General features: G+C 38.4%; 2 protein-coding genes across 3 annotated transcripts; one reads left to right on the forward strand and one right to left on the reverse strand.

Annotated features, from left to right (window-relative positions):
• Nucleotides 1–10077: 10077 nt before the first annotated feature.
• On the forward strand, nucleotides 10078–48181 carry LOC149012367 (2-aminoethanethiol dioxygenase, putative (DUF1637)). The gene is made up of 5 exons (XM_089158393.1): nucleotides 10078–10480; nucleotides 20692–20843; nucleotides 34324–34486; nucleotides 47193–47390; nucleotides 47478–48181. Exons 1-5 carry the CDS (start codon nucleotides 10366–10368, stop codon nucleotides 47603–47605), a joined length of 756 nt encoding a protein of 251 aa, XP_089014519.1. The 5' UTR covers nucleotides 10078–10365; the 3' UTR covers nucleotides 47606–48181.
• Nucleotides 48182–50334: 2153 nt separating this feature from the next.
• On the reverse strand, nucleotides 50335–54172 carry LOC149012368 (uncharacterized). 2 transcript variants are annotated; one of them, XM_089160127.1, is made up of 8 exons: nucleotides 53669–54172; nucleotides 53141–53256; nucleotides 52986–53045; nucleotides 51664–51707; nucleotides 51318–51360; nucleotides 51151–51222; nucleotides 50964–51065; nucleotides 50335–50880 (listed from the first exon to the last, which is right to left on the reverse strand). In XM_089160127.1, the coding sequence occupies exons 1-8, from the start codon at nucleotides 54054–54056 to the stop codon at nucleotides 50761–50763; spliced, it is 945 nt and encodes a 314-aa protein (XP_089016253.1). In that variant the 5' UTR covers nucleotides 54057–54172; the 3' UTR covers nucleotides 50335–50760. The 2 variants fall into 2 exon arrangements, with proteins under 2 accessions (XP_089016253.1, XP_089016254.1); XM_089160128.1 differs by having other exon boundaries at nucleotides 53141–53221; nucleotides 53649–54172.
• Nucleotides 54173–72089: the final 17917 nt, after the last annotated feature.

Below are 72089 nucleotides of genomic sequence, written 5' to 3' on the forward strand. Positions count from 1 at the left end.
TAGGATACAACTTTTTTCAACAAAGGTAAATAGTGTCATTGTTTTGTATTCAAAAGTTATACAAAACAATGACATTTTAAATAGGGAAAATGTACAACAAAGATACAATTTCATTGAATCAGTAATCAGAAGAGAGGGATTTGTTAACTTAGCCAGCTAAATGGGAGGTACGTAGCATTATCCAACTAAGGGGGGGTGTCCAAGTGACATTTGGTTAACTAAGAGTATAGGTAAGTGACAATTATCCTAAGAAATATAGTTTTTTATCAATTGGTGGAAATTGTGTTAGGTCATTGTTCTTACATGGGAAGATTAATAAATAATTTTAGCAAAGAATGCACATTCTCAACAAAGATAACCACCAAAAGACTCAACCTTGTCTTATTTTGCTTTTGGGAAAAAATTGTTTTAAGTAAAAAGATAAATAAGAGACAAGAAGGAAAAAAACTCTTGAGAAAACTCGAGATGGTCTCTCTTGAATCATATAGATGTAAAAAGAGAATTTGATTCATTAAATTTGGTAAATTATCTTAATCATAAAGAATGATAAAGTTACATACAATGGAGCCATCTTTTTTCGAGTACAATTGTTTTTTTGGCGTCCAAAAGAAGTACAAGGGATGTTATGTATATTGGGGGGGGGGGGATTATTGTCACACCCCACCCAGCCGGATCCGGTCATCCCGATTACCCGTGGGGGTGATACCCGCAGATCTGGTTCGGACAAATCCATACAAAACATGATATAGCATAATTCAATGGACAAGAATAAATCAGTTTATCATACTAGTTATCAAACCGAAATAATGGTTACAGTCATCCATTACTTCAAAATAAAAGGTACAACATCAGAGTTTTGAAAAGAAAAGAGAGTAGTTTTATTCGCAGCGGAAAAATAAACTAAACTTGTTCTCTAATGGAATCCAATCCAAAAGAACAGTCTTGATACTGGCATGAAGCTCCATGTGCGTCCACTTCTTCTTCGATCACTCCTTCAAGAAGACATATTGGTACGCATCATCCATTTGGAAGAAGTCCTCATAACCTGCAGATAATCTAATAGAAAAGACATATAAAAGGAATGAGTTCAACGAACTCGGTGAGGTCAACTCAACATCATATCACACATTCATTCTCAAGATTCCACACCACACATATAACATGAATATCAATAATGTAATTAATGACAATGATATGATATGTGAATGATTATGCTCCTAACTCTATCATGAAGTCTCTATGGTAGACATGCATTAAGTCATACACCAGTCTTCTTTGGGCGGTCTCATCACTCTTCCCTCACGGCACTCAGCCGTCCGTTGGGTTCTCCGCGGTTGTTGTGTAAGTCTTGTCAAGCCATGGTTGGGGATTAGGTCACCACTCTCTCACATCACCATTGGTATAAGATCCGCGCGTGTCAAGGATAATCTTAGGCCCAATGCAAAGTCATATGGTCTCGTACTACATATGGTCCGGATATTTCCCCTCACGCCTAGTGCTCGTTGGTTCAATACCTTCCCACCTATGAATGGAATCCTCAATGGAGGCATCTGTTGGACCCCATTCATTAACCCAGTGGTCATCCACATATAATGGACAGGATGATCTCCATGTCCTCTCACGGGTCATTTCACCGGTCTTGAGCGTCCATGAGCCCTTATCTATTATATGCAACCCTACCTCTCTATGATGATAGTGGGCCGCTGACATACGGGACCCACCACTAACATCACGGGTTAACCGGCTTCAATACCCCCGCCGAAGGGTAGTAGTACTCATGAGGTCACCTAACCAAACACTTCTAGACATGCCCTAAATATGTAAATTAGTAATCGGGAAAGAGCCAAGGGCACCATAGGAATGCGTCCCATACCGCCTCCTTTGGTATCCTATGGCAGAAATGCCAAAAGAGCATTCCCCATTCCCAACCACAATATAAACAATCATATAATATCACTAGGGCAATGGGTGAACCCACAACCCTAGTAGAAAATACAAGGTAGAAGAAATAATAATATTTATCCTCTCATACAATCACATTCCATTTCATAACAACAATAATAGATTTCAAAGCAAGGAGCAACACCGGAAGTAATAATAAACATAGATTATAGCAATTCATATTTAACAAAAGACATAAAATAACCACAAAATAATACTAAAGCAATACAAGATATCAATAATGAAAAGTAACTAATATCATTACACATGTAATATAAAGTTAAGTATATTCCTCACCTTTTACTTTGTTCTTCCTCCAATGATCAATAATTCCTTCTCACAAATTAGTGACTAAAGATATATTAACCTATTTATGCAAAAGAAATAATTATCACAAATTAGAGCCAATTTGGGTTTCAAATGATGTCTTAAAATCTTCCCACAAAAACCCAAATCTGAAAACTAGGTTAAAAAGGGTAGTTCTCAACCTCACTAGTGAATGGTCACTAATTTGCCACCAACTCGAAGTTTATAATGAAACAAAACTTTGGGAAAATCTAATTGGAAACAAAAGGATCCTACGGGTACGTTCAATTTTATTAAATTTGACCCATCTCAAAAAGCCCCAAATTTGACTCTCATAAATCACCCGTGGGTGACCTAGAGAATCAAAATTCTAAAATCTTTTGCAAGGAGATAAACAAATACTCCCAAACTCAAGGGAAACATTAATATAAGAAAATATAAGCATCTAGGGTACTTATCATTATTCCCTTTCACAGATCCCTCAATAGAAGAGAAAAGATATCACTCCCACAAACTAGGAAGGGACATTAATACAATAAAGGAAAGCAATACCTAACAACCTTCCCTTTCAAAATTCCTTAAAAGGAAAGGAGAGAAGATACTCACAAAATTGTGAGTAAGAGAAGCATTAAAGAAAACTAACCTTTCGTAATGATTTTGCGAAGATTCGGATCACAGACACCTTCGGAAGAATGGAAATCGCTCCTCTATTTCGTTTATCCTTTTCTCCAAAGCCTCCGCCTCTTTCTAGCCTCCAAAAATGCGTTTACGGATGAGATAAAACATAAATAGGGTTTAAAAATCCGAATTTCCAATTTTGCCCCTAAATAGAAAATAGGGTGGGGGTTGGTTCACCTAAACGGCTCAAACTTCTGGCTCATGGTTGGACCCCCAAACGAACTCTGATTTTGATGATCTTTGGCTCGTTGGAAAGGTCTTTCGACGATCTTCGATTTGATATCTTATTTGCGTCAATCGGATTCTCCTTCACTGATCTACAGATATTCCAAAATTACCCTTTTTACACTATCGAGACTAATCTTCTCTCTTCACTTAAACTCTAGGAGAGTTTTTGAGTCATTATAAGGGTCATCTACCAACATTTGTTTAATTTCCAATCCTTCGGGCTCGAATTGAATGATCCACAATTGTCGCCGAATCAAGGCCCAGGTTCTCGGTCTTAAAACCACGGGTTAAAGGGGTAGAAATCTGGGGGATTTCACAATTATTACATATATTATCAGAGAGAATTGAACCCATGACCTCTTCACTAAAAGGTGTTGGTGATCGTCAACTGAGCCAGCATTTGACGGCTATTTGTACCATCTTAATCATAAAAAGTAATGGATTAACATATATTTGTTATAAATAATATTAATTGTGGATATCCATCACCCCCCAATAGACAATACTTCCAATTGAAGATCTCAACCACTTCAGCATACAATCTTGGTGATTTTCATTCCCATCTTAATTGAAGATTATAGTGATCTCAACACACAATGTTGGTAGTCAATATTTCCATTCTATGCACCTTCTATCTTAGGTGGCAATCTATCTTTCTATATCAATAATATCTTGTTGTGTGTAAGAATCATATATTGTATTTCTTTGTAGACTGATATTTTCATATCAGAGTAGATGTTCCTTCTACTATAAATATGTAATGCACTCAACTAAATGGACCAGTTTTGATTGAACCCAGTTCTAATTGAGCTCATCTTGTCTTTCTTCTTTGTATTCTATATTTTCTCTTTATTTTATAATACGTTATCAACACGATTTCGCTCAAAGTAATTGTGAACAACTCTACTCAAAGTATTGCGTTTTGAGAAGAAAGACAGCAGAGTATGGATCATTATATTTTCTATTCCTAAGTGAAAATGATGATGATCTCCTCATGCGTTTTTTGTAAACAATGGAGTTTACATTGTCCATCTCATATTGTAAGTGCATCGTGATAAAAAGGTATGCGTTTTATTGAATTTAATAATCAAACAAATAATAAAATGTTATGTTGTCTTAACAATTAGTTTTATTTATTGTATATAGTGGTTGCTAGCTTTTGACCACAAATATTATTAAATGCACATGAAGTTGCAAGATTTGAAACTGTAAATTAGTACAGTTCTACAGATGCTTTTGAAGTTGCAAGATTTGAAACTGTAAATGAATACAGTTCTCCAAATGCACATGAAATTGCAAGATTTGAGACTGTAAATAAATATAGTTCTGCAGTTTTTGAAATTATTTCTCTATTGAAACTATATAGAGAAAATATTATTGATGAAGACTTGCCAATAAATTTTCAAGCTTCAAATCTGTTGTTACAATAGCAATATTGTAAAAAGAGTTTCAAGAAATACTCTGAATGATATCATGCATATTTGTGGCTGAGTAAAATAATGGACTATTAATAAAAAGTCATGAAGCTCGTCTTATTGGTTCTGTTCCATTCCCTGAAGTGAATGCAGCAATTCATGATATGCCTAAAAGAAGGCAAAATTAAAATTATGGTCATGACTGTGGAAGAGGATGAGGCAAAAGACGGAATAATTACCGACATTATTATGGAAATAAATAAGAGAATAATAAGGATTCTCAATATAACAATTCAAGAAGTGAAGATAATATTTGTTACCGATGTGGTATAAAAGCCATTAGACATGTATATGTCATACTCCACAATATTTAATTAAGCTTTGTCAAGCCTTAATTAAAGAAATAAAAATAATGTGGAGATAAATTGGATTTTCCAAAATCATGATACTTGAACAATTTTTGCCTATTAAAGTGATGATTTTGATGACCTCACAGATACTACACATCTAGATGCTGCAAACTTCTTTGAAGATAATAGTTAAAAGATTTGTTTATGTTAGTCGAGTTCAAATAAAATAAAATTAACATTATATTAGTTTGTAATTCTTTTCTCTTCAAATCTCATCTCATATGTTAGTTTATCTTAAATTTAATATTTTTCCATTCTAATTTTTTTATTGACTTTCTATATATCTTTTAATATATTTTATTTCATTTTGATGAAGAATGTGAATATTCTCTTATATGTTGCGATGCATATTAAACTGAGAGAAAAATATACATATTTATCTTATTTGATGATATGGAAGCTAATGTTCATATAAAAATCGGTAATACAACATTGATTGGAAGCTCCGGAAGAGCTAATCTATTATTATCTGGGAGATAAAATTGGCTATGAATACTTCATTATTTGTAATAAGTCTCAAAGAAACTTATTAAATTTTTAAGCTATTTGCCAAAATGATTATCAGATTGAGACTACAAATAATGGTTAAAGTGAATATCTCTACAAAGGTATTAGATATTTTCTCCCAATTTGTACTACACGAATATCGCATGGTTGAAACACATGCTTGGGTAAATCAAATAAACATTGATTCCAATAGTTTTATTATTTGGCATGATCGATTGAACCATCCCGAATCAAGTATGATGGAAAAAAATATATATATTGAAGATTCATTTGTCATCTATTGAAGAACCAAAAGATTCTTTAATTAAGTGAATTTTCTTGTGCTGCTTGTTCTCAAGGAAAATCTATTATTAGATATTTACCAGCTAAAATTGAGATTGAATATTCTATGTTTTTAAAACGTATGGAGGGTGAAATATATGAGCCCATTCAACCATCATGTGGACCATTCAAATAATATATGATTTTAATAGATGCATCTATAAAGTGGTCACATGTATGTTCATTAATTATGAACTCACAATTTGGTGTTTGCGAGATTGTTTGCTCAAATAATGAAAAATTAAGAGCATAATTTATGAATTATAAGATAAAGACAGTTTGTCTTGATAATGCTAATGAATTTACATCTTAGGCTTTATGATTATTGTATAACAACTGAGATCACAGTTGAATAACCTCCTGCTCATGTTTATATCCAAAATGGTTTGGTAAAATTATTTATTAAATGTCTCCAATTAATAGCTAAACCATTGTTTATGAAAACAAAGCATCATTTGTACGCATTAGGCCAAAAGGTTGTCATAAATTCTCCCTATTACAATTGGCTTATGGTCAGAAGCAAAATATTTATCATCTTAAATTTTTTTGGATATGCGGCTTATGTTCTAATTGCTCCACCACAACGCACAAAGATGAGTTCCCAAATAAAGTTAAGAATATATGTTGGATATGAATCTCCTTATATAATTCAATATATTGCCAATGATATGAGATTTATTTAATGAATTAGTTTTTCCAACATGAGGGGGAGAGAATAAACAATTGGAAAAAGAGATTGATTGTATGCATTATCATTATCTCATTAGATCCTCACACTGAGCACTGTGAACTTGAAGTTCAAAGGATAATGTAAAAAATATTATGAATCAACTTGCTAGATTTGCTGACCTGCTAAGAGTTATTAAATCTCATATTCCAACTGTAAATGCTCTAATTAGAATTGATGTCCCAGCAGGACAATCTATCAGTGCAAATGAAATTAAACTACTTTTAAAACGTGGAAGATTAATCGGTTCCAAGGATAAAATCCTAAAAAAAGAAATGAACAAATGATCAAGATGGTCATAATATGAAGACAATTGATTATGAAGATCCTGAAAACATAACTTTCTATAAAACCCTAGAAGAGGTTCAGGTACTTGAAAATAATGAAAAGATCTCTATTAGTTGTGTCATTGTAGGAAAAAGATGGAACCGAAAATATAAAGTTGTCGACAACATTTTTGCATATTATGTTATTATTGAAATAATGCAACAAAACGAGGATCTTGAACACAAATTTGTTGATGAATGTAAATGAAGAAATGATTGGCCAATTAAAAGACGCAATTCAAGTAGTATTGAATTCACTTGAAAAATTAAAGTTTTTGGACCTGTAGTTCAATATCTAAAGGTATAAAGTCAGTGGTGGTACAAATAAGTTTTCGTGCGAAAAATGAAATGAGAAAAAGAATGAAATTGTGATATATAAAGCATGAATTATGACACAAGAATTTTTGTAGAGGCCTAGTATTGATTACATGGGAACATGTTCTTTTGTGGTGGACGCAATCATCTTCATATATCTTATTAATTTGGCAGTATATGAAAATGTTGACATGCGTCTATTGGATATTATTACAGCCTATTTATATGGCTCACTCAAGTGTGAAATTTATATAAAAATCCCTGAAGGATTCAAAATACCTGAATCACATAAAAATTCCTGGGAAGTTTGTTCAATAAGCCAATAAGGCTTCAAAGATTATCAAGGCATATATGGTATAATTTCCTTAGTGGATATTTACTAAATGAAAATTATAAAAATGATCCAATTTATTACTGTGCCTTTATTAAAGAATATGGATCTAAATTTAGTAAGTGTATATGATGATGATTTAAATATCATTGGAACTCCTGAAGAGCTTCCAAAAACAGTATATTATTTGAAGAAATAATTTGAAATGAAAGATCTTGGAGAGACAAAGTATTGATCATTTGACGAATAAAATATTCGTTCATCAATTAACTTCTATAGATAAGGTTTTGAAGCGATTTTTACATGGATAAAATATATCCATTGAGTATCCCAATGGTTGTTAGATCGTTTAACATAAATAAAAGATTCATTTCAACCCCATGAAAATATGAAGAACTTACTAATCTTGAAGTACCATATCTAAGTGCAATGGAGGCGTTAATGTATCTTGCTAATAATACACAATCGGATGTAGCATTTTCTATTAGTGTATTAGCAATATTTATCTCTTCTCCAATACGAAGACACTGAAATGTTATAAAATATATATTTCAGTATACAAGAAATTATTGACATGATATTATTTTATGAATGTGGACATCAACTTAATTGTTATGCAGATGCAAGATTTTTATCTAATCTATATACAACTAGATCTCAAACAGGCTATTTATTTACAAGTGAATGTTAGCTATTTTATATTTGGTTTAGATCAATGATACAACACATTCAGGAATCATGCAGTCTTCTACTAGAAGAAGAGATTTGAACAATATTATATGAAGATTATGCTGCATGCATAGCTCAATTGAAGGGATGATACATCAAATGAGATAGAACGATACATATTTCACCGAAATTCTTCTTCACTCATGATCTTCAACAAAATGGTAAAATCGATGTTCATCGAATTCGTGCAATTGATAATTTGACAGACTTATTTACTGAGGCATTGCTTACTTCAAAGTTTGAGAAGCTGGTACATGATATTGGAATATACGTATTCAAATATACTCAATGATGTTATCATCAAGAGGAATAAAATATGTGTTGCACTCTTTTTCTCTTTATCAAGGTTTTGTCCCTCTGGGTTTTCCTGGTAATGTTTTTTTAATGAGGCAGCTACCAATATGTATTATTTAGATATGTATACTCTTTTTCCTTCACTAAGATTTTTTCCCACAGGGTTTTTTCTTAGTAAGGTTTTAACGAGGTATATTATCTATTGATGGACATCCAAAGGGGAGTGTTATAAATAATATTAATTGTGGATATCCATCACCCCCTAATAGACAATACTTCCAATTAAAGATCTCAACCACCTCAGCATACAATCTTGATGATTCACATTCCCATCTTAATTGAAGATTACAGTGATCTCAACATACAATGTTGATAGTCAATATTTCCATTCTATGCACTTTCTATCTTAGGTGGCAATCTATCTTTCCATATCAAAAATATCTTATTGTGTGTAAGAATCATATATTGTATTTCTTTGTAGACTCTGATATTTCCATATCAGAGTAGATGTTCCTTCTACTATAAATATGTAATGCACTCAACTGAATGGACCAGTTCTAATTGAACTCATCTTGTCTTTCTTTTTTGTATTTTATATTTTCTCTTTATTTTATAACAATATTAGATTTTCGTAACTGTTTTACACATATATGTTATTGGTAGATATGGATTTTATTGAATCAAAGTGCTCTTACAAGCAATGACATCGATATTATACAATTGATTGTTCCAAATATTGATAGAATGCCACATTATCAGAAGCTCCAATGACAATACCACCTTTGTCAAAGAGTTGGCCATAGTATTGACATTTCTAGAAATATAGAAAAATTCATATGAGTCAAAAGAGTAATTAAGCATACAAATGTCTTGGACTATAGGTTCAATTTCAAAATATGGAGAAAAAGAAAGAATTTGCTTCATCCCCTATTGTGAATATTTTGGGCTTTTCATCCACTTTTGGAAAAGGTTTCATTGATGCAATCTTGGGATGGAGAATCCCTATTAATCAATCGATTTGATCCCGGTTGAGTTTTATCTAGTCAATTCTAGTTGATTCCGTTTGATCAATCCAAAATTGGTACCCTAGCTAGTATAGACAAGTCTCAGAGCATCGGTGGCTCGTATTGGCTCCGAGTGTAGATGAAAATGAAATGTAATATATTTCAAAATAAATTATAATAAAGGCACATTCTTTCACTATATATTTAGGAGGAGAGCCACCGAGAACAACTTATGAGGTAAACCCTAGCTAGTATAGACAAGTCTCAGATAGAGCATTGGTGGCTCGTATTGGCTCCCAGTGTAGATGAAAATGAAATATAATGTATTTCAAAGTAAATTATAATAAAGGCACATTCTATCACTATACATTTAGGAGGAGAGCCACCGAGAACAACTTATGAGATAAACCCTCCACTTGAATGAGGCTTATGAGTGTTGGGGGTATATGTCCTCCACTTGAACGCAATCTTCTCGTCCTTGGACATACTGAGTGTTGGGGACCATGTCCAAGTATAGGATCCTCTCCTTCTGGGACCGTCAAGTAGAGGATCCGGACTCGACGAGAACGCGGTCCAGCTATCTCACACGTGCTATACATGCATTAATTCAGATAACTTTCGTCGTTGTATCTCTGCAAGGATCTGTAATCTCTTCGAAGCAGCTCTAGAGGCAGCAAGATGGACCATTTTCAATATTTTCCCTCCTTTCCTTTCTAGTTTGGGGATGTTTGGTATTTGCATAGTCTCGGTGAACAAAGACAAGAAGCCTTGAAAGGAAAGGAGGAACGGTTGTGCAGAGGAAGAGTTGAGCGTTACAACACAGAGCACGAAGTATGACGAAGTCTTCTTCTGTTCAGGCTATTTACGATTTCTGCAAGAAGGCGCTGACCTCTTCAGGAACTTCTCCTCCTTCTTCTCAAGCTATCCAAAAGCTTTCCTCTCTTTTGGGTATGAAACTTCTATCTCCTTCTTGTCTCAGTGTTAATCGTTTCAGCATAGATACCAGTACAATGTTTCTTTAGCTTTGCGAAGTTCTGCAAGTGCGTTTTGCCAAAATGGTTTAAGTCAGTCATGAATTCGCATTAAATTTACGTTTAAATTTTGAGAATTGAACTTTTTCGACTTGGAATTTAGCATCACTGCTGCTCGCATTTGGTCTAATTCAAGGGACGGATACTATTTTATCTTCGTTGAGTTCGGATGTTTTTTGAATTGATTGGTCATATACGTAATGTCAACAACATGAGTGGAGTATTGGGCGTGAAGTATCTGTTACACTGGAAGGAAGTGCCATAATTTGATTTTGTTCATTCCAAACTTTTGATATTCTGACAAAATTCTGGCCTTGAGGGCGGCTCAGGGTGGGATTTACTTGCCCTGAATCAAGTTCAGGATCTATTACCAAAGAGAGAGAGAGAGAGGGAAAAAAAGAATCAGGTTTCAAGATTCTCTTTTAGTAAATGTAGGGCAACAATACGGATTTTTTCCCCGTTCAAAGTGTACTTCACAATACGGAATTATGGATTGTTATGTTGTTTTGTGGTCAAGGTCGGGACTCGGGTCAGGGTCGGGCTTGGGTTAGGGTCAGGTCAGATACAGTATTCAGGGATGAGGTCAGGGTCAGTCAGATATGGTATTCAGGGATCAGTCAGGGTACCGTGTTGCAGCCCCAGTGTCAACTACTAAGCATTTGATTCCATAGCAGCAAATCCACCCTTGAATTCTGGGGATTATCCCTTCTGCCATTATTAGCTGATTCAACTAGAAAGGAACGGAAGGGATTTGAAAATAGGAAAATAGGAACCTGCTTAAATGACAAGGACTGTACTTGAAGCTTCTAAAGATTAGACATTGTAGGATGAATTTTTGTGGAGATTTGATGTTCAGATATATCTAGCATTTGTGCTAACTAAAGTAGTTTCTTTTCACTCCAGCCTTAATGATCTGAAACAACCTAGTACAATGCACCCAAACCAGGAAGTGGATCGAGTAAGAAAGTAATTTCTGTCATAGAGAAATAGGCATAGTTTATATCTGATCTTCCTACATCAACTTACATGTTGATCATTTACTGTTCTTTGAAGCTTGACGCAAGAGAAAATATAGGAGTCTATGTAAACACCGATTTACTTTTGCATGTGTACCCTAAAGTTTTCCAATTTGGCTTCATTTGTTTTGACATAAAATGGGTAGAAGTAAAGGTGAGAACATAATATATCCAACAAACGAGTATGCTTAATTTGATACAACAACAACAACAACAACAACAATAAGCCTTGTCCCAACTAAATGGGGTCGGCTACATGGATTCTTGCCTTCCAATCAGTTTTGTTCAAGGCCATGCTAGATACTAGGCCTAAGCTATGCATATCCTTTCTCACCACTTCTCTTAATGGTATCTTAGATCTACCCCTAGCTCTTCTAGTTCCTTCAATCTGGATTATATCACTTCTCTGTACATGGGCATTTATAGGTCTCCGTTGAACATGGCCGTGCCACCTCAAACGACTTTCTCGAAGCTTATCACTTATGGGAGCAACTCCCAAACCAACTCTAATATGATCATTCCTTATCTTATCCATCCTAATTTTGCCACTCATCCATCTTAGCATTTTCATTTCTGCCACATTGAGTTTATCTATATGATTCTTTTTAACAGCCCAACACTCTGCACCATACATCATAGCTGGTCGAACAACGGTCCTATAAAATTTTCCTTTAAGCTTTAATGGAATACGCCGATCACACAAGACCCCGGACGCATCTCTCCACTTCATCCACCCTATTTTAATTTTCCCTTAAGCTTTAATTAGGCATATATTTTTAAGAAAAAAACATTTTAAGGTGGGGCCCACTGTTTTATGTCCAAAATCTATGGAATATTGTAGCCAATCATATTACTTCTATTGTTTTACTCTCCCTTGGTGTACTTTGCATCGACTAAATGGCGCCTTAAAAGAGAATGTCGAATAGATCTTGCTTTTATTAAGCCTAAGACTGCTAAACAGGTCATGCATTTTTGGATGTTCAAAAGAGGACTCTTTACCAAATGAACCATCACAACATTCTGTTGTCTCTGGATTTTCCATTTGGTTGATGGATTGAAAGTTCTTCCAAAATCAGGAAAGAATGTGAGAATATAAAATGAGGAAAGCAAAGCTTTTTTAGAGTTTCCAACTCTAGGAAATTCAATGTTGACATCTCCTTTAAGTTCAATTTATATTTCGTGTGGAAAAATAGCTTGATGCTAGGATGATAAAAATAACATTTCTATTCAATATGAAAAAGAAAAAAAGAATCTGGATCTCTCCCACTTTGCACCTCTGAGTGCATCCTTATTTCTATTAGAATGGTGCATTCACATCTTTTAACTCAAAATGGCTGAGGAGCAGAAAGGTTCGTTACCCTTAAAGTTTCACTGATATAACAAGTTGGAGATTTGAAGAGAGGATGTATTTCAAATAAAGAAGAATAAAGGATTCTCCAGTATGCCTGACTAGCAAGCAGCTCAGGTCGGACCTTGGTTGAGCTTTATCCACCTAATGGGCCAGACTTAAGCTCGTCTGTTAAAGCCCTCTGATAGTCATTTAATAAGCCCATGCTTGGGTGTAGCCTTTTGCTAGCTTCAATTTATTTGGTTTGTATTTGTTGCGGTGCTGTTGAAGGATCCATTACTACATGTGTGTTTCTTTTATTTGGTAGTTTCTGTCTTGTACTTTCTTCTTGAAGTAGATTATAGCCTTGTAAATCAAGCCCCAAAATTTTGTGAATGAAGAGTTACAATTTTTTATGATTAATATCAACTTTATCGGGTAAAAGGGGAAATAGCGGATAGAATATGCAAGAGAAGCAATGCAACATGGTGAAAGGCTGAACAGGGCCATAGGTGATAGGCCTTTCTCATGTCCCCTATATTCTCTTTTGCCGCTGCTGTAAATTATACTGTGAAGCATTCAATACCTTCATCTTGCCTGTACTTCTTAGGTTGAAGTATTGATCTCATAAAGTCAGCAACAAGTGAAGCTTCTGTGGCTTCAGCCCTGATCTGCGGAACCTTTTTGTGGAGTTATACTGTAACTGCAGCATAAATTCAGGTCTTATTAACTGATATGGTGGCCATTAGAGCATGGTTGTCAAGGTGACAAGATGAGGCAATTGGGGGAACGAAAACCAAGGGGACAAGGCGACACCAGGTCGCCTTGACCCAAAAATGGGCTTAGGCGGATGCTTTGACAACCATGCATTAGAGTTGATCATTATTTTGATAGTGTAATCTTTTTTGAGACCTTCCATCAGCCTCTTTCAATGGTTAGATCTTCTCAAGTTTGTAAGTTGCCTATTCTGTCCTACACCGTACTTTCAAAACATTGGTGTTATCTCCACCTCTGACCATAAGCTACCTACAGAATTTCGGAGAGTTTTACTGCTGTTAATAGCCTAGTATTAATCTCAGTGTCAGCCACATCCCCTGCTGGATTCTTCCGTAGGCATTGAGTTCCTACTAATTACAGTTCCTATCATCTGGTCAGTTAATCTAGCCCTCATCTTGTTGTGATCTTTGGAGGTCTAAATCCATTTGGTGAGCCCTATGATCCTATTTGATCTGCCAGTGGACGGTTAGTTCAGTCTCTCTCTCTTTCTTTTTTTTGATACTTGTGAGGTGTTGGTCATTGCCAAATGCCAACTAAGCGACCACATTGGTTTATTAGTTTTGGTTTTTTGCTGAATCTGTTGCATTTATTTCTGTTCCACTTAAGGTAGCCATCAATCTAACCTTGGATCATTACCATACTGTAGGGTACTGATCTCCTATCTTTGCTATACTTTCAACCAGACTATGGGATCATCTTAGCCTTGGTCCTTTACCTACCTGGTTCATTTTATTTGCTGGAATTTCTGTTCTGTATTCATACCCCTGGGATGGGTATAATACTTGCCGTTAGGACCTAAAGCCCTGTTAGAAGTGAACCACGATAAGGGGATGCCCCTATCTTGGAGTCTTAGACTTGATCTAGGTATTCAGAAATTTCTTCTTGTCACTCTACCTCAAAGGGGTTTGTCCCTACCAAGTCCAAAGATTAAGATCTAGGGACAATGAAAACTTTCTCGACAAGCTTGATCCCTGATGAGCGTAGAAACAAGGTTTCGGCTTGTGCTTGGGCTGGGGGCCTGGGCATCCATCCAATGCTTTCTTTTCGATCCCGTGGAGATTGAATCTACTCAGAAATCCATCATTTCGATTGCTCAGTCCCAATTCAGAGGTCATCCCTTTTTCCCGGGGCGAAGGATAAATGCGCTTCTTAGAGTAGTTAGACTGATCTCTAGATTTCCATATTTCCTTTATTATTTTCCTAGAAGAGAAAGAACTGTCCATGCCATTCTAAGAAATGAACAACAAATTCTGTTCATATTTCACAGATTTACATCCTCTGTAATTCAATTCCCTGCAATTCCCTGCGATACACTGCTTGGATAGTGACACCTAGCATTTTATTGTCCAACGGTCAAAAGCAACACTAATTTAGGAGAAATTTTTACGAGGGAATACATGTAGTAAGAAAAAAGAACAATTTGGGAGAAAATTTAGGGATGCACTAGTGGTTGTTTTTAATTAGGCTCTAATTGTGACAATTGGATAATAAAATGCCAGGTGTCACAATCCTAGCAGTGTATTACAGGGAATTACAGGAAATTGAATTACAAGAGGATGTAAATCTTATTTTACCATTGTTTTTTCATTTTTGTAGTTTCTGTAATGTAGCTACCAAGTACTGGTTACTAGAGATGGTTGGTCACTGACTCACTGGTTTCTTTTGGTTCATGGTGAGGTTGTGGAGTGCAACTCCTTGTTTCTCCTTTCAGAATCATGACTATCAAGAGGTAGAAGAATGCCACAATTCTATCTTTGGGGGATCAACTGCTTTGCCTTTTTTAAACCTTAGTGACATCTTTATCTTAATTCTCTATAATACCCTACACTTTCAGATTAAGTCACCCAATATCTATTTATCTGCAAGTCTTTCCCTTGCCTTAAATTGGAGTTCCTTTTTGACCCATAAAAACATCCTTTTCTGTTTGTTCATGAGAATCATGAAAGACCCAAATTCTTTGTCTTGATCCATTTATTGATTTTCCATATTATCCCTCTTTCTCTTTAATGAGTGTTCCAACTTCTATTTTGTCAGCCATCAACCCTTGCTATTGTCTATTTTTGTGGCCCACGTCAAAGATAATTGTGTATTTTGATCTGGACATCACCTGATGTTTACCTGAATTAATTACAGAATTTCCATTGGTTTTATATATGTAAATTTCATGCTTTGGTGGGACAATGGGACCTTTATCACATCAGCTTGGGATTTATAATATTTTGATGATCGGTATGTGGATGAAAATTATTTGCTTCTATGAAGGGGAAATTGGAGTTATTATATACCTGATTGGAAATTATTGATTGCGATCTTTCCTGGATAAGAGATTATTTTATTGGGATTATACTGCAATGGTGCTCCTGGTTATTGGATTTATTTAAGGTTTATCCTTTGAGATGCTAATCATTGCTTGTCATTATTTGTTCACATGTAATGTAACATGTGAGGGTTAGATTGAAGATTTATTATCTGCTCAAGAGTATTATTTATGTGAAAATGTTATTCAACTACAATTTGTACTTATTTTAGTTGTAGTAACAAATTAACAATATCTAACTATATAGTCTGCAGTAATCCATACTACATATTTGGTTCACAGTATCTTATACTGCTTATCTGTAATTGGAGTCTTTTTGTCTGAGACCTTTTGTTTGAAGCCCTATCTCTAGCTTTGGTTGAGCAGAATAATGCTTACCAATAGCCTTCCTCCTGAAGGACTTATGTGTGGATATTGAAGCTGCTCTTTTTTCTTTCTTTTGGAAGATTACTAATTACTACCTGTCTCTTATGATGTAGCCACTAGAGATATTGCTGTTGCTCCTATGCTTGTGTGTTATTGTTCTTGTTTATCACCACCTTTTTCTCATTGTTGAATTCATTGAAAAAATCTGAGGGAAACTCAAGTTTCGACCAGGTGAAAATGGGAAAGTTAGGTGGAAACCTGAGAAAAACTTGGGACTTTTTTCGTGCACGTTTCAACAGGTTTTAAGGAGTATTTTTGGATGAAACTCTACATTTAAGCTAATTATAGTATAAAGAACACATTGACACATGCATTTTGCTAAAAAAATCAATGTAGATATATCATTCAATGTACATAATATCAATGTAGAGTTGTCTGAGAAGTACATTGAAACTTAATTACTTAAGTACATAACATTCAATATATAATTTTTAAGTTCAAACATCAAATACAAAGTAATTGACAACAAAAGGAAAGTACAACTCAGTGCCTAGAGGATTGCCTTGGATCCATCCCGTGAGCCGAGTAATACTGGGACTCAAACATCCTCTTCTCCAACCAACGAATATAGACGTCCCATAACATGTTATGCCTATGGTTGTCGAGGTAATCACCAACTGCAGCATTATAAATCTAGTTGTCAACATGCCTAAGATAATTAGTCTGAGGGAATGCACAATTTGAATAGGGAAGTCCTGATGGAGGGGGTTTTGGTCGTGGTATTTGAGTAAACATGAAAAGAAAGAAAAAATTTCGAAAAGTCTTAAGTTTCCACGAAATTTCCTAGGTTTCCCCAAAATTTCCCAAGTTTCCCTCGAATTTTTTCTCATGAACCAGTTAGTCTAGCTAGGTCGAACTAGGTTTCGACCCAGTTGGGGGAAAATTCCTAGTTTTGCATGGTTTCATCAAAATTTCCCAGGTTTTAATCGAAACCTGGGGCTTTTTTGTTTGTTGCTTCCCGAAGGTTTTGTTTCGAGATTATCTTTGATGGTTTGATCGAATTTTGTACAGTGTTGTTGATTGAACTTTTTTCAATATAAATATTATCTACTGAGTTGAGTTTTAATGTACTTGAGTTGATACCACTGCTTGGATGGAGTTCTTTTAGAGTTTTTTCACGGTTGATATGGCTTTGAATATTTATTCGTGTTGGTTCAAGATGGGGCCTTTGTTATGTCTGCTTCAACTTGAGGGTGAGTGATAATAAAAGGACCATAATGAAGTGTCCCTACTGAGATTAGTTAGATTAGATCTTTAGATTCTGAATTTCATTTATTATTCCTAGTTAGAGTAGATCTTTAGTTTCCTATGTTAGCTGGGAGTCTTTGTCTTTCCTATTCCTGCTAGGCTCCTAACCAAGCTCCCTTGTAGTTGTTCGTATACACACGACGAGGGGACTAAGATACTAATTGTCCATTACCTCCTTTATGGTCTAACTCTTCTCTAATTTTCTCATTGTTTGCAGGTATTGGTTATAGTTTTTGGGTTTGTACAAGCCTCTCAGAGAAATTGCTTTTATATAGAAGAAAGACAAAGTTACATGGCACCCACTATTTTTTGGGTGAAACTAGTGACCACCCACTATTATCTCCAAAATTACATGGCAACCACATGCATAATTACAAGTTACCCACAGTTAAATTCTACTGTTAAATGGGTAGTAAAATTACCTAAATGCCCTTTGCTGTCCATACCCAACCCATCTTCTTCCTATCCCTTGTCGGAACTGCTCACCACCACCGGAAACCGCCTATTGCTGCCGGTGACTACACCCCCTCCTCTGCTAGCAGCCACGCGCCCACCCCCATCTTTCTCTCCCCCCCCCCCCCCCTCCCTCACCCAGCTCTTGTTCTAGTTCTGATTTTGGTTTTGAATCTTCTCCCAACAATATATGTTGAGGTCTTAAGGAATAATTGAATAACAAACTCCTTGAAAAGCTTCCAAGTCTCTTGCACATTCCAAGCTACCGCCTCCGTCTTGAAAATAATAAGATCTAAAATGGGTTATAGGATTCAGGTCAATCAAATGATATTAAGGTCTTTATGGTAAGATGATATTAGGGTTTTGATCCATTTCCTCTAATTCATTACGCTTCCAGTTCAATGGAGACACTCTCAGACGATTCCATCCGCAACTGCCGTGGAATAAAGATGAAGAAGTTGGTATGATTTTACAATCTGAGCTATCATGGAGAGGGAAATGTTGAGTTCAACCTAGGAATTAGTAAGTGAAGACGTTGAAAAACCAAAATTTCCCCCCCCCCCTCTTGGGTCTGAAATGAGAAGCCAAATTAATTGCCATTAATTTTGATTTCTCTACTTTCAGCATTCAGATACACTGAGTTCTTCTCTTCCTCTTTGCCGCCTTCATTATTTGTTACTTTGATTGAAACTAACCGGCAGGAGAGAGAGAGAGAGAGGGGGGGGGGGGGAGGGGGATTGCGTGCGTGGGGAGGGGGTCTGATCGTTCGCGGTGGTGGGATGTTTTGGTTGTGGTGAGCAATTTCTGGCGAGGGATAGGAAGAAGATGGGCGAAGGGATAATCCCTCTCTCCCTTCACCCACTTGGGGGTTGGGTATGGGTAGAAAAGGGCATTTAGGTAATTTTACTACCCATTTAATAGCAGAATTTAACTGTGGGTAACTTGTAATTATGTTTGTGGGTGCCATGTAATTTTGAAGATAGTACTGGTGGGTCACTAGTTTCACCCAAAAAATAGTGGGTGCCGCCATGTAATTTTCTCTAGAAGAAACTAAAGCAAAAATTTATTATAGTGCTAAAGATGAAGAAACGCTTGAACAAAGAGGATTGTTGGGAGTTAAATGTTATATGAATTCCTCAACATATGAAGGAGGAATACTTGTGGTGAAATTATGTTCTATAGCTTACCAAGATAGCCCCCACCAATTCGAGTCCTAGGGTATGTGCCTGGGTTTTGGGGGGAGGGTTGAAATGGCCACATACCAAGAGTGTAGCCTAACATAAGTGCATCTCGTAAATCTACTTCTTAATTTGTCATATTTTCCGCCTTTTTTAGAGCTTTTGATATTTCATGTGGTGAGTGTTGTTTAGGCAGAATCTTGCCACCTGAGTAGAGGCAATGTTCAAGCTTTGAGTTTCTATTGAAAACCAATGTGGTTGGTTTCAGCTGCAAGTTTTGGTGAGCGGTTTGGTCCCAAATGACCAAGGATTACTGGAGGTTCCCAAAGGAATTAAGGTGAAGGTGATGCCACCACAGACATCCCTAGCACTCATAAACTGTTCGCCTTAGTGACGACAGTGGAATGAGTGCTCCTACCACAGTATCTAGCCACATCTCAACTTTAGCTCAGAAGGTTGGATCCATATAGGGATACAATTATCAACTTAGCTCTAGGAACTTAAAGAGGAGCATCAGAGAGGCAAATGCAGTTGAACTTATGCTTTATCTCTTCAAATGGATTCCTGTAAGTCCTATGACGCTCATGCCTATGACTGTCGATGTAATGAAAGGTACAAATAGGATGAATTAGCCAAACCCAAATAATTGGAGCTTTTGATGGTAAAATTGAGAGAGAGAGAGAGAGAGCTATCCTATAGGGCTATTACTAATGCTATGGGCAATAGGGGGCTGCTAATAACCTGAGAATAGTGGCTTTCAACCAAGGCACTTTCTCCAGTGGTTTAAATCATTCAATGGGGTATCATTTTCTCGAATATGAACATTGCCTGACCTAATAAGTAAATAAATGCAGTGGTGTAATATGTGGTGACATTTAAGCAACCCTTTTCTTAAATGAAGAAAAGAGATGGGAAGGCTTGATGGTATATCCTCAGTCTTCTTTTTATGCTCATTGATGTTGAGTCAACTGAGTGCACCTCTAACACTAGTTCCATTTTTGGAAGACCTGAGTTATATTACCAGTTCTTGATTTTTCATATATAAATGTTACTAGTAAATCTCCTTCATAAGATATTTCTCCATAATGGCCATGAAGGCTTGCTCCCACAATGATAGGACTTAACTGATTTTATTACTAAACAAATGAACAATTGAAAACTTAGCTGGAATTTAGATGCTGTCAATTTTTAGATATACATCCACTTTCACAAATAAACTGTCTCAAGCTAATTTGTCAGTTTTAGCATGTGTGTGTGAGAGAGAATTGTATCTAGGATGTTAACTGTAAGGTATATACCGTTCCTTGTTTGAAGGATTTACTCCTGATTTATCAAAAGAGGGAGTGAGTTTTTCTGGTAGATTCTAATGATCACTTTTTTTTGTAGATAAAACAACTCCTGCTGATGTCGGGCTCAAGGAGGATAACTCGGATGATGATAGGGGTCATGGCTTTTTTGGGCAGAACCAGTTCAACAGGACAGCTCGATGGGCTCAACCCATAACATTCTTGGACATAATTGAAAGTGAGAGTTTTACAGTAAGTTTCATCGACTTATTGCTTCTCTATGAGCATTTGTTTTTAATCCTCCAAGAAGCTCAATGAACATATTGTCCAATATTAGCTTGTCTAAAAGTTTATGCCAGCATATAAGATTAATGCCATAAATGATGCTGATAATGTGCACCAAGTTTACGAAGACTCCTAATATCACCTGCACTACACCATACCTTATTTTTATAATTAATGACTTGAAAGTGTTGAATAACTGTGTGATTTTTGTTCTGTTTTGCACCCAGTAAAAATTAAAAAACTGTGCGATTCTTAAATATTGTTTGCAGCTAGTCCAAGGGAAAGAAGGAGATGTGTTGATTTGAATGTCCTTTCTATATGGGCTTGTTGATGGTAATAAACTACATTTATAGTTGTCAAAGGTGTCGGTGCATCGCCCAGGTTTCCAGGCTTGTTCTTGGTTTCGAAGCTACAGCAGACTTTGTTGACAATTCACGTGTTTACACTGATTTATGTTTATTCCTTTGTTTCTTAGATGAATATGCTAAAATTGTAACATCTTGACCCAGGGGCTATCCAGATTAGCTCAACGGCACGACATTCCTGCACGGGCCTTGTCTAGATCTGCCGATGTAGTACCATAAGTAACGTATGTCCACGCATCCACAACAAAGATAGCAACAACAAGTAATGAAATTTGAAAAGAAAAGATACACCATTTCCTTTGTCCTTAAGGTACTTAATTTATTATCGTTGTCCATCTCCACTATTAAAATTAAATAAGCAAAACTTTTAAACTCGGCTATGCCTTGATCTACTCCTTGTCTCCCTAGCCATCATCGTCCTGAATCTGCGGCTTCATATAAAAGAGGAAACCTCGAGGGGTGAGTTCCACCGGATTCGTGAGGAGAAAACAAACACATTCATATGCGTGCGTTGCTGTCCTACATGCCATCCAGTCAACATAAATGTAATGCAGGTCTCTGACTATAGTAACACACTTTAATGAATAACCAATCCTTAGGGATGGTCTTTATGTCCATGAAAGGAAAGTGCACGATCAGGGGTATAGTGGAAGTGCCACACTTCGCCCTGCGACCAAGGTTAAGGGATAGTAGGTCCCCATCAGGCTTGCAATCCCTCATCATCCTCCCCATACACTCATCATTACCATTGCCATAGACTGACGCGTGTCAAGACTGACCTAGCCCAATGCAAATCTCTACTCTGGGTGTGCTTATGGCTTGGGATAGGCCCTTAAGATACTTGCTGTCTTGGCCTGACTCCCCTCACCATCCTAGGTGTGTACATCCTCAAGCCTGCTATCTTAGATACACACCCCAACAACCTTGTGCCAGCGCCTCAAGCCTGTCTATCTTGGTAGTGACATAAATGGTACAATAGGGTACCCAGTGTCCCCTCATGGTTCCCATGTTGTCTGGTGGGCACCCACTGGTACCACTACTTCACAGCACAGGTTGCCAACCTCAATGCCCCTGTTGATAGGGTGGTTGCATGCCGGAATAAGTCCTAACCCAATGCAACTATATGGTTATGGATGTACATGTAGGTGTGCATGAGCATGTGAGATGCTTGAGTATTCATGGGCGGCTGTAACCATGACTGCCATCATATTATAAGGATGCAATTCCCCATTTACCCGTGATCCATGTACATTATAATAAGTATCATGACAATAATAAGTAAAACATTTACATGCAATATAGTGTGTGTTGAGTGTGGGACCCACATGTTGCATCATTAGATGCATACAACATGTCATACATGTTTCCACATTCATATCACAGCTTAGATAACATTCAGGATATAAGAAAGAGTTAAGTTTACATCCTAAGTCTAGCATCCAATTCCTCCTCACCTTGTCTGTAGGTCTATTCTGATCCAATTGGTGTTTCAAACACAGAAGCCAATTGCGCTAATTATAACATACATGAGTTGGTAATCTTAAGTGGCATGATTAACCCCCCGAAATTCCCCAAAACTAGGCTTAATTGATTCTCTGTAAGACACCTTGTCGATGCAGGGGGTACCGGCCGGTCATGTCATTACAGCATCAACTGACTGTATGAGCAGCGTGCCTATAGGAAGATCACCCCGAAATTTGGGGTTTTTTCTTCCCCATTTCCAGTGGGCTTCCCAGTGAGTGTTCCTCACTCCAAGACCCATTTTCTGCCCTAATTAATTAGCCAATTAATCCCCCTAATCCATGCCTTAGAATGGGTTCTATTTTACCCAAAGATTGGATTCTAATCCCAAATCTCCTTTCCTAGCCAAAACCATTACACCCATTATTGCAGTAGCCTAAACTAAGGCCATGAAACATAAAGAAACCATTTATGAAGAAAACCCCTTTGTTTTCCCAACAATCCCACACAAATGGCTTCATCCATGAATCCATTCATGGCCAAATTCAAAGAAATCAACATCAAAAGGTAGAGGAGAGTGAGATATACCTTATTCCTATGCTTCCTTGCCAATTCCTCACGTTGAATCCCCAAGTTTAGCACCCAATCACCTTCTCCTAGCCTCTTCTCCCTTGCTTTCTCTCTTTCTCTCTTCCTCTCTCTCAAGCCACTTGTTGTGTTTTCACAAGATAAAATCCTCAATCTCATAGTAAAGGTCTCTTTAGGGTTTTAGGAGTCAATTACCGTTTTGCCCTGCATTAAACACTATCGAACAGACATAGGTGATGATCAATTGCAACTATTGGCAGCCCGATGTGGCCTATAGGGAGAGGTGGGCTGGACTTGAGGTCCCTATGATAAGTCTGAGTGTGTGCAAGGGATCAAATACTACCATGAAGGAGTGAAGTTTACCTGGTGAAACACCTCATAGATGAGTTCCTGAAATCGGACTGTGCACATTCCCATCCCATCGGGGTGTCTGTTCCTTCTTCAGTCTTCTTCCCACATGCCTGCATGATCTAGGTCATGCACCTCCATGTTTGTGGGCTGAATTGCTCAAAGCCCACAGCATGGCTGCGGCATAGTTGTTTAGGCGACGCCTAGGCGTCCGGGCACCTTTGGAGCGCCTCAAATTGGCGTCGCCTTATTTTCAGGCAATAAGGCGACCGCCTTGAGGTATGAGGCATCGCCTTAGGTGCCTCGGAAGCCTTATACCCCAAGGCGTCCACTTTCTTTTTTAAATCACATGAAAGAAGCCAAATCGAAGGCATATGTTAAATTATTTATTATATTCCAATTGTAAAGTATCTATTGTTTGAACCTATATGCATATTTATAATGACGCTATATGTGATCAAATTTTAAAATAAAAAAAAATAAAAAACAAACAAAATTGAAAGAGAATAAGTTCTTGATTCGAGTCTCACACTCTCACTCTCACTCTAATCCCTAATCTCTTTCTCTCTTCCTCTCTTCTTCTCTTCCATTCCCGCGACGGCACTTCGGCAAGCAGCTGCCAACGATAGGTGACTTCTTCTCTTCCTTTCTTCCCGCAACTTTTTATTTGGGACCTACTATGAGTGGTTTGTAGTATGTTGGATGACTTGAGGTTGGCTAATATTAGTTTTTTTTATTATATAAGATATGATAGATTTATAATTTAGAGTGTATGAGATGTACACTAAAAATTTCACTTAAAACGCGTCAACCGCCTCAAAAGCGCCTCAGAGAGCGCCTCGTCGGCACATCGCATCAACTAGCCTAAACCGTCTTGCATCGCCTCGTCGCCGTGACAACTATGGGCTGTGGTAGTTCTCTTGTGTTCCGATCCTCTAAACAATAATTGGGTTAGTATTCTGTGAGGGATGTCACAAAATAAATCCCACACCTTGTTTATTATATGTTGGCTTTCTCAAATTAGATCGTTGCTAGCATAATTATATTATATTGCATTGATATGGTTTCTATGTTGCCAATAAACGTAATTATAATAACCATTTTTTATATTATATAATCATTAATGCACACCTATCCTGTTACCCCTTGTTGCCTAAGCACCCTTTCAATGACTTGGGTCACCTAGTCGCCTTGACGACTTAGAACTGCAGAAAGGTTATAGTCCCTTGTCATTCTGCCTTATATCTTTAGGAAAATATTATATTGGTTTGGAAAACTAAATTGGTTTAGTTTTGTTAAATTTATCATAACCCAGAATTTGTAAATAGGTTCTATAGTTATGTGACATTGTAAAAACTTTGAGGAGTTGGGAGTTGCTGATTGTTGAAGAAGTTTAAATTTACTATTTCTTTTTCTAGTCTAGTTTATGTTTGGTACCGTTGCTGTTTCTATTTTTATTTGTACTTAACCTACTCCTAGTATCCTACTGGGCTAGAAAGTCTTGGTTCTAAGTATACTAATCTGGGTTATAAATTCATCCCCCTCCCCCACCCCCCACCCCCAAAAAAAGAAAAAAAGAAAAGAAGAGTTGGGTTATAAATAAAGATAAAGATCACCTTGTTCCTGCCACCAGGGGGGGGGCTCCTGAAATAAAGGATAGATATCAAGGTAACCTTCTTGGGATTGAAGTTGCTCTTCTTCAAAAGGAGTCTTTCTTTCTCCAAGGAAGTATGTCCAACATCTTTTGTTTGAAATTGTTTTATTGGGTTGCCATCTCTATAATACTTCCATGGAGAATACACAACTCAATTGGAGGATAATGAGATTGTTATCAAAGACTATTGGGAAAGTTGATTTATCTGTCGCACACTAGACCAAACATCGTATTTGATTTAGGTTGGTCAGTCTGCTCATACATGATCCTTTTCCACTTACATGGATGGGTGCTACTCTTGACATTAATTGATTTATCTGTCACATGCTAGACCAAACATCATATTTGCATTGAGTCTGGTCAATCAGCTGATACATGATCCTTATTCCACTCATGGATGTATTCTCGTTCTTCATTACTAGTGGGTTTTGGGGTCTCTACATGATCGTCATTATATGGGTAATTTTCATCTGGACCCCCTAAGGTTTGGTCCATGTCACTTTTAGTCCGAAAAAAGTTCCCTTTTGCATATGGTAGGATTCAGACAAAACCGAGCTTGGATGGAACTGAACAAGATTTGGCAGTCGCGTGGAGGCAACTTTTGGACTTAAACTACTTCCCCTAAGGTTTCTAGAAATGACTAATTAAGGACAAATCATATTTTGATGACCAAAATACCCTTATGGTGCAATGGTCAAGATTGAACCATATATACCATTTCGATCTAACGGTTTATATTAAAAAGACAAATTATAATTGCAATTTTAATCTTTTTATTTTATATTCAAGGTCTTAAGATTTCAAATTTACAAACTTATACCCTTAATTTACAAAAGACAACCTCATTAGCAGCCAAATTTATAGAATCAAACCCAAAAAACCTAGTAAACTAATAAACAAAATTTTCTCAATCTAAAAAACCCTAGCAACCCTCGTCTCCGGTGAGTCAATCGATTTTCTGGAAAGAGAGTCCATATAAGCTAGTAGATGTAGATCTTGGTGGAAAGTGGGAGCGTTATTAGGGGAATCCATGCTAACCTTGTTGGAGTTCTTGCAAGGCAATCGACCATTCTGCTTCATAAGGTCGGAGATAAATGTCCATTATACAAACCAGATGGTTCTGTTGATGAGGAATTGATTCGAGGGTGGAGATAATCTTCAATGTGCTGGACAAAAGCGAGAGAATTGAGAAAAATCATGCTTTGACCTTTTAGTGAATTTGTAATCTTTTGTTCTCCTTGATGGTGCAGGTCCTGTTAATTAATCAATTAGACTAGAATGTGGGTCGCTGGAGTTCATGGGTTCTCACCGTAGAATAAATTTGGGAACCTATGCAGCCAATCCAGACGAACCAACCATCATTTCAAGTTTTCAAATTTCATTCCTCCATGTATTCATTTAGGCGGGATTCAATTACTGAGATGCACAAAAAGTTTCTGCAAGTAAACAGAGGCACCTGAAGCTTTAATCAGGTTGCGGCATCTGTCGGATTGAACAAATTAAGTAAACAGTGGACACAGGCACACCGTCCTGAAGGACGCCACTCCTGATCAAGTTGTCACTGTACTGGATGTGCTGCGAAAGCTTACTTGTTACTGCGTCGATGTCGCTCTGGGTCCTGAGCTTACCACTGGAGAGACTGGCATGGCAACAATTTCTGGCGAGGGAAAGAGCATCTGTGAGGGTTTAGGAGATGGAATAGACGAGTTCTAAGGAAGGGTTAGTAGAAAAACAGGGGAAGTCGGAGAGATCCTTGAGATGGGTTGGGAGATCTGTAAGCTTGGTTTTGATAAGAACCCACTTCCCTTTGAAGCTTTGAACATGTGGTATTTCCTCCATGAAAGACGACATAAGCTTATATGATAGTTTCAGATCCTGGTTTGTAAATTTGAAATCTTAACACCCTTTGGATATAAAATAAAAAGATTAAAATTGCAATTATAATTTGTCTTTTTATATAAACCGTTAGATCGGAATGGTATACATGGTTCAATCTTAACCATTGCACCATAAGGGTATTTTGGTCATCAAAATATGATTTGTCCTTAATTAGTCATTTCTAGAAACCTCAGGGGAGCCATATGCAAAGGGGAATGTTTTTTGGACTAAAAGTGACATGGACCAAACCTTAGGGGTTCCAGATGAAAATTACCCTCATTATATTGACATCTACTCGATGCCGGCTGGGCTGGGTCTCCTGGTTGGAACTCTACTTCAGGTTATTGTGTGTTTTGTAGGAGGCAACCATGTCACTTGGTGTAGCAATAAGCTGAATGTTATGGCAAGGTCTAGTGCTGACTTAGAGTTTTGACCTAAGGCACAAGGAATCTATGAGTTTTTATGGCTTGGAAGCTTACTTCAAGACCTTGGTGTTTCTATTAGTCTCCCAATGAGTTTTTGTTGTGATCATGGTTATCAAAGCATCCACCTAGGCGGCAAAAAATGTTTTGTTTTGAACCGCTTAATTGATGCCCAATCTGCGAAGGAACTCCTAGGCCCAAAGTGACATAGAACCTATTTTTTTCCATACTCAACGTCAAGAATTAATGAATCAGTAAATCAGTAAATGCCTAGGCAGACGCTTTGACAACCATGGTTTAATGAGAAGAACTTATGTTTGTGTTCTTTTTTTTTTAATAATTTTTCATAATTATGATTCTTGAATGCTTGTTTTTTTGGGATGAATATGACCATTGAATATTTGTTTAGCTTATTATAGAAAGTAGTTGTATTGACCCAACCGCTTTGGTCTCCTTATTGCCGCCTAAGCACCGCTTTGTCGCCTAACCGCCTAGCCAGAGCCCCAATCACTTTGGTCGCCTTGCCGCCTTGACAACCATGTTTGATGATGAAGCTGTGATTGTTATTGACCATAATCCAAGTAGCATGACCAAACCAAGCATCAAAGATTGACAGAGATAAGGACATTTCATTAAGGAGTTAGAGAGTGGACAAATTTGTATGCCTTTTGTTTAGTCAGATGATTAGTTGGCTGATTTCTTCACTAAAGGAGTAGATGGTAAATTTTTTGATCATATTTTGTTCAACTTGGGCATGTGTGTTATTTGTGCATTAGCATGAAGGGGCAGTATCAAATTATGTAGCTGTAAGGGCAATTCGAGGTTTCCCTCCCATAGCAACTCATTAGCTGGCAGGGGGGAGGGGGATTATTGTATTTTTGTTTTCTCCTCTCTTTAAAAATTAAGGAACTTAGGTGATCTTGTTAATCACTCAAGCATTAAGACCTTATGGCTGTTGACAGAATCCTAAGTTGGAGCCATTGAATTTGAAATTGGTTACTAGTATAATGATGTAAAAAATGAAGCTAGGAAGACTGGGGATGTCTACGGTGACAAAGTGCATGGCTCCCTATTTCAATCTGAACATAAAAGAAGTGGAAAAAACTACTTATAAAAATGGCTGAGACAAGACAAAGGAAGAGTAGAGATTTTTACTTGGTGAGTAGGATCAAGGGTAATGATGAGCGATGAGGACATGGTGAGGAGATGGGATGCATAAATTTATGGTCTACAAATGAAAGACAGGGTCGAACAAAAATGGCCTGAACTGATTCGCTTCAAGGCACAACACACCTGAGTTATGTGAGAAAGATTAGTAGGGTGAAAGTTAAGGAACCCTTGAGAAAGATAAAATCAGGTAAGATGCCATGCCTAAATGAGATCCTAGTAAAAGGTGTGGTAAACCCAGGAGTTCTATGGAGTCTAGTGTTTAACCAATCTGTTTAACTAGATTATGAACACAAAGAAGATGTCAGATGAATGTAAAGAAGCATCGCAGTCCTGATCTATTAAGGTAAGGGTGATATACCAATGACAGCTTTAGAAATATAAACTAATGTGTCACATTATCAAATCTCAGGAGAAGGTTATTAAGTCCCGTTTGTGAAGAGAGACTCATCTTGGTGAACCAATTTGGTTTTATGTGAATATCCACTTATTAAAGGAGGCTCATGAAAAGGGAGAAAGTATCTCCATATGGCATTTCTTGACCAATGAAAAGCATCCTATTAAGTTCCTATAGATTTAATCCACATGTCCTATTGAATAAAAGGATGTCAAGTAAATATATAGATGCATAAAGATATGCATGAGGGAGTGGTGACTAGTGTGAGATCTTGGGAGGCAAGGCATCAAATTCTCAATTACAACTCAGCTACTTAAGGGTCAGCCATAAGCTGTAACCTATTTGCACCTATCATGGATGGCCTAACCAAGAATATCCAAGACGTCAAATTCTCAATCAACTCAGCTACTTAAGGGTCAGCCATAAGCCATAAGCTGTAACCTATTTGCACCTATCATGGATGGCCTAACCAAGAATATCCAAGACGAGGTTCCATGGTGTATACTCTTCAGTGGTGATACCATTTTTTTATGTAAACCAGGTCTAGGGTGAGGGCTATTTTAGTAAATACCCCTAACTTAGGGTTTGCCCAGGAAATTCCAGCAAAGGGAGAGGGATTTTGGGTACTCCAGGGCTTGCTGTTACAGAATTTCAGGCTTGAATTCTTCTGAAAACTAAATTCCAGAGTTGAAATCTGAATTCAAAAGTCAGAATTAGGGTTAGGGATGGGAAAGGCCTTGCTGCTACTGTAGTTCAGAGCTACTGGAGCTGCTGTTCTACAGCTTCAGAACTGAGGTGATTGGTCTAGGACTTGTAATATGTTTAGAACTTGAGATAAAGTCAGATTTCAAAAGATTAAAATTCTACAGAATCTCAAGAAAGAAGATGAATGCAGGGTTTTCTAAAGTTAGGGAATTAGGGCTGAATCGAAAAAACTAACAGTAGGGATGGTACCTAAGGGTGTATGCGATCCTAAGGGAGGTAGAAGGCCCTTGAAGAAGGCTGGGAATCAAGGTTTCCTAGTGGGAGTAGGATGTGGCTGTGTGGGAGGACAGGGGGAGGGAGGCCAACGGGTGCTAGGGGAAGGGAGGGAAGGGGCTGGGTGAGTCGTGAGGCTAAGGGGAAGGGGTTAGGGGAGTTGTGGGACCTAGGGGGGTACTGCTGAATTGATGCACAGCAGGGCAGGGAGTTGGGGAAGGTTGTGCAGGACAGGGGAGGTGGGGGAAGAGCTTGTGTGGGAGGGAGGGTGGTGGTGAAGGGCTGTGACTTACTTGGGCTTGCTGGAATGTTAAAGAAGCTTGCTGGATTTGTTGAATTGATCTTCAGAACTTGAATATATTGATTTCTTGAATGCTGGAACAAATTGAGCACATTCAATAAACAACCGTAGGATCCCCCTCTAAGGAACTCTGCCACTCACTCAGACAATTATCAATCAAATTCTTTATTCATCAAATCTAAAAATTACAATGCAAGAATATGCTATTTATTGCCTAAAAATGAAAGACATTGACTGGGGTTGGGAATCCCTAATAGATAAGGTTTCCAATTCTAGAATACTACACTAAAAATGGAATCAAATTACTACAAGACCACAATCCTAGAATTGAAATCTTGTAAAGACACTTGACTTGGGACTCAAGCTAACACTTCCAAATAAAAACAAACTCTAGAGATAAGAACCCCTTTAGATAAGGAATCTTTTCTTATCCACACTAACTCCCTCCTAAGGGACTTGGACTCTTCATAATTCAAAATGACTAATCCAAATGGAAAAACTAAAGTAGATCCATGACCCTTGGATCAAGGGGAATCTATTTAGACCCATATTGAACTTTGAAAGGGGGCTGAAAAATGAGCAAAATACCCTTGGGGAGGGGGGCATTCAGCCAGCTTGGATTGCCCATTTGGATCTGGATTTTGGAACCCAAATATTTTTTTGGGGGGTGGGGGTGGGGGGTGTTCCTTGTGTTCACATCAGTTTCAGTAGATGACACAAAGTAGCAATTAGTGAGAAGTTAGTGTTATAGAGATTAAACTTTGAAACAAGAGGATTTAAGATTAGTAGAACATATGCAATATATAAGGTGTAATTTCAGCCACGCTATGACAGGTTTTGGTATAGTGTGATTTGAGGAACAAGGGATAAATTTAAAAAAAAAAAAAATGGACTATTTCAGATATCTGGGATCAGTCATAAACAAGGAAGATAGCATAGAGGGGGATGTTTATCTGAGAAATAACTTGTGACGATTAAAGTAGAGTATTATATCTAGAGTGTTATGTGATCAACATTCCTTCAAAGCTTAAAAGGAAAGTTCTATAGGAATGTTGGATTATTGGGTGTGATATAAGGGGGACAGAATGTTGGGTAGTTAAGGAATGTCACAATGAGAAGCTATGTGTAGCAGAGATAAGGATGTTATGATGGGTTTGCGGAAAAACTATGAAGGACAAAGGAAGGAACAAGTTTATAAGAGCCGACTTGGTAATTTCCCCATTTGATGACAAGCTCCAAAAGTGTTGTTTTGAGGTGGCTGGTCATGTTCAACGGAGACCTAGCAATGTGGTTGATGTCCCAGTAAGGAGCGATATGATCACATTGAAGGAGCTCAAAGAGCAGCGGGCAGGCAGAAGATGACTAGCGCAGAAGTTGTGAGCATAGAAGGAGAACTCTGGAGAATCCCACTTTTTCACAAAAGCAAGAAAAGATGGCATTTGAAAGCTGGATTGCCCCAAGATCTTGGATATCTCAATAATTTTAGTTACCTTGGTCATATCTTAGATATATCTTAGTCATATCTTGGTGAGATATAGTAATATCTCAAATATCTCTATGAGATCTCGGTATGTCTCAGAATTTATGTTACCTGCTCAAATCTAGCTTTGATTTCAACAGAAGATATTACGGCTTTTGCCCACCTCACTTCTTTGAGGGATTAATTGGGCATCGAGATCAAGAGCTTGATCTGTGGTTGTGAGGAAGGAAACTTTTAGTCTTGGTCTTTTTCCAAGTATGACCAAGGATAGAATTTATGTGGGGCAAAGATTGATGTGGGAGAGTTCCATTTACCTGAGATTTCCTGACTTGCTGGGCTCTGCCTCTTTCATTTCATCTTCAGCTTCATTTTCCTTATCTGTCTTCTCCCATTTTTCTTCTCTCATCTCACTTCTATCCCTTCTTTTTCCATTTCTTCATTCCCTTTTAATGGACCTCAGTTTTACCTACAGTATTTTGATCCAATATGTAGCCAACCCCATTAATTTGTCATAAGGCTGCATTTTATGTTCTTGTACATTTCTCTGATTAATAGTACCTCTAAGAGATTCTAGTGATGAAATGGTATTATGAGGAAAAAGTCTCAATCCTATTAAATGCTCCAAGCTGATTGGTCAAGCCAATCATCAGCCTAGGAACTGTCTGCTCAAAATACGAAGATGGAAGGTGTTTTTTTCCAGAATATGAAAGATGGAGAATGGATGAGAAGATCGTTTGGAGGAAGAGATTCATTTATGGACCTTTTTGCTGATTTGACCTGTTAGAGTTTCTTTGCACCACTTTGTAATGGGGGACAGAATAGAGAAGAAAGAAGGGATAAAGAAGAAAGGGGGAAGAAGGAGAAATCTGAGAAGAATCAAGCTTGAAGAAGGAGAAGAAGGAGAAAGAGAGACAGAGGGGGGGGGGGCTGCTGCAAACGCACAAAGCTAAAGCTTCAATTCATATTTTTCTATTCCATACTCAATAAGCTGATTACAAGTGTTTAAATAACAAAACGAACATACTTGATACGAAAACAGACTATAATAGGACTCTTGGTAATTTAAAACTAACAAAAGACTGATCCTTCAAGGACTCTTAGGAATTTAAAACTAACTAAAACTTATCCTTGATATCCTACCCAGATAAAAAACTTCGATTACATGATTATCCCAATAATAAATAATAAAATTCTAAATTATCTCTAGAACTCCCACGAAAACAGATCCTATTTTATCTCCTTGCAAGCTGCAGTTTGGGCCCACCAAATTTGAATCTATTTCCATGCAAGCTAGACTTGGGGCCCACCAAATATGAAAAATATCATCTAAGTTACTGTTCGCTACTGTAGCGTGAACAGTAATTTCTGGTTGTGCTGCATCAATTTCTCCCTCTCTTCAAAAAAACTCGTCCTCGAGTTTCATAGAAAAAATCTGTCTCACGATTGGCACCACAAAAAAAGGATTTGATAGGTTGTTGTAGCATTGTTCACAATTACTGAGAAAAGAAATTAGGGGCAATAAAGAAAGGATGAAGAATAGAAAGATCTCAAGGAGGAGAAGAAAACAAGGAAGAGAGAAAAGATGGTTGAACAAACAATGAAATAAAGAAGATATCTATCCAGGTTTGGGCTCTGATACCAAATAATGGGGGACAGAATAGAGAAGAAAGAAGGGATAAAGAAGAAAGGGGGAAGAAGGAGAAATTTGAGAAGAATCAAGCTTGAAGAAGGAGAAGAAGGAGAAAGAGAGACAGAGAAGGGGGGGGGGGCTGCTGCAAACGCACAAAGCTAAAGCTTCAATTCATATTTTTCTATTCCATACTCAATAAGCTGATTACAAGTGTTTAAATAACAAAACAAACATACTTGATATGAAAACAGACTATAATAGGACTTTTGGTAATTTAAAACTAACAAAAGACTGACCCTTCAAGGACTCTTAGGAATTTAAAACTAACTAAAACTTATCCTAGATATCCTACCCAAATAAAAAACTTCGATTACATGATTATCCCAATAATAAATAATAAAATTCTAAATTATCTCTAGAACTCCCACGAAAACAGATCCTATTTTATCTCCTTGCAAGCTGCAATTTGGGCCCACCAAATTTGAATCTATTTCCATGCAAGCTAGACGTGGGGCCCACCAAATATGAAAAATATCATCTAAGTTACTGTTCACGCTACTGTAGCGTGAACAGTAATTTCTGGTTGGGCTGCATCACTTTGTCTTGGCTCATATTATGTGATGTTTCCTTGTTGCTTAGCACCATTCAGCAGAACCTTTCAAAATACAAAATTAAGCTATTTCTTGGGTTCAAAACATTTATAGCATTTTCCTGATCTGCAAATATTTTGGTTTCAAAAGACTGGACTTTTATGAAATGAATGGTGTTTCTTTTGCAGATGTGTGTATTCTGCTTGCCAACTTTATCTGGCATTCCTCTGCATGATCACCCAAGTATGACTGTCTTAAGCAAAGTTCTCTATGGTTCCATGCACGTGAAGGCTTATGACTGGGTTGAGCCAGCTTGTGTACAAAATATTAGGGGACCAGGGTACCCTCCAGGTGTGCTTCCTAATCTCAATATATCATTTTTGTGGCTTGAAGTTTATGAAGCTTCTCACTTATATTATTTTAGTTGTTCTGCAATTAGAATTGTGTTGAATATTAAATGATCAGAACTAATATTGTTAGGGTATTGTGTCGCCTGTTAGAATTGGTAACATCTGCATCTATCAATATGAAAAATTCAATTAACATTCTCCATCTGAAGGATCTGCCAGACCTGAATGTATTCTGTGTGTGAATGAGGTTAGCTGTCTGCAGTCTTCTGGATGGATAAACTCCTCAGATGGCAATGATCATCCAATCTGGCCTGTACCTGGTCTATCTGCTTGGTACTCATTAGTTTGGAAAAGTTGGAATGCATGAGCCCATAAGCATTAACCAGTTTTACAATAAAGACCTGCATTAAAATAAGCTAAGATTACACAACTCCCAAAGGACTGAAAGTTAGAAACGTTGCAATCCAAGAGTAACGGTCAGATGCATGGTTCAAGAACTCAATCTCGATGGGCCAAAAAACCAAGATCTTGTTGGGTTGGAACATTTCCCATCTTGCCCCAACTCAGTGGTTCATCTTGGAGCCTTTTAAGGGTCTTTTGGGGCTGAAAATGCTACCGCTCTTATTTTCAGCCTTTTAAATACATTGATGGCCTCTGATTGATGAAAAAACAACTGTAACATGTAAGTTTCATTTTGACCCTAAGTTTGAACCACTGTACTAAAGAAGGAATTTTTCAAGGCTCAGGTGGGGCTCAAAGTTGGTATTTAGCCTATTATAGGCCTTCTAGATACATTGGTGGCCTTAATGAGAAGAGAATCTTAAGTATGAGTTCTAACTCGACCCTAAATTTGAAATTGAAATGCTGCAGGAATGAACATTCAAAGGTTATAAAACATGAAATATAGAACCGTTGGGACATATAAATGAAAAGCAAGTGATAAGATGCATCAAATAATTGAATTCCATCCATATAAGTGACAATAGAACATCATGTTCTTGACTCTCAAGAATACAATAACACAACCGTCTTAAGTTCACAATAAGAATGTTAGGTATAGCTCATGCTTCACATTCTTTTACCGACGACCTTTCCCCGACACACGGGGGTCCTACTCCCTAGTGAGCTGTTGGGGGTAGTGCCTCGTGCTGTAGAGGCCTTATATAATTTTGGGTCTCGGGATCTCCTTTGCAGCTTGGGCATGGGCCCATGAATAGTTGTTGTGGCCTTAGTTGAAGAACTCATTCAAATGTCCTTGTTTGATCTTTCTTTCTTAATGTAGATGGTGCTAAACCTTGCTACAGGTCAAGATCCAATGTTAATCTTGCATAAAATGAGGTTTTGGATGGTCTCAATGAGTTGGGAGGGGAGAGGCCGTGAGAGAAGGCGAGATTGTCTCACTCGAAATATGGGAGGACCGAGATCTTTGTCGAGTTTTGGGATTCCAGAGCTCTCGTAAGAGATCTCTTCTCAAGATCTCCAAAACCGAGAATTTGGTGAGATCTCGTGAGATATCAATCCATGTTTAGGATGTGCTTGATCCCTACAAAAAACAAATTGATTTGATGGTTGCATATGCAATATGAAGTATAGAAGAAAGTATAAGCTTAAGTGGTAAGAGAACAAGATAGAATTATCTCCAATTCTGTTGGTCTGATGATCCTCAAATTATGATCAACGGAGTCTTGACATGGAAGAAAATAATATTAAAAAATGAGAGCATGTCAGTTTGAATCCCTGCAGCCAAAGTTAGAAGCAACAGCAAGACAAAGAACTCAAGACTGCAATCATTATGTAAATAGTGACAAACAATTGTTTGTGTTTTTTTGGGAAGAAAATAAGGAGAGGATGAGGGAGAGAAGAAGAAGAGAAGTTGATTTTGTTGTGGAGGCTCTAATGGAAATCGTGAGTCCTCCTCTTTACAACTCTCTTATTTATGAGCTGTTTAAAATAGGATTCCCAATAGAAATCATCATAGAAATTTATGTAGGAAAAGAACTCCTGATCTATTGCGATCTAGGATTCTCAAATTTGCCTATTCTCTTCTCCTCCAATTTGCCCTTCCTAACACTCCTACTCAAGCTGGAGCATATGTATTATTCATGCCCATCTTGTTACAAATATAGTCAACCCTTGCATTCCCTAAAGCTTTAGTGAACAAATCTGCTAGTCGCTCTCCAGTACGCATGTGTCTGGGGAATACTATGCCTTGTTGTAACTTCCTATGAACAAAGTGAGAATCAACTTCAATATGCTTGGTATGTTCATGAAAGACTGGATTGGATGCTATATGGACAGCAGCTTGGTTGTCACATGACAACTTCATTGGTGAATTATCAACAAATCCCAACTGTTAGAGTAATTGTTTTATCCATACCATCTCACATGTGGAAAGTGCCATAGCACGATACTCAAATTCTGCACTTGATCTTTTTGCTACCATAATTTTGTTCTTACGCTTCCATGACGCAAAATTTCCTCCAACAAGTGTACCATAGCCTGTAGTCGATCTTCTATCAATAGGTGATCTAGCCCAACTAGCATTAGAGAATTCTTCAACATTCCTATGACCATGATTACTGTAAAAAAGTCCACATCCTGATGCTTTCTTAAGATAGCTCATAATTCAAATAATTGCATCCCAATGTGTTGTTCGTGGGGTAGATAAAAATTGACTCATAACACTAATAGGAAAGACAATGTCAGGTTGAGTCACAGTAAGATAATTCAAGTTCCTTACAAGTCTTTTGTACTTCTCTGGATCGTCAAAAATGGTTCCATCTTCTGGCGCTAACTTTAAATTGATTTCCATGGGAGTGTCTAGGGGTTTGGATCCCAACATTCCTGTTTCAAAGAGTAAATAAGTACATACATCCATTGAGACCAGAAGATGCCCTTTGTTGATTGGGTGACTTCAACTCCTAGAAAATATTTTAGCTTGCCCAAGTCATTATCTGAAATTTCTCTTTAAATAGGTCTTTAACCTCTCAATTTATGAAGTGATGTCTCTTGTAATGACAATATCATCAACATAAATCACAAAAGAGATTTTGCCTGCATCAGAGTTCTGAATGAATATAGAGTGATCACTCTTACATTGTGTCATCGCAAATTCTATTACAACAGAAGTGAATTGTCCAACCATATACTCGAGGTGACTACTTGAAACCTTATAATGATTTGTGGATGAATGCAAATCTTCATGAAGGAATGCATTCTTCACATCCAACTGAAACAAGGACCACTGGTAGGTAGCAACAAGAGAGATTAAAATGGGAATGAATGTAGGCTTATTAACAGGCAAAAAAGTATCTACATAATCTACTCCATAAACTTGGGCATATCCCTTTGCTACAAGATGAGCTTTTAGGCGAACTAAAGAACCATCAATTAACTTTCGTAGTGAATATCCACCCGACAATGAATAACAATCTTTCTTAAGGGTAGAGGCACAAGATCCCAAGTTTGATTGTCTTCTAAGGCTTGTAATTCTTCTTTCATTGCACTGGCCCACCCAGGATTAGACAAGGCGTTAAGAACATTCTTAGGAATAGGATAAGTCTCAATAGTAGATAGAGCAATGGAAAAACCAAGGGATAAAACATAATAAGAAATAAAGTTAAAGATGGGATACTGAACACAATGGCAAGTACTTTTCCAAAGGGCAATGGGAATATCGAGGTCATATGTGGTAGGAATGTTCTCGATATCAGCAAACGAAGTCGACACGAAGGTAGAAACCGCAGGTGTAAAGGGAGGAGAAGGTGGTTTTGGTCGATGGCCGGCGGAGATGGAGGTGGAAGGAACTATGCCCTGTGAATTTTTTTTTGAAAAATAGAAAGATAATCATTTAAGTCAGTAAAGCTAACAGATTCAGTAGAAAAAGGAGTGGACTCAAAAAAGCAGATTATTTCGTTAGTCGAAAGAATGGCAACGATATCCCTTTGGGTTTGAGAGTACCCAAAAGACATACACTTAAGAACATGAGGATCAAGTTTATAAATTCCAAGGCGATGATCACGAATGAACATATGCTACCAAATACATGAGGAGGCAAAACAAATAAGGGCAATGAAGGAAATAATAGAGAAAAGGAATGCCAACTCGTCTAGCAAAGAAAATAAGGGGGATGAAGAAAATAATAGAGAAGAAGGAATGCCACCTTGTAATATAGACAAAGGCATTTTGTTAACAAGATAATAAGCAGTCAAAACAACATCAGCCTAAAAGGATTTAGGAACCTTCATCTCAAATAAGAGAGAATGGGTGACTTCCATTAAGTGTGTATTTTTTTCTTTCTACAACCCCATTTTGTTGAGGAATATCAACATAAGAGGATTGATGAAGAATTTCATTAGAAGCCATAAATTTACAGAAGGGATCAAAGATTAGCATTATCGATATGAAAAGTGCAAATAGGAATACCAAATTAAGTGTGAATTTCAATAACAAAATTGCAAAATATGTCAAATAATTCTGAACATTTTTTCATAAAATAAAGCCAAGTGACTCTTGAAAAGTCATCCACATTGAAGAAGTATCTGTAACCTAAAACAAAAGTAATAGGACAAGGTCTCCACACATCTGAATGAGCCAAAGAGAAACATTTGTTTGATCTTTTATTTATATGAGGGGGAAAACTCACATGATAAAGCTTTCCAAACTGACAAGACTCACAGTTCAAACTAAAAAGAGAATGAAAACATTTATCTACTAATTTTAAATTTTCCACAGAGGGATCCTCTAGCTGACAGTGTATTTGATGGGGGTATGGAAATACTAGAACAAGTAGTAGATGATATCTCTTCGAATAGATACAACCCCCTAACATATGGCCTCTACCAAGCGTCTTCTTCGTCATAAAATCCTGAAATGAACAATAACCAGGAAAGAATGTCACAGAACAATTATTAGTGGAAGTAAATTGAAGAGTAGATAATAGGGATAATTACTATTGCCCCCCTATATTTTGATTTTATTACTACTTTATCCCTTGTACTTTTTAAAATTACTAATCCAACCTTTAACTCTGTCTACAATTACTATTGCCCCTTACTGTTAAGCTATGTTAGTTTACTAATGATGTGGCCTCTATACATTTTTTCAAAACCCAAAAAATAACCCTGGAGTTATCTCTTTACTTATTTACCCTTTTGTCAAGTTATAATACTACCCTTAATTATCTATGAAGAAAAAATTAACCTTTAGTCCATTTTCTTATTTAAAAAGAGATCACCGAATAAAGGAAATATGCGATTGAATAAACACTCAAACTAGAAAGCAAATATTAGGAAAGATCAAATTTAATTCAAAGTTGAAAATTGAAAATCACCTAATATATGCTAACCATTGAGTATGTTTCCAAATTTCCTATCAATTAACATCTTATCTTATATTCTAATTTGTTTGTAAAACTTCTATCATTGTGATTGTGGAAAATTTAAGTGGAGCTTGAGAGTTTTAGCAACCATAAGTGTGAGGTCCCACCAATTCCCGAATTAAATTCTTAGAAGAAAACAAAAAGAAAAATAATTTTAGGACAACGCTTCCATTGAAGATGAACTCTACTTGAAAATTTATATGATTTATATTTTTTTAGTGCAATAGTAAGCCCTTCATTAACAAGTATCATGCAACAGCAGAGATCATCGTTGTTTTGTTCTTTTGTGTAAATTCTAAGAATTACAGCACACACATAGAGATTCATCTCTTTTCTCCCAGATCATTGCTCTTGCTGTTAGAACCTAAATTTATATTGCGAAATAGTTCGTCTTTACCACTATGCACATTTTGATGGAGTTAGGGACGAAGAAGCAAGATCTTAACAGGTAATTCATTCACAAACTTTCTTGATCTGAGTCTTCATCACATTTTAAATGGAGACGATTGGTACTCTTTCAAATCCAAAATTGTTTCTATAGTATAAAATTTTAAGTATATAATTGGCATTCAATATAGTTTCTATAAATGAGGGTAATGTCATCTTTTTGACTTCTTAATTTTAATGTGGGGCAAAATAGACATTACATACTCAATGTTAACAACCACTTAACACTGTTAGAAGTGAGGGGGAAATAGTAATTTCATAAAAGAGGAGGTTTGATTAGTAAGAAAACCAAAGTATAGGGGGCAATAGTAATTACCCTTAAATATAATAAGTTAAAGGGCAAATTAGGTATGTAAAAAACTAAGGCTAGGGTAATGGATAGAGTGAGTTGGACAGTATACATTCCTTTAACATTGGCATGGGAAGCATCAACAAGTGTAACCAAAGAGGATTATGGAACGAAAGAGGAAAATATACCTGTAGCCCCAGTCATATGATTAGAAGCTCCTAAGTCAATGATCCAAGGGCGAGATGTGGTCGAAAGGCAAGTGGGAGCATTACCTATTTGAACAAAGGTGGCAGTGGTGGATTGTGGTTGAGCGGCCTGACTAAGTGAAACAAATATAATTTTCCTCGGTCATCTTTACAGCTTTACCCTTAGGTTGAACTTTAGTGGTTGTAGAGGCTGGTTTAGAGGTGGTGGTTGTATTAGCAACATGTGGGGGCTTCCCATGAAGTTTCCAATGAATATGTCCTAGACTTGCACAACGATGACAAGTCTTGACTTGTCCTATATTGTTAGAAGAGTTGTGTGATCCTGAATTTCTTCCAGCATTATTCCCTCAATTTTGTCCTGCACTTTGTTCACCAACGGTTTGTCCTCCATAAGTGCCGCAAGAAATGGTTGCCAAGGGTGAATTTTCAGTAGTGTTATTGGGACTCTCTGGCAACATGAAAAACTCTTGTAAATGTATCAGCTATAGTGGAAACATGATCACTATCAAGAATTTGTGCTCTAACTGCCTCATACTTCTTTCCAAAACCTCCCAAGAAACTTATGACAACTAACTGCTCTCTTTGATTTTGCATGGCTTTTACATCAAAGGAGATAGGTAGGATAAAGATTAAATCTTCATACATTCTTTTAAAATCTGCAAAATACTGAGTATTATCTCTACCCTTCCTGTCTACTCGATAAAATCTTGGGATAATTCATAAATCTTAGCTAAATTATTCAGTCCAGAATACAACACATCCAAATACTCCCATAAATCCTTCACAATCTGCAAGTGAGTAACCATATCAATAATATTGTCTGCCAAAGAGTTAAACATTTTCCCTAGTATGCAGGCATTACTAATTGCCAATTATCATCGTCTTTAGGTGATGCTTTAGTCAAGTGATCTATTGGTCCTCTTCCAATGAGAGACACTTCAAGTGTAGCTCTCCAATGGTGGAAGTTTGATACACTCTCCAATTTCTTTTCATTCATGGTATTTTTATTGTCCCCCGTATCCAAACAAATGTCACAAAGAACAGACTTCACCCAAAGATTACCCACGAACAGAGATTGAACTGATTTCCCCTTCCTAAAAATTAGGAACACTCCATAATCACAATTAAGACCAAGAAGAATCAGAATCATTAGATCAATCCCAGAAATTAGAATCAGAAATATGAAGAAGCAGAATTAGATTTTTAATCCCAGTATCAGAATCAGAATAAAAAATTAATACCCAAAAACTCAGAACCAATCAAAACCAACTGAACCAGTATATCAAACAGACCAAGAACTCAGAACCAAATGAACGAATGGATCAAACCAGACCAATTGAACCAACCAAAAGCAATCAATTCAAACTAATCGAATACCTAACCCTAAACCCCTCTGTTCACCAAATTGCATAAAACTCTCCACCAGAAAAAGGAAGATATTCTGGCACACCTCCGGCAACAACAATGCAAAAGGTAATCAAACACTTCTCTCTCTGAAGAAGAACACAAAAAAGTGTACTAACCTCTTGCCAAGAGTTGCGCCTCTTTACAACAATCGAACTCAGTATATATTCTTCAACCAAGATTTCCCATAAAGTTGCAGCAGGAGATGCTTCTTCAAATCTTCATCTAAAACATCAACAACAGTGCAGTGTAAGATGCTGCCCCCCCCCCCCCCCTTAATGTCTGGAACCCAACCCTCCCACCAGGTATGATCCCTTTTATTTCTATAAAATTAACTCTTTGTATCAGTAATTGCTTAGAATTGAGAGGTAGGAGCCTACTGCTTTGATACGATGTTATTTTGGGAAGAAAATAAGTAGAGGAATGAGGGAGAGAAGAAGAAGAGAGGTTGATTTTGTTGTGGAGGCTCTATTGGAAATCATGAGCCCTCCTCTTTACAACTCTCTTATTTATAAGTCTTTTACAGTAGGATTCCCAATAGGAATCATCATAGAAATTTAAGTAGGAATAGAACTCCTAATCTATTGCAATCTAGGATTCTCAGATTTGCCTATTTTCCCATTGTGAGTTACGCGATGGTTCTCCTTTCTTACAATTTTGCCCTTCCTAACAATTTGAAAGGTAAGGAATGGACGGGGAGACTGAACAGAACAATCAGAAACCTGAACATCGGAGGAATCCCGATTGGAAAAATAAATTTGATAGAATAATTGAGATTATTTAAAATGAAAGTGAATCAACACCTAAAAGCCAGCCACCGTAGAAGGTGTTCCTGGTGGGAAAATCTGACAGAGTCAACAGAAGAGAGAACAATTAGAAGAGGAAGAAGGAAAGAAAAAGCTGTGACCACCAGGCTTCATGACTAATGGCCTGTGGTTGGGCTTCACCAGAATTCCTCAAAGGTTTCACAACCTTCGTCATGACTGATTGACATCACAGCACCATCACTCTCATGGAGCAAGATTTATCAGACAACCAAAATTTGTAGGCTGTAGAAGCCCAACCTTCATTTATGCAAGGGATGTAGCTTGGTTGACAAGCAATTAAAAAAGGAAACAACTCAATTAAATACAAAAAACTACAATAGAAATTCCTACTTGGCCTAACTTGTTCTCTAAGTTGCTTTTACATGAGATGAAGATAGAAACTATGCAATTAGTAACTCTAATATGATCTTGGCAGTTCCTGTTCCTTCCCAAGCCATCTCTTCATGCGGCCTAAACTAAGATGTGTGAGACCAAAGTTTGGTCAATGCAACCTGACTTAGTAGTGGGACTAGTTTAGGGCTGAAACCAGAACTGTTGCTTCTTTTATGGATCCGGTTGTGGTCTAGGACCATAAAATTGTGTGCTTGCCTGTGTTATTCATCCTACATGCATGCTGGTACTACATCAGCTCCCTTGGCTTGAAAAAACTTGACCACTAGTTTTAATAAATTCTCAGGACAAGCTTCTTGTTGTGCATGACCAACTTTAGCCTGTACAACACTCCTGCCTTTCATGATATGTGGAGATGCATTCAGTGCAAGGCGCTCTCTCTTCAAAAGAACTCGTGCAGAGTTACGAACCCAATCCAACCCTGGCTCAAATTTGGCATAAATGGTGCTTATGGGAAGCTTTGAGATTGTAGAGTTACTCTACCTCGATCTTGTGGATGTATATATTTAAGCCAGTCCTTACCAATTAGTTCAAGCTTTTAGGTGAAATAGTGACTAACATGGTATCAGACAAAGGAAGTCATGTGTTTGACCCCTGGGAAGTGCACTGGAATTTTTTTAATTCCCCCCCCCCCCCCATCCACATTTCTTTTTACTAGGTGCCATTTGCCACATGCAAGGACCATCTGATCTTGGCACGTACATGTGGAGGAGATTTGATGTAAACATTAAGCCTGCCCTTCCCTAGTAGTTTCAGCTTTTAGGTACAATGTTAGCTAACACTTAGCTACAGGCTTCCTCTTTCCCTTCATATTTCCAGGGGAAGAACTAAATCAAAAGCAGGAGTGTTAGCTGATTAAGGAATGTGGATGTTACATTGTGGATCCCAAGGATGAAACAACATCAGCAGCATGCATTTACTTGTGTTTCAAAATACAGAAATGAACAAATGGGTAAAGATTAAGGCATAAGGGTGACATCAACTCCCCTTCTGCTCCCACTATTCTCCTCCTGAAGAGGAAGGGTGCTGCTGAGGAGTAAATAAAGGTGTTCAAAGAACATGATGTCTTTGGAGAGAAGTCACCTCTGGGATGATTGACAGTGGAGTTCATAGCCTTTTGTAGAGGGGGGAGACCCAAGAAAAAGGCATTTGAAGTCTGTGGAGTTGTGTTCTATTCTTAGCAGACATGTTAACATGAATATGATACGTACACTCAAACACCTTGGGGGTAGATGAATCTCCAAAGGTGATTAGGGGATCAAATAGTTAGGTAGCATATGGTTGATTATCAGTACTAAGAAGGGATTAGACCGAAATCTTAGGCACATGATGTCAAATAATAAAATCATAGTGACTTCTGGAAAATGATGAAATTTTTCTCTCATCTAGCTTCCCCATTAGTGTACTGTATCAAGCACTCAGGCTCCAATCTTCATCAATTAGGTCTTCTATTTAATATGGAAACACTCCATTAGATCTTCCTACTATGTTTATTTATATGGTATAGCCTCAATGGGAACCCTCCTTTTCTAGTATACAAGAGAGGTACAAAGGATGTGAAAGCTTGTTCTACTCTCTGACAGACCATGCTCTGATATAAGTTGGGAATATTGCAAGAACTGATTCAAGAGAAGAGAGGAGACTGTAAGAGCTGATAATGAAGAGGGAAGATGAGAAGAAGAGAAAGAAGTATCCAACTGAACTAGAGAAAAAATAGATTTCTCCCCCTACAACTATACTGATTTAATAACATGATCTTAGGAATCATATACACCTTCCTAGGTAAGTAAAAGGTAACAAGTGAATGGTACAATAAAAGACTACAAAATAATTTTCCAGTACCTAACCCTTCTTATGTAAATTATCAACATGTTCTTGAAATATCTTGTCACTGTTTGGAGACCGCCATGTGGCATTTGATATATCTTCCATGAAATATGTTATTGACCAAGAACGTACTGATGGAGACATCACACATCCACCCATCACTCGTTACTACCAGAGACAGAGATGAAGGAACCTTTCATCTTTGGTTCGGCGACACAACGGAGAATCTACTAGGAAGGGTCATCTGGATCCTTAGGACAGTGGTCCATACCACATTTTTTATTACATTAGCCATGATTGGGATTTTATTTTATTGTAGGGATAGATTAGGAAATTTTCCTTTATTTCACTGAGTTTTCCCCATTTATTCATAGGTTTATTTTAGGAAAGATATTCTTTCTTTGTACTAAACAATACCAAGGATTGACATTAAAAAAGATATTGCAAAAAAAGAAAGATTGATTGCTGCTCTCTCAATGGCGGAACTTTCCTTCTCCCTCTCGACAGGTAAGTTTCTCCTCTCTCTCGACTTCTTTTAGCCTGAAAAAAATCCTGCAATCCCCCTCTCCTAGAATCAGCCCTTCCTTTGCCTGATTTTTCCCTGTTTTCTGATCCTCTCTTTTCCCCTCATTCTCTCCTGCTTGCATGAAGGTCTCATTCTTCTTTTTTTCTCCTTTTTTCTGGATGGTAGTCTGCTGCTACCTATTTTCTGTTATTTTTGTCCTTCCCTTCACTCTGTCAACTGCCTTGCTGTCCCACCATTATTTCTTCTGTTTTCTTCATACCCAGTCCCTTGTAGGATCCTTTTCCTACCCAAGTTGCAGGACTCTTCTTTGCCTGCCATTAACTTCCTTTGTTTCTCCACTCCCTACTTTATTTCTTCCTCTTTTCTCCCCTACCCCACGGCAGTCCTACTTTCTGTCAGTATTTCTTTTCTTCTCCTTTCCTGGTCCTCTGCTCTTTTCTGTCGAGAATACTGGTAGCAGAATTATTTTCTGCAAATTTTATTTTCCCAACCCCTGTTTTGCCTTGCTACTCATCTTCAATTTTCACTGTCTACAGTAGTTTCCTTGTTGTTTTGTTTGGTTACTGTTGGAAGCTGCTGGTTGTAATATTATATGTTATACTATTTCCATTTAGTTCCTACTTGGTGCTTGGTTAGATGTCAGTCTAGGTCTGGGAATTGAGAATGTTGCTTATGTACTTTACTTTTTATCGAATAGATTAATAAAGTATATGATTGTTGCTGCAAATTTTCTTTTTAATTGTCTTGAATGCAATGCCCCCATCCCCCCTTGTCTAGTAGTGTGGAGTGACTGAGTTAAATTTGATTTGTTCTTCTTGAGCCTTTGGATTAGAATTTGCATGCTATTTATATTTTTTTTATTGTTGAATTTATAGCCGTAGTAAATTCCTACTGTTGGTCTCAATATGTGCTGTGCAAACCCTTCACCTAACCCCTCCTGGTGTCTTAATTAGCTTAGGATCCTATTCTTTGTAGGATACTCTTGCTCCTGGGGCTGTCCTGCATCACGTAACATGGTGTACCTGTAATAGTCAGGAACTTCCACTGGCCATAAATACCATTTACAGGCTCTCACCAGAAATTGCTGGGGTAAGGCTGCATAGGAAAATTGCCCTGGATTGCTCTTGTGTGGAAGCCTTTGGCACCGGGTTCACTCTTTTTACTTGTACTCTGAAACATTGTAGGTATGTGTGGTTTGACTTGAATCCCTTATAAGAAATGGTTCAAATTGATCATTGCATCAGTATGGTGTCCATCAGTAAATTGCCTCTCTAGAGATCCCTATCTTGGAATTTGACATTCATTACTGTGGAAGTTAACACAACAATATCCAGTTGCTCATGTGACTTGCTTTTCAAAGTATTCCTTTGACTGTTCAAAGAATTCTAAAACTTCCCCGCTTCTCTGGCAGTTAGATTGGCAAAGTTGGCAGTGGACAAAGTTCTAACATCGAGCGGAACCTCTGTGTTGTACCCCCATAGTGGAGGTAACATCCATTGTTTCACTGCGGTATCAAGCTGTGCAGTGCTTGACATTCTCAGTCCTCCTTATCGAGAAGCTGCTGGTAGGGTCTGTACCTACTACCATGACTACCCATATTCCAGCTTCTGTAAGTAGACTGTAACTAGAACTCTTGAATAGATTCAATGATTCGATGTTACAAGAGAATATTGAACTAAATTGACTGCAACTACAGCAATACCCAATAGAGCTGACATCATAGACGGAAAGGAAGAAGACTATGCATGGCTTGAGGAGATAGACACACCAGATGATCTTTATATGCGCAAGGGTGAATATAAGGGCCCAGCTATTCAAGTTTAGCCCTTCTGACAAACATTGAAGTCGCTTCTGATTTGGAGTTTTGAAAATCCTGAAAATGGTAGTTCGATCCGTCTGTTATAGGCATAGCTATGAGATTTAACTGCTGTTCATTTTCGGCTAGAGTAGCATCCAAATCTGGGAAATATATGCAGAAGAATGATGATTTGGATAGATAGCTAATCCTTGTACAGGGTTCTTTAACAAAATTTACTTCTCTGTGGTTTAACTATGCTCAATAGATAAACGAGGAAATTCTACTTCAGGTAAACAAATATGCTTTTATGTTGGCTTTAGAATTCTATTAATCGCAATTTGGCCACATAAAAGGAGCATGGTTCAATTCATAAACTGTTGGGTACTGCCATAATGGGTAGGTTCATCTATCTCATCCAGTTTACCCTTATTTCAGCTTTTAATGGTAATAATGAGCATCATGAATTTCCAACAGTATGAAGTCGCCACTAGTATTCGTTCTATAGTTTGGGACGTTAGGTTTTTCGCATCTTTGTTGAATGCAAGTTCTCTTGTTCTTCTAGGGAGACTAATAGTTGTGCTGACCTACGGCAAGAAAGGCTCTGACCTTATCAAGTAGGATTACATGGTCTCATTCGCAGTTGGATTTTTGAGTTGTGTAGCTCTGATCTTGTCCCATTTGTGTTGGAATGGAAGTTGGTTAACCCTAGGAAAAGAAAAAAGAAAAAAAAAAGAGGAAAATATCAGCCCTGAGTATCTGAGTGTAAATATTAATCTCACTGTGAAGTAAATCAAAATATTAGTTAGATTTTCTCACTCCCTGAGTATCTGAGTGTAATGTGAAGTAAATCAAAATGTTAGTTAGGTTTTCTCTCAAAATGTTTTCTGAAAGAAAAAAATACCACTCCACCACTCCACCACTCCACTGAAGTGAAGTATTCAACCAAATAAACCAATTCTTCAACCAAGGAAAAAAATTAGAAATAAAAATATTTTTCTAAAACAAAATAACATTGGGGCAATGAAACCTTTTATCAATCTCTTTATGAGTTAATTTTTTTTGTCTGTTTGATGGGTTCTTGTAATTGAAAAGGTATAATAGGTGTTCCATGTCATTGGAGGGATTGTAAGTTCCTCTTTTGAGAAAAGAAGAGAAAAAAGCATGGTGGAAGAAATACTGATATTTTGATTTATTTTAGAATGTCATTAATTAATACAAAGGGTTAACTGTTGCGGTGATGCCGATAATTTCCTTTAAAATGGGATGCTAGACATCAGTTATATCATTAACCGTAGATTGATTAAAAAGAATGGATTTTGGTTGTTTAAATTTGACACAAGCAGCAGAAGGGAAAAAAATCGGCTGCTGCAGCAATGCAGCTTTACAAAAGAACACGTGTAATATAATAAATTAATGATTCAGATTGAAACTTTATTCTAAATGTAAATTTAAATGGATCTCATCTTTTACCCATTAGAAAACCCGATTCAACTCCGACGCTCTTCCTTTCTCCACGGTCTCACCTCCTCCTCCCGTTCTTCCGTCAAAGAAAAATAATTTTCGTCAAAGGGAAACTGAAGCAGAGGAAACCACCACTCCACTGCTCGTTCTTCTGGTCAAAGGATCCTGTTAATCCAGAGAGTAAGAAAATGCTAGTGTGTCATCAGAAGCTGAAGAACATATTTTGAGAATGGAAGCGTGCTAATTTTCTTTTTGTCATCAGTACCTCTGAGAATGACAATGTTTTACAGTCTAAATCAGAACTCTTAAGGTTTTTAACCCTAGATTGATGATGTCTTCGATCTTTCACTGATTCTTCTTGGTTAAAATAGAGGAGTTTCGTACCTGAGTTCTTCCGATCTCAAGTGCTACAACCATGACTGATAAAGAATCAGCTGTGCAAGAATTAGATGAGTATTCGTCGCTCGAAGATTTGAATCTAGAAACCCTGCAAGAAGCACAGCTGCACAATCTCTATTTTTGGGTTTACCTTTTAAGCCCCAACCCACCTTCAATGATAATTGCTACAAGACCCCTAGCAATTCTCGTCCGATGTCATTTGCTACAAGACTCCAAGCAACAAGCATTTATCTTAAGCCAAAGAAATGGTAGGAAACTGTTTATGAGAAAAGATATTTGGGGAGAATAAACTTATTCCATTAGAATAACCTCTACACCTTCCTAGAATTCTGTTTGATTATTCATTTCACAACAATGCTGCAGAGAAGAAAAACGAACAACAGAGATCAATTTTCATTGACGGCAATGAAGGATACAATTCAGGTTTCTTGATGGAGGAACGAAAAAAGGAAGTGAGAGAGGAAATGTCCGAGTAAAATCCGGTTTTCTAACGGGTAGAAGATGAGTTCCACTTAAACTTGAATCGGGTTTTCTAATGGGTAAAAGATGAGATCCATTTAAATTTACATTTAGAATAGAGTTTTAATTTGAATCATTAATTTGGTATATCACACATGTTCTTTTGTATAGCTGCACTGCTGTGCACAGCAGAGAGATGTGCACGGCAGACGATTTTTTCCCCAGCAGAAGCCATAGAAATCCAAACAAGAATTTTACCAAAAAAAACCAAGTTTGCTCCTTTGCTCTTTTGTCTAGTTGTTGGGTTCGGGTGTAAGGTTAATAGAAGAGGAAACCGATCGTTGTTTCTGATGAATTGCTTTGAAATCGAAAGAGTCTAGCAAAAATTACCAGGGGTACAACTGTGTAAGATAATTATCCTCTTGGGCTCTGTTCGCGTAGAAAACTCCGGCACCCAGTTCGCCCCTTTTAAGATATTGCTTCAAAACATCATATGAACTTGGAGAAAAACACCCTAAACTAGATCTAAGAGCAAATTTAACGTCAACTACAGTTGTATAATCATTGATTGATAATCAACACAAAAACTTAATGCGACTTCTTGAAGGGCAAAAAATAATTTTCCTGTTTACATTGATTAATGATCAACTAGAGTCAAGTAAACATGACAATGACCCTTAAAAATGAGAGACCAGCAGGAGATATGATGAAATCTAGATTTGAATATAATAGCAATCACCAGATGAAGTGTAACAGGGAAAGAAATTGTCACTGGTGTGTCACGAATGACCTGCATCAAGAGCAGTCCTATTGCCTTCACTATTCTTCCAATCCTTGAACACCTCCTATAAGATCAAAGTACTCATACTGCCTTCTCTAGCCATTTTGGCAGTGCCAAAGAAGCTTTCATCCCTAGTCTGCTCAAGAATACAGCATACAGAATGTGAAGCCAGAATACAAAAAACCCACAGTTCAGCAAAAGCTGTCACAAGAAAATATTTTTTGTTAGAACACTATTTGATGTTGCAGCAAAAAGAAAACGGTCATAATAAATTTTGATGATACCAAGATCCCGAATATAGCGTATATTGCAGTCATTGACGGAATTGTATTTACACCTACGGCTGTAAGTATGTAGGTAAGAGAAGCATGGATGTTTATTGTTATCTGCACACAAACAATAGATAACATAAGGAAGTGTGTTCTGGGATCAAAGCAAAGAACATTGTTTTTCTGGAGGATAACTAGTTACCAGAGCAAGTATATCTTCTCTTATCAGGAATGAGGATATTAGGACATATCCCATGGCACCCATGGCTCGAACCTGCACATCAGTTATCAACATAAGCAAATAAATGAGCAACTGAAGGAGATATCTGCACCAGCAAGGAAGGTTAGGTGCAGGGCAGGAGAAAGTACAAGTGTGCAACAAAGGATTGAGAGGCCCCAGTTCATCCCTAACCTGAGAAGTAAAATAACAAACATGCAGTTACTTAAATTGTGAAGAGCACATAAAAGACAAATGGCATAAATAGAAGCGGGTGACTATGCTTCAAAGATTTTCTGGAGTTAAAACAGCTATGCTAAGTCATATATGTTTAGTTTGCCAGTACGAGTCACTAATGAAGCAGCTCAACCATGTTGCATCAGATATGCCTGATTACCGTTGGTTGAGGGGCTGGCAGGTGAAATGTGATGCAAATGTTTGACCTTTTGGTCAACCTAAACAACAGATTATATACGTCTGAACAATACAATTGCATACCTCCATAAAGTACCCAGTGCAAGACCAACAAACCCATGCATCAGCTGCGCGTTAACGCCAGGAACAAAGTGAAAGTCAGTCATTAGCCAATGAATCTTATCTAGTTTCAAAGTAGCAGTGCTTGACAAAACAAAAAACAAATAACCATGGACAAGTGTGGGTTTTTGCAGGAAAGAAAGAAAAAAAGGGGTCAGAAAGGAACTATAAACTATAGTTATTATTTTATAATTACCAAGCAATTTTCATAAATAATATATAATGCATATCTGTGTTTATATGTTTCTAGATTTTCTATAAGCTAAAAGTGTATTGGCACAAAAGGACCTTTGCTCACTTCATAAGCAGCTCAATCAATAGTAGTCATGTAAATCTGTAATATCTTTGAAGTAATTTTTCATGTTTCATAATTTATTCTTGTCCTTGGATCTACTTGAAAGCCGGTACTACATGTTTGAAGATATGAATTTGAGCATTCCTTCTTATCCAAGACCACATTTATTTACAAAAAGTAAGACAAACTTTCGAGTATATCCAAGGAAAAGAATATTTTTTGTATGAAGAAATACAATAGAACACAAGAAGCACCACCCAGAGGCTCCATTCCAGATCAGAGCTCAAAAGGGCTACTAATGAATGTAGATTATTTCCATACAAATACCAAAATTAGAACAAGTACTGAATGTAGATTATTTACATAAAAAGACCAAAATTAGAACAAGTGATTACAATGCTAGATCACCTAAAAGCAAGGTTCTAAAAATCTAGGTGTCAAGGCCAGTTTTCACCAGCCAAGATTTCCCACTGGTATTTTCCACCAAAACTTGACATGTAATGCCTGTGCTGTCTAAATTTGTTGAAATGACTGAAACTGGTTGAAACTGGCTCGGTCAAAATATGGTATTTCTTGGTTGAACTACTAAAAATGTGTGAAATATGGTCAAAACCAGACCTGTACCAAGTTCTGTCTTGGGTTCTTTGGAAACCAAGATCCAGATTCGAAACCACTGGCTTCAACCAAGTTCTTGAACCATGAGAAAGAGGTGATGGGTGTCTTTAAAACCGACTCAACACCTATAGCATGTTGCAAAACCAAAGTTTTCGATTCAAAACTAGTCATGCCAATGGTAGAATATATAAAATCACTTTACAAAACCAAAACAACATATAACTTCTAAGCTCCAATCCAACACTGCTAAGCACAGTAATATTCAGTCTTTTGAAAAAGAAAAAAAAAATTCTCAAGACATTCAATATAAAGTTCAAATGCACGAGATACTTCTAATGTGAAGGGCTAAAGAAGAACCAAAGAGCCAAGCACTCACCAGATAGGTTAATGCCTTCACTGGACCGGATAAGGTAAGTAGTAGCACAGCAGTAGCGACCTAAGTGTACAGCAATTAGACCATTAGCATGCAAATAGGAAAACCATTGTTCCTAAAGGGTAATACTAGCAGAATCAGGCGGCATAGAGACTAACCATAGTTTTTCTGCCAGCTGCAATACCCCATCTCATTGAGGAGATTACAATCGGCAACGAAAAGAAGCAAGCGACATAGTTCTGGACAAAATCGAGAAGAAACAAGGGACATAGTTCTGGACAAAATCAAAAGCAATACGAAATGTGCCTCAATAAAGTGACCAAACTATCATTATGGCAATCTCACAAACATGAACAGAACATGTTTGTATGTAGCATAAAGATCGTAACACAAAAAAATCTAATTTTCATAAATATTCTCTGGTTACTGTACACCAGTAAACTTGCAATTAAGCGTAACCCGTTTGCAACCCAACGAAGTTATGTGACTAGATCTCTTTTACCCAAATGGAATTGGAATTCCATCCATTCCCCTCTCAATGATTTTTGTCAGTATCACTACAATTTATCATGGTTTTAGATACAAACAAGCCACACTAGTGATTCTTTCAGCAATGTACATAAAATTCTAACCTTTCAAGTTCCAATATATCAGAAAGAATTATACCTCAATTGCAAGAGAATTACTTAAAAAATAAGCCAAACCAGAAACAGCTGCAAACATGGAACACTCCACCAGTCTCAGTGTCTTCTTATAAACGAGTCCATCGGTTGCCGAATCCTCAAATTCCACCGAAACATGGAAGTCCCCTTCATGATCTCCCAAGATGGAAGCTTTATTTCCTGAAAATCTAGGGTTCCACAGCTGACGTTTGTGGGAACAGTTTTGAAGAAGAGAGAAGGAAGAAAGAGATGTCGAAAATGCATTGTGGCTACTGTAGGATGCGGGTTTGTCTCGAAAGGCAGAGAAAGGGAGGGAAGGAGTTTGAAGACGGGAGAGAAGAGAACCAGAATAGTTATATGCTGCTTTCTGTGATAAATACAGATGCGAAAATTGGAACTTCAGATAACTCATATGGCAGACGAAGGAAGACACGTCAGTTCCTCCCGAATAAGAGACGGAACTGCTACTGAACCAAAATTTTTATTAGTCAATCGGTTTGAAATTCCGTTACGGATGCAGAGCTTACTCACAATATCATCTGATATTGGGAATAAATTGTGGGTTTAAGAAGATACTAAAGGAATCAGATTTTTCGAAATAAGGGTGGAGAAAATATTTTATCAACATCATATTTATTTATTTTTTATGGGTATTTGAGGCTCATCTGAGCCCGTTTATGCGCACTTCAACTACATCCTCAGAAGAGCTTTTATATAATTAAGATAGGCAAGGTTTTGCCCCTGGCCCCAAGGGGATTCGAACTGAGGGATGTGAGGTTCATCAACATTTCTTCATTGGCATTTTAGCAGTCAATAAGACACCATAGTGGCCATTCGAATATACATAGTTTGTCAGATCATCCGGAGAGAAAAATGGAATCGTTTAAAAACAAACTTATTTCTTTTGAATTAAATGATCTTAATCCAGATTATATTTGATGAGTAAAAGTAACAATGATAAACCAGCCGAGTCGAATCATGGTCGGTCGATTCGTTCATATCAGGATCAAAGCAAATAGCTAACCCAAAGATTACTTGAGCATGGAGAAACTTAATCGTTATGGTAAGAGATATGATCCGACCAAAATCGAGATACGCAATTGTGTCAACAAGGGAATGTGGAATAACACGGATTAGGGAAGTTAAATCCTAAAGATCATACGGTCACAAACAAGACTCATGGATTAATCTGATGGTTGAGAATGAAAAGTAAACCCTATATAATACAGCAATCGGTACAGTGGGGGGGGTACTTGAATCGTTCGTCCTTGATTTTATCTCTCAATCAAGCTTTGCAACTATTCAGAGCTCTTTTATGGTGCAATTATTGAGTTAGCCATTGAAGGCAGATTTTCGACCGACAAGTCGGTCCGCATCTGACTCTTGTTTTGTAGGCTTCTAAGGATTGGACAATTTTTGGACACATCAATATCTGTTGAGATTTGGAAGTACTTTCACTCTTTTTTTCCTTTGGTCAAATTATATTCATATGAGTTTTTTATAGGTCATCCACTTCATTGTCAAATATTACATGCCACCCACATCTAATGATCATGACTTGACATAACCTAATTATCCTCCCATACCCATTCCTTAGGAGGGAAAAGCCATCTTCTTCCAAGCATATTACGATGATTGCTAATGCTGCAACGATTCATGTTTCATCCAAGTATGCTTTGGCTTTTGGTAGTTAAGATAACATTTTGTGAAGTATATGAAGTGTATTATCAATCTAAGCTACTTCGCTTACTGGGATGAACCAGAACGGCTCCTATTTTATGGTGGGTGATGAAAATCAAGATTTTGACAAAGTTTCAGAGAAGGAAACTGAAATAGCAAAATGAGTTTAGGGACTTAGGATTAGGGAGTGAAGCGGCAGAAGTCGCCGGCTTTTGGGAATCTCCGGTGACTGTAGAGAGAGGGGGAAGAAGGGGGCGGTGGTCGCCGGTAGGGAAAAGGTTTTTTGGTGGTTTCCTACAAGGTGTAGGAAGAAGATGGATGGACCTAAGAGTTGAGTATGAGAGGGTAATTGGGTTATTTCACTACCCAAATGGCATTATGATCGTTTGAATTTTAAATTTTGAATGACTTAACATAATTAAACCATGATTCCTAAATGTAGGTAACTTGTAATATTAAAATGGGTGACATGTAATATTTGGCACTAAAAATGGAGAATCCGGAGTGTCACCCCAACAATAGTGGGCAGCGGCGGAACCAAGATTCAATATTGGGAGGCCGAAGAATGAAAGTTCAGATAACCTTCCCGTTGGGGAAGCACTAATGTTTTTTTATCATGCATATTGTGTGAGCCCTTATAAGACCCAATAATGGCACACTTCTGAATTATTTTATTATATTAATGAATATGCCCTCATATATTTTAATTATGGGGCCAGAAATATTTTAAAAAAATTATTGATAATTATATTTTTTTTCAACAAAATATAGGTAAATTAAAGCAACAATATAATACAATACAATACAATATACCAAAAGAATAATAATAAAAAATTAAAATAAAAAATTGACCTGATATTTGTCCATTCACATTCTCTACAATTCCCTATAATTCCTATCTAGGAGTACAACACTTGGCAGTTAATTATTCAATGGTTGGGATTAGAATCCAATTAAGAATTGAATCTAATAAATTTCTAAATTTTCTCCTAATTTCGTCACTCCTCCTTTCTTAAGACTTAATTTTAGGGATTTATTAGATTCAATTATTAATTGGGTTCTAATCCTAATCATTGAATAATTAATTGCCACTTATTGCAATCCTATATAGGAATTATAGGGAAGCGGGTGGGAATTGTAGAGGATGTGAATGGACAAATATCAGGTCAATTTTTTATTTCCTTGTAGATGTGTGCCATGTGTCCCAACATCACATCAAATGGTTAAAATCCATTTATCAGTCACATCAATCAACTCTTTGATGTGATTTATAAATGGATTTCAACCATAGGATGTGTTGTTGGAGCACATGGCACACATCTACAAGGAAATGGATAGTCCATTTCTTGAAAAAATTCCGGATGTGAATTCCCCCTCTAATTGTCTTACATTTAGGCCCCCGTTTACTCAAGGCCCATATCTTGAAGCTGGTTCTATTATTTTAGCCCCTCTATTGGGCTTTTGGGCCAAACCTCAGGTCAGGCTCAATATTTTGGTGTGAGCCCTAACCATAATGCAAAATGCAGGCCTCCCTATACCGTAGCCCAACTCTTCTCATAACTTTCTTAAGGGGCCTATTTAATCAAGTAACATAGACAAGCCTAAGTTGTTCAAGGAAAACTCTATTGCCCTGTGTCACGGCCTTAGTTATTGACTAAGCCAACCGTGCCGGCACTTAGCACTTACTTGCACTAAGTCAGCCTAAAAGCTAGCTAGAGAGAGTAGAAGAAAGCTTAGAGCTCAAAGAGAACCTTGAGAGAACTTGTATTGATCACTTACTTGATGCTTTGTACAAATGAATCCCTCCCCTATTTATAGGTGAGGTAGGATACAATGAATGGTTGTGATTTGTACAAGTGTCTAGAATCTAATGGTTAGGAATATTCTAGTGGGCCTAGATATTTCTAGGGATATTTCTAGAGATAAGATACTTTATAGATGTAGATTCCTCTAGAATCTCCCTCCCTTCTAGAATGTGGGCTAAGTATAGCCCATTAGTGTTATTTCTAAGTTGGGCCAGCCCATGTGTGGCCCATGAATATTATACCATTGGGCCTATGATAAATTGGGCTGTGTCATTCTCCCCCACCTATTCCGTCGACGTCCTCGTCGTGTTTTCATCGTGGAACCTCCTTATATGTTCTTGGAACTGCCACAATGCGTTTTCTGGTTCCCAACTTGCTTCGCTCTCGGGCAATCCCTTCCACTTCACCAAATACTCTCGACTCGGAGGCACCCCACATTTGCGCATTACTCGATCTGCCATTATATGTTCCGCCTCCTTGTCATAGGATGTTGTTATGCTCGTAGGTGCCTTTGTAGAAGTCTCACGACTAGGATCCTCCGCATCTCCTTGGTAAGGCTTCAACATACTTGCATGGAAGACAGGATGGATCTTGAGCTTTGGTGGGAGGTCTAGTTGGTAAGAAACCTTACCCGCCTTCTTCATGATCTTAAACGGGCCTTCATACCGACGAACCAGTCCTTTGTGCACCTTTCGCAAGGACTTGAATTGTTGGGGTAGTAACTTCACCATGACCATATCCCCAGTTTCGAAGTTTGCGGGTCGTCTATCCTTCTCGGCCCACTTCTTCATCTTCTTAGTGGCTTTGTCTAAGTATGACTTAGCCACGTCCAACCTTTTTCGCCTTGGTTGTAGGCTTCTGGGCAACTCAGGGGGCATCACGTCCTTGAACTCCTCTAGAGTTCTCTTGACCTCCTTCGGTCTGGCTGCCTTGGGGACATCCTCCTTGTCTTCCAAGAGTGCTGCCAAATGTGTGACTTGCCCCTCTTCGGCTCCCTTCTTCAATTGCATGGCCGAAAGAACCTTCGGCCCCTCCTTAGTCCCTTGTATCGTTGGGACCATACAAGGTGCTCCTTCCTCCATAATGCACACCTTGTTTAAGAATGGCATAGGTACGACCTTGACCCGTGTCAAGAATTCCATGCCAAGCACCAAGTCGAAGTCGTCCATTGTCACGACCGACAAGTCCACGGTGCCTTTCCAAGCCCCAATTGTCATCTCGACTCCCTTGGCAACTCCCTCGATAGGGCGTGCCTTCGAGTTGACTGCTTTAAGGCTCCCTCTTTCCTTGCTCATCTTGAGCCCCAAACGCTTTGCCTCCTCCGTCGAGACAAAGTTGTGTGTTGCTCCCATATCAACCATGGCCCTTACCACCTTGCCGTTGATACGCGCCTCCACGTACATCAACCCCTTTGGCAATGTAGGAGCTTTGTCCTGCTTGGCCTTAATGGCACCAAGCTGCTGCAACGATCCCACGTGCGCCTCCTCTTCACCATTATCTTCGAGTAGGGCACTTAGGGCCTTCCGTTTTGGGCAATCCCTAGCCCAATGTGGTCCATCACAAAGGAAGCACTTGTCTTTGGGCTGGAATTTCTTCTTCTTTTCTTGCTTGCCACCCTCCTTGTTCGAAGATAACTTGTTTGTGCCTTCCCTTGTGTGGTCGGTCTTTGACCCCTTCTCTCCCCCACCTTTGCCATTATTGCTCTTCTTGGCCTTAGACTCGTCCCTTCTAAACTCTATTAAGGACTCCGCCGCCGCTATAGCCGTAGCAAGATCTTGTACACCTCGACGTTGTAGCTCTTGCGAGGCCCAATTTTGGAGCCCATCCATGAAGTCGAAGAGAAGTTCCTCTTCGGTCATACTCGGGACCTCCAACATGAGTGTTGAGAACTCCTTCACGTATTCTCGAATCGACCCCGTGTGCTTTAGCCTCTTGATGTTCTTTCGGGCCAAGAATGCAGCATTCTCCGGATAAAATTGTTTCTTAAGCTCTTTCTTGAAGTCTTCCCATGTGTCTATGGTGCACGTACCTCTTTGCATGTCGTTGTACCTTCGTCTCCACCATAGAGCTGCGGTCTCGGTGAGGTAGAGTTGCACGGTCTTGATCTTGGTAGACTCGTCCTCCATCGACGTAGCCTCGAAATACCGCTCCATGTGCCATAGGAAGTTGTCAACCTCCCGAGCATCTCTTGTTCCCTCGAATGCCTTAGGCTTTGGCACTTCCACCCTTGGTGCCTCACGCCACACATTCCCTCCAATCTTGGTTCTCCTGCACGTTGCTACCTCTCTACTCAACTCATGCACACGAGCTTCCACCGCGGCGATCCTTTCCACCACTTGGGTTTGAAGAGCATCAAGCTGTTGTTGTTGTTTGTGCTCCATGGTGTTGAGAGCACCCAATAGGAACTCCTTGAGCTCGTCCATCCGGCCATCGAGCTCATCGGTCCTTTGCTCCCCAACGTCAAGGCATTCCCTTGCCTCGGCCATCGCCAACTCCACCCGCGTTAGACGTGGCTCCATAGTTGCACTAACTTCAACAGACTTCTCCTTGCCCTTGCGCCTATCCTTGGTGGTGTGGGTCTCCCTCCCACGGTTTAGCTCCTCTTGTGCACCATTGAACGTCTCGGACTCGCTCGTCATCGTGTTTTCCCACACGCTTGACACACCCAACCGAAGCTCTGATACCACAAATGTCACGGCCTTAGTTATTGACTAAGCCAACCGTGCCGGCACTTAGCACTTACTTGCACTAAGTCAGCCTAAAAGCTAGCTAGAGAGAGTAGAAGAAAGCTTAGAGCTCAAAGAGAACCTTGAGAGAACTTGTATTGATCACTTACTTGATGCTTTGTACAAATGAATCCCTCCCCTATTTATAGGTGAGGTAGGATACAATGAATGGTTGTGATTTGTACAAGTGTCTAGAATCTAATGGTTAGGAATATTCTAGTGGGCCTAGATATTTCTAGGGATATTTCTAGAGATAAGATACTTTATAGATGTAGATTCCTCTAGAATCTCCCTCCCTTCTAGAATGTGGGCTAAGTATAGCCCATTAGTGTTATTTCTAAGTTGGGCCAGCCCATGTGTGGCCCATGAATATTATACCATTGGGCCTATGATAAATTGGGCTGTGTCACCTGGCTACCAACCCAATACCCATTCTATAAGAGACAAAACTACAAAATGCTTCTTCTAAATCACATAATGCTTCCTATACTCAGTGTTTTGAAACTACATAATCAAAAACTTCCTCCTCTCTTCTCAAACAAAAAAAAATCATTGTAACAAGAGAAGATTTTTCAACTACATCATCTGTCACATCCACTCAGTTGGTATCGGACCCACCCACTTACCCGACAAAGAGATCCACAATCACAAGATCCGATTTACTATACAATCACAACTATTCTTCATACTAACATAATCATGAACAAAAACAAATAAATAAGTTCATTAAATGAAATGAAACTACCATAAAAGAATTTTCCAAAGAGTATCAAAACTAGGAAAAATACCAATTTGGAAAGAAAGTCAAACTATAATGAGTTTAAATCATCTAGGTGTTCTTAACTATATGTCAAATAAAGAACTCAAAATTCTCAATCTCTCTAAAAGTCTTGACACTATCTAACGAAATTAACAAAAATATAAACTATCCCTATTAGAGCCACCATGCTTTCAAATGCGGTCTCTCAATACTTAGAAGGGTTGGACTCCATAAGAGCAGTCCAAACATGGACGTCTCCAGGGCCTCAAGTATCTTCTCTTATCGATTAGTCATTAGGTTCCGCTAGCATCAAACTCTCCAGGAAAATGGTTCCCTCATAATCTGCTAGGCAATCTAAAAGAAAATTCCACAAGGGATGAGTTCCTCTCTTCTGAGAGTGTTGCCGGCCGTTTCGTGTTCTCCTCTGCTCTCTGCATTGTGTAAGTGTCTCCTAAGAGGATCGGAATCGCTTCGTTTTCTTGCAATAGGTTTTGTTTGATGGCTTCTTCTTCAAATGTTCCACCGCCGCCACCAGACATACACCCCATTACACTTATTCTGGATGATGAGGAAGATGAACGACCTAATTTTTCTACAAACAATACCCTTGCCGGAAAAATTTTGGAGGGGAAACGCTTCCGTCCTCAAGCAATTACAGATGGCTTGCTTAAAGCTTGGAATACAGTGGCTGCAGTCGAGGTAATTCCTTTCTCAGATTCTACATTTCTATTTCAATTTGCGCATGAGTTAGATTTGAAGAATGTTTTGAATGAGGGCCCCTGGGCAATTGCAACTTGCAAGTAATTTAGTCCTCCTGGAACAATGGAATGCAGAGCAGAAATGGGATTTTACTCAGTGTGATTTTTTGTTACAATTCCATGATGTGCCTCCAGAAATTGCAAAAACAAGCATTGCCTTCAAACTTGCTCGAATGATTGGCAACCCTCACAAAGCAATGATTATTTCGGGTTTACAATTTGGAGAGCAACTTCGATATCTGAGAGTTAGAACCACTGTTAATATTCACCGCAAACTACAGCATAAGCTCAATGTGCAAAGAAAGAATGGGGATACTGTGCTAATCAAGGTTAAATACGAAAGGCTGCCTCTGTTTTGTGCATATTGTGGTATTATTGGTCATGAACACACCCGTTGCAATAAACTGTTTGAGGAGCAGAATGAACACCAAATGATCCATGGGTGCGATATCCACGATTTGATTTTGAGATTATACAATACGGGGAGCAGGCGAGCAGCTTCGAGGCAGCCCACCTCCAGTACGTTTGCTCGAATCAGCGGTGAAGAATACTCAGGTTGCCATGGACGGAGATGGTGACTTAGGCATGCGCAACAAACCTGTTGGTACGGCTGTTATCCAGGTAAGCTTTGTTACCTCTGCCACGCCTCAACGGCCTCAACCTACTGTCTGTCCAGTACCTGGCAATTACCCGTTGGTACCATCGTACAATTCCCATATTAACCCTGGAGCACAAACACATCAAATTACCCAACCGATGCCTCATGTTCCATGTTACACGTTCCCATCCAACATACCCACATACTCCTTACCCCAAACCCATGTTAATCCTAACGATGGCCAACATCTGCTTTATCCTACCATTCCTCATCCATATCATGACTCAACATACACAACTCATCCACATGTCATAATGCCACCTTTAGCATATTGGCAACACCAGATGATGCACATGTTACCTCAATTTTCTAGTTGTACCATTGCCCCAGTCTCACAGCCCATACCCATACAACAAGTGGGCCCTCCAACTCTCACTTCCCAGGAGGCGATTGAGGCCCATGCCCATTCTGATGGCCCAATTGTTAACCCAGCTCAACCTATATATGAGACCTTTCATTCCCAGACCGGGCATACCCCGTCCATTCCTCAAACACAACAACTCAGTAAGGGGCCCAATACATCACCTTCCCTTAAGCCTAATTCCCAGCCCATCCCTCAACCTTCCCAAATACATGTTGGATCCAACACAACCCATTCCCTCAACCTTGATCCAGTTCAGAAAAAATATAAGAGAGCACGTTCAATAAAAGAAACAGCCCCCCCAGGTACAGTAGCGACCATTCACTCTTCAGATGCTAATTCACTCTCACCACCAGCCACTCCTACTTCATCATCCACCTCTGCTACTACACCCATGGATCATGATGCCACTGCTCAGCATTTTTTAATGGATACGCCCGTGGAGCTGCTCCCTGCACCCCACGGGCCCCTGCAAAATTTCTGAGTTGGAATGTACAAGGTGTGGGAAGCCCTGCTACCAGATGTTTCCTAAAGAAGCTGATGAAAACTGAAAATCCAGATGTAATATTCCTTATGGAGACAAGGAAATCCATCGCATATGTACAGAAATTGAAAGCAACAAGCTCCTTTACATACTCATTTCATGTTCCAACTGTCAAGAAGTCTGGGGGTTTATCACTTTACTGGAAATCACATATGAAGATAACAATTCTGTCAGCAACTAACAGAATAATTGATACATAAATCTCTCTATTGGATGAGCCTCCATTTTTTATTTCGTTTGTATATGGAGATCCCATTAAATCAAGAAGACATTTGGTGTGGGAAAAGTTAGAGCTTCTAGCTGCAAGTAGAGCACAACCATGGTTGTGTATTGGGGACTTCAATGCTCATCTAGGCTGGAGAGAGAAAGAAGGGGGATCAAGAAGTAGCTCACATGATTGTGAAAGGTTTAAAGAGATGTTAAATATATGTGGTTTGTTGGATCTGGGATTTAAAGGAGCACCTTATACCTGGTCAAATAAAAGAGCTGGTCTTGCCTCAATTTGTATTCGATTGGATAGAGGTCTCATTAACTTACCATGGCGAGTCTTATACCCAGAAGCTACCATATTCATTTAGCCATGCATGCATTGGTTCAGATCATACACCGATTTTGCTAGATTTTGCTGGTGGTACTACCAAAGGAAAACGGCCTTTTCGTTTTGAATATGCCTGGCTTAGCCATCCGGACAGTCATACTTTAACATCAAAAATTTGGGGGAAAGTTTACCAAGGATCAGAGGCTTCAACACTTGAGAAAAAAATGCAGCTAACTCAGTCTACTTTTTGTAAGTGGAATAAAGATACCTTTGGTAACATCCAAGAGAATATCAAGAAGATTTCAGCTGCCTTGGAGAAAGCACAGAGACTGCCGAAGGCTATGTATTCACTAGCAACCATTAAAAGGCTATCCAATTTGTTGATGGAGGAGCTAACAAAGGAAGAACAATTGTGGTTACAAAAATCCAGAATTTCATGGTTGAAGGATGGTGATAGTAATACGGCCTTTTTTCATGCTACCACATTACAAAGAAGGCAGTTCAATAAAATTCTTAAACTCAAAAATGAAGAGGGAGAGTGGACTACAGCATTACCTGCAATCAAAAGGATTCTATCTTTCCCATTTTACCAAGGCTTTTACTTCAACATCTATTGACTCTGATGCTTTGAACAAAATCCTTAATGCCACTCCACCAGTTGTCACTCCAGAAATGAATAGCAAGCTGTGTCAACTCCCATCTTCGGAAGAGATTAAGGATGCCCTCTTTGCAATGAGTCCATTGAAGTCACCTGGACCGGATGGTCTTCCCCCAGTATTTTTCTAGAAGCTATGGGATACAACCAGCCACTCTTTAACTAATTTTGTCATTGAGTGTTTCCCTACAGGTATAATAGACCCCCAGTTGAATGTCTCCTATATCTGCCTTCTCCCAAAGGTGCCGGTACCTGAATCAACGAATCAGTTTCGCCCAATCAGCCTGGGTGGGGTGGCAGCCAAAGTGATTTAAAAAATTATTGCACAAAGATTAAAGGAGTTCTTACCTGAGATCATCAGTCCATATCAATCAGCTTTCATCCCATCTCGCCAAATTTCAGATGACATCTTCATGGCGCATGAACTCTTCCATTACATCAAAAATAGGAAGAAATGTAAGAAGAAATTTCTGGGGCTAAAACTAGATATGAAAAAGGCTTACGACAGAGTAGAATGATCATACTTGGAGGCTATGCTGGTAAGATTGAGTTTCCAACCTTCATGGATTTCTCTAATTATGAGTTTGGTTTCCTCTGTGTCATATAAACTGCTCATCAATGGAAATATCCATAGTCATATTACTCCATCAAGGGGAATACGGCAAGGTGATCCAATGTCTCCGGCACTATTTCTCTTATGAGCACAAGGATTTAGTTCTCTCATTGCTCAAGAGGCACAAGCTGGTCATATCTCTGATATCTCAGTCAAAAATAGAACACCAAGAATCTCTCACCTGTTGTTTGCGGATGATACATTGTTATTTTCAGAATTAAATCTGAGAGCTATTCAGAATTTCAAAGCCACTCTACAAGTCTATTGTCAAGGAAGTGGTCAAGAGATAAATATGGAGAAGTCCAGTTTAGTATTTAGCCCCAATACTCCCATCAAATTCAAAAGGTGGTTCTCCAGAATTCTGAAGATTTCCTACACTAAGGAACCTACTAAATATCTTGGTTTGCCTCCTGAAGTGGGGTTCTCAAAAATTAATACCTTTGGTTTTGTGAAGGAAAAGGTGAATAGGAAATTCGAAAGCTGGAAATTGAATTTATTATCCCAAGCAGGTAAAGAAATATTGTTGAAATCGGTGGCCATGGCTCTTCCTCAATTTGCAAGTGCCCATTTTAAACTGCCGAAGACTCTACATGATTCTATGAAGAAACAATCAGCTAAGTTTTTTTGGGGTGAAAGAGGTGGGAAACAAAAAACACATTGGATCAGTTGGAAGAGGCTATGTTCTTCAAAAGAAAATGGTGGCTTAGGATTCCATGATACACCAAGACAGAATCTGACCCTTCTTACCAAAGTGGCATATAGATTATGAACAGAACCAACTACCTTATGGGCTACCTTCACTAAATCAATCTATTTTCCAAGTACTGATCTGTTGGATGCATGTCTCGGACAAAACCCAAGCTGGGCCTGGAGAAGCATATTAGAAGGCAAGAAAATTCTGATGGAGAATTTGCGATGGAAAGTAGGAAAAGGAACCAAAATAAGAATCTTGGAAGATAGATGGCTGCTGCATAAACAAGGAGGTAAAATCAGATTTGCAAATCCAGAGGGCTGCTCGATTGATTTGGTGGCTAATCTCATAGATGAGCATGGTAGCTACTGGAAAGAGGATATGTTACATATGTTCTTTCACCCAGTTGATGTTGCTGACATACGAGGCATACAGCTTGGTCTTTTTCCTTCGGAAGATGAGTTGATTTGGGGAGCTAAAAAACAGGTAAATCTTCTGTCAAATCCACTTATCATGCCTTGACAAATACAGCAAGTGTCACAGAGCAACAACAGTCCTCTACTTCAAGAACACCAAGGTGGAAAACCATCTCTAGTTTCACTTGGAATATAGTGTGGAAGTCCCATACACTACCAAAAATAAAGAATTTGGTATGGAGAGCATGTGCAGATGGGCTGGCTACTGGAGAAAATATGAGATGAAGAAACATGCTTGGGGATTATACTTGTCAGAGGGGCTGCAACATTGAAGAAATGACTGAGAAAATATTCTTGGATTGCGAATTTGCTCGAAAGGTTTGGTTTGCTAGCCCTTTTAACTATAAGCCTCTGACATCTCCACAACTTCAAATTTCAGATTGGATGGAAGCTCTACGATCAATTCTCCCTCACGATAAGTTGCAATACAGAAGATTGCTGAGCCTCTGTTTCTTTATCTTCTGGGAAATATGGTTGGCTAGGAACAACTTCATATTCAAGCTGGACAAAACCACACCACTTGGTGTGATAACTAGAGCACTTGAGGGTCATAAGGAATTCTGGAATGTTAAAGAATCGATGGTGAACAGTTACCCTGTGACTAGAGTGTTGGTTTCTGGAGGACATAACACCGACTCAAGCACCCTACTCCCTATGGGCTGGGTATTAATTCAAAGTGACGCATCACTTATTTCAGCCCAACAGCTTATGGGCCTAGGTTATGTGATGTGTTCTTCAGAGGGTTCCATGGTGAAGGCAGTCTCCAACCGGGCAAGTTTTGGAACAGCATTTCTTGGCGAGGCCTTGGCACTGAGAACATCTATGCTTGATGCAATTGGTGAGTGTTTTGATTGTGCATTATTTCAATCTGATTGTGCACAGTTAATCAACATTCTTCAGCAACCATCGGTTAGAGTTCCCCTATCTATTGATCCTATTGTTATGGATATTCGGAAGATCCAATCTAATTTTGTTGAATGTAGATTTGAAGTAATCCCTAGGTCTAGCAATGTCATTGCTCACACCCTAGCAAGGAAGGCCCTGTCGATTGCGGGCACGACATGCTTGGCTGAACTCATCAGTCTCGGCTTTTGCTCAGCCTTAATGAAAGTTGGTTACCAAAAAAAAAAAAAATGTATATATATATAAACATGAAAGAATAGATGAATTAATAATGCAGATTGAATGAAATGCAATGATGCTCCTATGACTCTATCCATACAAACCTCTAACTATGTGGACACGTATTAAGGTTCGCCACCAACCTCCCATGGGTAATCTCACACAGACCTAAATGGCTTCAACCGAACTGGGTTTCACGACCAAGGTATAAGAATATTAGTCTACTCTTCAAACCATTGCTTGGGATTAGGGCCACACTTTCTCACCATGGCATTGGTATGAGAACTAGCACGTGTCAAGGAAATACCCAACCCAATGCAAAGTCATCTGCTTAATCACATCGTTTTAGGTTTATATAATTGTCCTATGGCTCCGAAAAACTTGGTCCAGTATCCTTACTTGTCTAAGGATGATGTATCCTATGGCTCCAACCAACTCGAACTATGATTAATCATCCACATACTGTGGGGCGGATGCTCTCATGTCCTCTCAAGGGTTGGTTACTGGTCTTGAACACCTATGAGCCCCACCCTGCCATATGCAACCCTACCAGCGAATGGCCTCCTTGGTATGGATGTGTCCCCTCATAGGTTAGTTACTGGTCTTGGGTGCCCACCAACCCAATATTGTTGTCATGGGTCACTCGACCTCAATACCCATACCAATAAGGTAACGACCTAATGGGGGTTTACCCAACCAATGCAATTAGACACCCTAGATATGCATCATTAGCTATATGTCATTCTAAGTTTGTGAGGGCAATAGTCAAGTCCATGCAACAAACAATTATCCCTCACTCAATCCATAGCAAAACATGATTCAACAATTTAAAAGATAAAACATGATTCTAGATAATTTCATGTGCATCTAAGTATAAAAGACACATTGAAACATTATATTATACATCACGGGATAATCAATAATAAATCATGCTTAAACATGTACATACATGGTAGAATTCCCTCACTTGAAAATTAAAATATAAAATCCTTTCAAAGAACACCCAAAGACAGCCCTCAAAATATCTTAACTACAATATGATTCAATTTAGGAATACATCAAAGAAACATAGGCCCAAACATACCCAATAGCAAGGGGTAGGGTTGCTTAGGGTGGTAGATTGATCAGGCGACCCCTCAATCAACCCCACCCCTCTAGTCAATTCCAATAGGGGGTGGTGCCTGGGGTAACCCCCATCGGGTGCGCGAACAATCACCCGACGAGGTCTCCTTCGGCTTCATTTCCTCGTTTCCAATGAATTCCAAATCACTTGAGGGAAAACGTGCTTTGACACCACAAACATCCCTAGGTCTCAATTCTAAAGAAAAATAAAAAATATCACAACTTAGGTCTTCTTAAAGATCTTCTCGTTAAGGAAAATCAGCAACTTAGAGTGATTGAAGAATCACTCTGATCGCTAGATCCAATCAAGGTTAAGATTTCCTTGATTGAGTCGATTCTCCCACACTAATCTCTTTCACCAAAAATATCAAAAGAGAAGAACTCAAAGGTTGGGAGAGAATCCGACCTTCAAACTCACAGAACAGATCTCCTATCACAATTTGTATTGGATCCACAACTTCCTTCTCCAAAATGAACTCTTTGGCACGTACTGGAGCTCTCTCATGGCTGGACAATACAGTAATGTGACATAAAAGAAGGGTCCACAAACCGAAATCCCATTTTTGCCCATTTTCACTCGAGGGCACCAGGTGGGGTCGCCTGGGGCAACCCCACCAATCGACTCACCCCTCAAAAATTATCTTAGGATTGATCTTCTAGGGTGGTTTGTCCATGACACTTCCACACCACCTAGCACACCCTAAAAGAGGTTCTTACTTGGTCTGGAGGACATTCCAACTCAGTCTTTCATGAGCTCTTAATCCATCTTCCCAGTCCATCCGGGTTTATGTCAAATCTCCTTCTAAAATTTGGCAAAATGTCAGATACTTCATCAATTAAATCCATATCCATGGGTTCTAGTTCCGATCTAATGATCTCTATTTGGATGGTCCACAATTGTCTTCTACTGACATTCCAAGTTCTTGGAAGTATATCTAGGGTTTCGGATTAGGATCCTAGGGGATTTCACACCATCCTTTTAAGTTCTAATAGAGGAGATTTCTCATGACCCCACTACTTCACCCTCTATAGATCGAGTGCCCAAAAGGAGGGTTCCCATTCCTATGCAGCTACCACTGCAATTAAAGAGACTCATATTGGACTCATTTGAGAGTCCAACCGCCACACGATTGCTCCCTTGGCACCCACCCTCTTGGCACCTTAAGGCCCATGCTCAAAGAGTCCATAATAGGGGAACCTCTTTATCACACACCAAGCCTGACAAATTAAATCCAATAAAATATCTGAAAATCTAATTTACACACATGAAAGGGTTTGGGTGGTTGCCTACCACAACCCCCCGAGAGAGAAATGAAGCTTACATGTATGAATTGTCATAGGTGTGGTCTACCCCTGACAAGACAGTATCTATAGAAGATCTATAAAACAGCCAAGCCAAGTATGGTTTTAACTATAAACAAAACAGCAGCCTCATTGCATGGACAAACTGAAGACAACTCTGAATAATTTCTTGATTAATCCGGTAGGTGGATCTAGAGGTATGGCTCTTATGTGAAATAATAGCCTATCTATTACTTCATTATCTGCTTCTGTAATGTCACCCACCCAGCCAATATCAGACTAACCCGAGTACTCGTGGGGGTGATTCACGCTACATGATCTAGGTTCATGGCCAATCCATATCCACACGATACAATATAGCATAATCCAAAGAGCAAAAGAATAAAAAGGCATCAATTATCAAAGTTATTATAGTCATCCAAATATATTCCAAAGGTATAATCAGAGTTAAAGTAGAAGTTAATGTCAAATAGCAAAAGTCTCAAAATTATCAAGAAAGTTTAAGAGAATTTAGCTTAATCCTTCGATTTCCCAAAAGAGAGTTATGCAATCCCAGTTAGGCGGTACCACGTCTCTAAAATAATCAAAGAGCAATCAAAATGACTAAACATCGTATGAGCAGTCCAAGCATGGACATGTGTCTCCATGGGTCTCCAAGTCTCCGCCCGCCAAGATGTCATATGGCTCAGTCGGTGACGTATATACTCTAGAATGATGAAGTCCTCATATCCCATAAAAGAGTCCAGACAAAATATATCTTCAAGGAATGAGTTCCGTAGAACTCAATGAGGTCAACAAAATCACATATCATGCATGCAATACTTATACCAAGTAAAAAAAAATGAATGTAAATGAAATGGTGTAATGTATTTATGCAAGTATGCCCCTAAGGGGCAAGCCTTAATCTTTGAACATGCTATTGATCATTCAATGGACATGCCATTGATCATCAATTCAAGGAAGTGAGTCTTCGTCTAAGGGTCAAGTGTCACACCCCACCCGCCGGTCTCGATTACCTGCCCGACAACCCTTGGGAGTGATCCGCCATAGGATCCACGGTTTTAGTCTATCAACAATATTAAATACAAATAAAGATAATCAAGAGCAACAAATGTTCAATAAATGAATTAAAGGAATTACAGGAGTCCAAATACTCCAATAACCATAATAAAGGAAAGAAATAATGAATAAAAATGAATAAGAGTTCAGCGGAAGTAAACAAAAGAATTATATCAATTTCTTCCTAGTTTCCTTTTCTAAATTTAAAAAGTTAGACTCAAGTTTAACAAGGTGAGGAGTCCTTCAGTTCTTCTCCATTCGCTGATCAAACTTTCTGACCACCTTCCGTCTATGACCATCAATAGGTGCGATAAGCGCACTCCATGCACCCGCAAGAGCTCCCGCACATGTTATCTCCATTTCCCACTGACGGTGCCACATCTTCTTCATACGGGATGGTTCCTTCACAGGAAACCAGTCCATCTTCCTGTACAATTCCTTCTTCTGTGCAGGCTAATAAACATATACAAAATAAAGGCGTGAGTTCTAAAGAACTCAGTAAGAAACAATCAGAAATCCCATCAATTATCCAACAATGCCAAAATGCACAAATAATATGAATGAATGCAAAGTATGAATGATACTATGATTTCTACCTATGCAGGTCTCTAATGGTTGACATGCTTTAAGATATACACCAGCCCTCCTCTGGGTAAGTCTCATCACTCTGATTCGGCAAGGACTGGCTACCTCTGTAGGGTTCCTGGGAAAAAGGGAAAGTCCACACCTGGCTCTCATTTCCATGGTTGGGTTTAAGTCGATACTCTCTCACCACAACCATTGGTAATGAGTACTGGCGCATGTCGGGGTTTCTAATCCAATGCAAGGTCATACTGGTTACATGTCTACATGAAGTCCAAATACATCCCCTATGGCACCAACCAACTCGGTTCAGTATCCTTCGCAACCTACGAGAGAGAATCCTCACGGACTGGCTACCGCTGTTGGACTCCACTCCTTAACCCTATGGTCATCCACATATTATTGGGGCTGATGTTCTCATGATCCCTCATGACACCCGGTCCGATCCTTGGACATCCATGAGCCCAACCCTAACATATGCAACCCTACCATTTTCATGACTAACAGCGGACCAATGTCACATCACTGTCATCACGGGTCACTCGGTTTCAATCCCCCTACCGAAAGGGTAGTAGCATGTGGGGTACCTAGCCATGCAATTCTAGACTCTACCTAATAATGTCATCAAATAGTAATGACAAGTCTTTGGAGACATCAACGAGCATGTGTCCCATTCCACAGCCTTCTGATATCCCTAGCTAAGATATCCCAAAATAGATACCTCTTCCATCAGAACCATATACCAACTATCATCAATACATAACATTCATAATCAACACAGTATGTATGGAAGCAAAACAAACAACAGTAAAATAACAAGATTTATATTTAAGACATGAATACAGCAGCATATATAAAGAAATACAATTTCTAATAGACACTAGATTAGCATATTTCAAGTCTATTCAAAAGATAGGATGAGTTGTCCTTACCTGCATATAAGTAGACTATCCGTAAAAAGAGATCTGTTAACTATTACAAGTCTTTCTTTTC

This window comes from Hakea prostrata, chromosome 6, assembly GCF_041222555.1.
Source record: "Hakea prostrata isolate BN-2017 chromosome 6, UWA_Hpros_2, whole genome shotgun sequence".
Lineage (NCBI taxonomy): Eukaryota > Viridiplantae > Streptophyta > Magnoliopsida > Proteales > Proteaceae > Hakea > Hakea prostrata.

Excerpts from the sequence above, each read along its gene's own strand:
- LOC149012367 (XM_089158393.1), top strand. The coding sequence starts at position 10,366 with ATGACGAAGTCTTCTTCTGTTCAGGCTATTTACGATTTCTGCAAGAAG. Across the intron at positions 34,487-47,192 it reads GGGACCAGGGTACCCTCCAG|TTAGATTGGCAAAGTTGGCA; the intron begins GTGTGCTTCCTA and ends CTTCTCTGGCAG. Across the intron at positions 47,391-47,477 it reads CTACCCATATTCCAGCTTCT|CAATACCCAATAGAGCTGAC; the intron begins GTAAGTAGACTG and ends CTGCAACTACAG.
- LOC149012368 (XM_089160127.1), bottom strand. The coding sequence starts at position 54,056 with ATGAGTTATCTGAAGTTCCAATTTTCGCATCTGTATTTATCACAGAAA. Across the intron at positions 51,708-52,985 it reads TGAAGGCATTAACCTATCTG|CTGATGCATGGGTTTGTTGG; the intron begins GTGAGTGCTTGG and ends GTTAACGCGCAG. Across the intron at positions 51,223-51,317 it reads CAATCCTTTGTTGCACACTT|GTTCGAGCCATGGGTGCCAT; the intron begins GTACTTTCTCCT and ends ACTGATGTGCAG.